Raw genomic sequence first — 72,089 nt, forward strand, 5'->3', positions numbered from 1 at the left:
GAGAACGAGAGACAGCCTGTCCCCAGAGTCCCGCCCCTTTACAGAAGCTCTCCGGGAGGCTTGGTTCATGGAGAAGCGGACAAAGAACGAGAAGAGGGAAGAGAAGAGGAGGAGAAGGTTGGGAGACATTGAGTGAGGGCGATAGCTGACTAGTATCCCGCACATTCATGCAGGTAACCAAAACACTGCAAATGCATGGATGGGATTCTGAGTGGAGTGCATTGAATGCCCTGGGTAGCCAGACCTCCACTTTATTTTGCAAAGTTCAGACACAATCAATCTCTAATTTTGCTCTTTATCATCAACCAGTGTTTCACATGCATCCACAAATGTCTCAAAATCCAAGAACCTCCCTGTGTAAACAGTTAGAAAGAAAATAATTTCCCTTGTATCATTGTATAATAAAACACTTTATTTTAGGTTACAGTGATACACAGGTGCACACAATAGGCTTTTGTTATTTTAAACATGTGCTTGAACTTGCTTGAATTACCAGTCGGCTCATATTTTTATATTTAGCATCAACAGGGTTAAAAAAAAGTTTTAAAGGATTCTCAAGAAGGTATGGGGGTGTGATACAATTGTGTATTATCTTCAGTCCTCTTTTTTATCAGAAGTGCCGACGGTCTCAACCACTCCGATTGTAGGTTGTACAGCGGCTTCTGTATTCTGAGCCTCTAAACACTGTTTCAGGTTCTCCTCTTCCTGCAGCATGTACAGGTAATACCTTTGATGGTCCAAGTAAGTTGTGAACAACTTGGCGTATTCTGGATGCTTCAGGGAAAAGTTCTTAAACTCTTCTGGAATTGGAGAATTTACATTAAATCATTAGAAGATTAGAAATGTTAATGGTATAGTCAGGAAGGTACCAATGCGACTTATTTGGTTTAGACTTGAGACTTGCAAGGTTGACCCTGATTATTTTGGACATATTTAACAAAACCCTCAACCATAACTCAAATGGCAAAGAGATACGGCTAGCAGTCACAAAGTATGGCGAAGAAGATGACCACCAACATTTTTAATAATAAAACAAACCCTTTAAAATTAGGCCTTTCTTTACAGGGCCAGACAGATAACCACACCTTAGAGGAAAGTATAATGTGGCTTCAATATTGCAAATGATAGTGGTGTAATGGATTCCCCACTCAGACACTGCATTTCTTATTCATTTCAGAGCACTTGGGTTCTTCACTTGGAGGCTGGAAAGGCATTAGCTGTAGTTACCTTACAAACAGAAGGCACAGCCGTTGTATGTTAAAATTAAACCTTCAAGGCCAAGAACGTATTCACATTTTCAATCAATGAGCTTATTGATAACTGCCCTCCAATTCAATGCTTAGTGTGCTCCAATTAGCATTCACAATAATACAGGATTTTACAGTATTTTACAATGTGCCCCAGGAAAAGACATAGGGCTGTATCATTTTCTCTGTATCCTGTTAACCTATTACCTTGTATAAGTTCCTTGTATAAGTTCACCTGTCTGTTTTTGTATTCTAATTAACCAGTGGTATAAAGTCGTATGTTTCCTCTATGGTCTTTATGATCATATATAACCAGGTTCTACATATGTATTACAAAAAATCCTATACATATTGTGATAACCTCCATAACCAGCCATTTAACTGAATCTGGTCGTTCTAGGTACAGGCTTAACACTTGTCTCTGCTGACAGCTCACCTCTCCTGTGCTCCATCTTTGATCCTGCCACTGTTGCCCTCACTAATACTTCTCCAGTCCAGGTAATAATTAAGTCAAAAGCACAATGAAGATATTGAGGTCATACATTTCTGCTGTTTTGAGCAGTTGTCATTTGCTTTGTACCACCTACCAGTCCACCCATCTTGGTTCCCATTTCATATTAAATAGAATAGCGTAAATATGGAAGAACAGAAGTTATAGGGGACCGAACATCATCTGCACACATTTCAGACATGGTGCACTGTAGGCCTGCAAATATGTTTCAATAATAAAATCAACTAAGAACTGATAATGAGAAGGTAGCTTCCCTATATTACACAATGACCCTCAGAGGTGATTTACATTGACTGTAAAGATCTCTGTGTGTTCATTGACCTTAAAAATTTATGTTTTTGCATTATCAATCAAAGGCTTAAGGTTCAAATCTTGAGCCACTCAAGATTTGTTTAAACTATAAATTACATGTTTGTTTAGTGTTTAGGTCATCAGTACAGGTTTAAGTGTTTACCGTAAGAGATTTTTCCTGACTTGTCTGCGTCCATTTCCATAAATAGTTTTGAGACATCAAGATCTGGCACTCCCAGAGAACACTGCAGCAAGGAAGTGAACTCATTCATCGTTATACTGCCATCTTCATCAACATCAAACAGCTAGGTACAAAAGTAAACACTAATGTATCAAATCATTGCCAAATAATTCATAAAATATTTACCTTATTTAAATAGGAAAAATAAATAAGACTCTATTGGTTTGATAGGAATAAAAATTGTCCTATCAACACAGCAGCCAAGGTTTTCAAATAGTAACATCCTATTTAAGAATAACTATGCAAAAATGGAGATTATAAAACAAATGCCAACATTACAAACTTAAATATTCATCAACAACTGAAGCATATGGGCATATGGTTAACTAGCAATTAAATTGCATTACATTGTGGTCTTAAGGGAAAGTGTCATTTGGAGGTAGATGGGAAGATGTCTGCAGGTCTAGCATAAGCAGATGTTACTTTTACTAAACAAAAAACTTATAAATCCATATACTCATTCAAGCGAAAGTATATCTTGAGCATAATATCTGGCACAGACTTCAACATTTCTAGTCTATTAGGTTCAACCCTGCTGATGAGGAACAAGGCGGCCAATACAACCCCAACAATTTATAATTTTAGATCCGAAAGGTGAAAAGACTCCAAAAGAGATCAACAAATTACAACCTTGTCTTGATGAAAAGCACTAAGACTTCATACACAAAAGCTCAATTCAACAATTCAGTAAATGGATATGTGGGACTTGGGGTGCCATGCCAAATGATGCCTTTGGATCTGAAACACCTTGGAACAACATCTAGTGCTTTAATATACAATAAACAATTCTATACAAATCTAGGTTAAATGTCCAGTATGAAGAACACTCTCAGTTTACAATAAGAACACTTTGGCACAATACATAGTCAGGATAAAGTGTAACCTGACATTATACTGGTTCCTAAGCTTCTGCCCCAGGACTCTTATAATAAGAGCATGTTAGCAGTGGTTTCATGCTCCCTACATACACATCATTTTGGTAACTTTATTACAATCCATATCCACGTGCTACTTAAAGTACATATGTTTTGCCAGGCTATGTTACATTGTAGTAATTATACGTGTCCTCTCCAAATTGTAACATAAAGCCTTAAACTCTTACCTTAAAGCCTTAAACTCTTACCTTAAATGCCATCTGAATGGTGTCCTCTGTATTGGCAGGATTGCAAAGCACTGCTACACCGATTACATATTCTCTGAAATCTATGGTGCCATCTTTGTTCTGAAAGAAAAACACTATTATTGCACTGCTGTGAAAAATGCATTTGTTGAAATATAAAGAGTTATGAGTCAAATTTCAGTTCTTTGCTGGAGGACAACTGTACAGCTTGGTAAATGAGATAATGTTCTTGTAAAATACAAAAGATAAATATGACAACATAAAATCCTCACACAATAAAAAATGCAAAAAAAACGTATCTTGGCTGATTACGAATTATATACACACGTTTTCATACACTGTATATTCTGCATTCCTTAATCTGTGACACCACCTTGTGGACATTTCTTTAATACTACCTTAAAAAAAGTTGTTCTCATTGTGGTCTGTTGGGAGATTCCCAAATCAAAGCTACCAACGCTCTACCTTTCCTGAAAAAATCTAAGCGTCTTAATTCAAAACCAAGTCTTCTGACATCACAGTTGAAACCACAAGAAATATTTATAAAAAAATACTCCCATATTTGTTGGATGATACATGCAAGCCTTTCAGACTGCCATGACACACGTTGGAACTCAAATCAAAGAAAGATATTTTAAAGAAAGACACAAATTCTTCACTGGAAGATAACCTTAACTCATTATTACATTCTTGGCTGCTGATTACACTGTAGTGTGGGCTGGAATGCAGACCCCCCATCCATTTTGCATACCCCTCATTCTGGGGCTCATAATATTTGTTTAATACAAGTCCTAAACCTCAGTACATCTCTGGACATAATGTGCTGATCAGTGCTAATTTTCATCAGGGTCTTTCCAACTTTCCAATTTCTTTTTAGAAGATATTAAAAAAACAAAATAATTAAAATTGTGTTAGAGATGAAGGCAAAAAAATTGTTAATGTCCACTTAATGACAAAAACACATTAGTCGAGCTCTCTAGCAAGTTAAACTTACCTTAGTAAGTCTCATTTAATTCTTACAATTGAAGGTCTCAAAAAGTAAAGATGTATTGTGTTTATGGCCACAACTGCTTAGGTTCTGCTATTGTGTTGGATGCCAACTAACTTTTTGCTACAAAATTTGTGAAGTAATTTTTAATGGTTAAATAACCTTTTGGGGATTCCAGTGTTACAAACAATGCAGAGTATGTGGAACAGTGCCTTTAGAAGTAAAACAATTTGTGAAAACAGGATAAAAGTTCTGTAGATGAGAGACATACCCTGTCGAACAATGCAAACAGCTCTCTCAGAACCTCAGATACTGGAAGCTTGAGGTGGGAGGCAAACTCTTCCATCCCAATTCTTCCTCCTTTGGATGAGGCAGCAATTGTAGCAAATACCTCCAACTGACTCCTGATGTTATCCCACTTTAGGCTTAAATAAAAATAAATATGTGATTAGAATACTACATTTTGCATGTTGGTACTACGTGTTATGGAAATAAAGACAAAAAATAATATAAGCTTTCTTCTGTCTGAACTCAATTGTTAAACAAAAGGCAACAAAATAAGAAACGAGAATGATGCACATTATGTTGTATTTAATGATAAAGTAATCATCTCTATTGCCAGATGCTGAAGTCCGTACTAGAATCACCCATTCCAGTGCTATCTTGTTGTCCTTGTTAAGGGCAAAGGGTAACCATGGAGAAAATCAATTTAAGCCAACACCAAATTCTTACTTTAACTTCTTGCTGACTTTAGTGAACTCCACAAGACCAGCTTCCATAGGCAAGGTCAACTCTCCAGCTGTCAGCATCAGTCTGCAGTCTTCATACGTGTGGTCCGTCACAGGCAGCCCCAGAGCCCTAGGATGTATATATTTGTATACAATACTTGTACACTGTATATCAAGCAAGCTGTACATATCAAGCAACATCAATTGTAGTGAGGGTCCATTTAAATCTTAGCAAAATGAGGATAGTCTATAATGATGTGAATTCATATATTTGAAAGATTTTTATACTATATATACCTGATCATGATAGATGATAAAATTAAAGGTACAAGTAAAATATAGATTAGCCCTTGCCGTGTAAAGAGAATAAGGGGATCATCAAATACCATTAAATCAAATAACAGGTCTATTACTTAAGAATGAAGTGGTGGTAAAGCCTCAAGGTTACCACATTGGTATAACTTGTGAGATTGATGGGTGAATTTGCCATCTAACCATCTACCACTTTTTGGTGGTCCTATTGTTAATAACAGGGCTCTATTCTAGAGGTTTGTCCTTTGCCTTGCAAGTTTCTCAATGCTGCAAAAATACTTTTAGTAGAAATTTATGATGTGAGCTCTCTTTGCAAGGAGGGCCCCCAGTGGAAATTTAGTGACATTAGTGAGCATAAAAAATAAATAATTTTTGGGTCACTCTGGCAATTAGTTGAACATTACATTCCAGGATTGCTATATTTGTACTAAGTAATATTGATGAACTTACTGGGCCATGACTTGTCGAACGTTGTTTGCATACAAGAAAGAATCTCTCTTTTCATCATCAGAGGGCATGTACACAGGAAGGAACTTTAAAGGAACAATGAAATTAACAAAAGGTAGCAAGCTACTAACGCAAATCATGCATTTTCACAGTCTGTGGTGGCTGGTAACATTTTGGGTTCATGCAGAATCATACAGACTACATGGAAACATGCATTTTCACATTTCCAAGAACCATTCTTCACCCAATTATGACATCAAAATGTCCATAAATTATTAATATAAGAAAACAATAATTATTCATTTTCATTTCAGTATTTATAAATCATTGATAGAACCTGAGATAAAAGGTAAGGAGCTGCATCCTTATAGATCGACAACACACATTTCACAATACCCTACCATCGAATGCATAAGAACTACTTACCTCTACTTCGACGTTGGTGCAGATTTGGCACAGTGTCATGAGCATGAGTTTGGAACTAAACAAAACAAAAACAAAAATCCCAAAATATTTTAATAAGATAATATAAATAATAAAAATTAATCATGTTTAGGTAGTGATGTTGTACCTGTGCACTTTTGAAATCATCAGCCCAATCTCATAACAATAATAATAATAATAATAATAATAATAATAATATAATTCTACTTACACAGAGTATCCCTGCCATGTCCAAGTCACAGTGTCCTACAAAAACCAAGCCCAATGACACATTATAAAGTTTCCAAACTGTGTATATTATAAAGGAAAATCCTTAATATCCTCAAATGCCTACAATAATCTTTAATTATATAAACAATATAAACATACTATTAAAAAGGTCACTTTAGGCATTTCGGAATACAAGTAAGACCTACAGTATAGTGTAGGACCACTGTAAAAGGAGCCAGCGCCATTACATGTCACTTAAAAGCCCTTCCAATATTGGATGGAAGGACTAAAAAAAGCAGAGCCCAAACTGAGTGACCATGAAGATCTAATAAAGAGCTGGTTTTAATCAGTTGCTACATGACAATAAAGCTCAGTTATTTTCCCATACCAGTATATTGGGGTATCGCAGAATAACAGGTTGAACTGGAACTCCAGGAAGAAATGCACCTTAAGTAATAAAAAAATAGAAATGAAAAACAAGAATATATATATATATATATATATATATATACATACCGTATTTGCTCGATTATAAGACGAGGTTTTTTTTCAGAGCAAATGCTCTTAAAAATACCCCTCCTCTTCTAATCGGGGTCGTCTTATAATCAGACCTCAAATAGAGGTCTGACTATGAGACTAAGATCCAGATCCCCCACACCGCTGCAGGGGACCTGGATCCTTCTGTCTCTTGCCGGGGCAGCGGGTTGACTTACGCTGCAGCCGGAAGGAGGTGTGGCTAGCATCCATCGTGTGTCCATCGCGCAGACCTCCCCGACTGTCAGAGATCAGAGTTCCCCGCACCGGTGCCGGTGCCGGTGCCGCACTGGTGCGGGGAACTCTGATCTCTGACAGCCGGGGAAGGTCTGCGCGATGGACTCAGACAAACCCCCGCATTTCTGGAGGCAGAGTGGCACATAGGGGGTTAAAAGGCATATCATGGGGCACAGTGGCATATAGAGGGTTAAAAGGCATATCATGGACCACAGTGCCATATTGGAGTGGCAAGCCTGGGGGCAGATGTGCGTAACTGGGGGGCAGGTTGGAAAATACAAGGAAATAAAAACAAAAAAATATTTTTCTCAATCATAGCTTTTATTAAAATTTTTTATAGTTTACATGAATTAACACTTACTGGTAAAACTTTTTTCCTATAGGGTCGTCTTATATTCAGGCTTTTTCCTTTTTTTCCTTAATATTCAGATTTTGCGGGGTCGTCTTATAATCGAGCAAATACGGTGTGTATATATATATATATATTCACATTAAAATTATTCTAAGGTTTAACATTTTCTATCTGATGACAAAACCCCACAAAGGCTTCAGAAAGCCTAAAACCTTCAGTAGATTCAATATACAGACCCTTCTAAAGAAAACCAGTTGCTTATCTTAAAGATAAGAAGTTCATGGGTCAGTAAAGCCAAATATATATATGATTCAACTCAATAGATGTTACCTGGTTTAAAAGAGATTAAACATGATCGATTTGTACAGGTACCCTCAGGAAACATTAGTATCTGCAACATAAAAATATTCAATATAAATAGGATGACAAGCCTTTCATACAGAATTGTGCTTTTCTTAAAAATCTCATGGGCAGATCATGCATTTTGACGGAGCTGCTGCAAGAGGATTTTATACCTTTTGAAATGTCTCATAACCAATAACTTTAAAAGGGTAAAGCTATTAAAAATACAGCCCTATGCATAAATAATGCATTTACATGGTCAAAAATTAAAGACTAAAGAATGCAGTGACATTAATTTGCAATAAATAATGTACAATAACTGTTAAGTGGTTACATAGACACTAATAAGTAAAGAATGGTAAAATACAAAATATTAGCATCAAAAGTTACATTATGCGAAGGTAAAGATTTCAGGAATGTCTCTCTTAAGCGGTGTATGGATTGATCAACTGACTCAACAGAATAACATAAAAGTTAAAGGTGTTACCTGTGGCCATTCCCCTCCTGATGATGCGCGTCTTTTTATTTCACTGATTGTATTTTTACGGGAATCCGGGTCCACACGTGACACAAGTACAGGCTGGAGAGACGTAAGTATTCCTAGAACAGACACGGAATATCATTTGTTTATAGCGTCTGGTTAAAACAACACACAAATCATGTACACTTTGGACATATTCCAAACCTGAAAATAAATAAATAAATAAATACATACATACATACATTTGTTTCTTAAGACACAAATTAGATGATAATTACAACATGTTAACATGTTATGCTTAAATAAATAGAAAAATTATGGTAAATATTTAGTAAAGAGTCACAAGTGCTTAAATTAATCTTTTTTAAAAAGTGTCAAAAGCAGAAAGGTATGAATTAAACAAAATTTGATATTCAGACAAGGATATGGACACAAATTAAAATTGTCATAGACTGGTATGTACTTGTTTTTTACAAAGAATGTTTAAGTCCTTGCCACATCTGTGGTATTGACCTGTGTGATATTTGCCTTTTGAGAAATGTGGAGATATACAGTGGCAAAATCAAGGCAAACGTACCCTTTGGAATTACCTGCCTTTCTGCATTAATTGTTCATAAACTGTAATCAGATCTGCATCCAAGGAACAAGTATAGACAAACACAATATTCTTAAGCCAATAACATGCAAACAAAGATACATTTTTATGTCTTGAACACACCCAATAAAGTGAGTGAACCCTTGGATTCATTAACTGGTGGAACCTCTTTTGGCAGCAATAACCTTCTGGTAGCTGCAGATCAGACCTGTACAAGATTGTAACTTGTTGCACTTGGGAATTCATTGTCCCCTTGATGATGGCAAGCTGTCCAGGCCTTGAGGCAGCAAACCAGCCCTAAATCATGATGCTCCCTCCATCATACTTCACCATTGGAATGGTGTTTTCATGTGAGTATGTGGTGCTATATTTCTGCCATACGTAGTGCTGCGTCTTTTTCCTGAACAATTCAACCTTAGTTCCATCAGCCTACAAAACATTTTCACCTGTAAAGTTGTAGAGTGCCAGTGTGCTCTTTGGTAAACTTCAGGAGGACAGCATTGCCAAATTAGAGAGCAGCAACTTCCTCCGTGCTCTCCTACCATGGACTCCATGCCTGTTTGCAATGTTTTGCATATGGTAGACTCATAAACCAGTTCGAACAATTCCTTCAAGCCCATTTCTAGGAAAAGTAGCCACAGTACTAAATTGTCTCCATTTATAAAAATTTGCCTGTGGACTGATGAATATGTAAACTCTTCAAGAATGTTTTGTAACCTTTTCCAGATTTATCCAAATCACCAATTCTTGATTGCAGGCCTTCTGTTATTTATTGCTTGTGAACCATGTCTCACATAAACAGATGCTTCCTGAGAATAGAAAACTCAAAATATTTCCAAAATAACTATAAAACACACCCCAAATTTGGTTTCATTGATCAGACTTCAGGTTTGCCAACTCCTGACTCCAAATAGCTTTTGTTGAAGTGATCAGCTTAGAGTTCACATGCTTGTGTTATTAGTTAAAACGGACTGTGTTTGTTTGTTATTGCAACTTAGATTAAGATCATATGTTTTAAGACAAACTTATACATAAATGCGGGTCATTCCAAGGGGTTCACTTGCTTTTTCTTGCCACTGTATCTTTCAGCTCAGGGTTGGACCCCACCTATATGTGGTAGGAACCAGAAACATAATTTCCAACGTCACTCTTACAGAATGTGGCCAATATCGCTCCTTATGCTGCAATGAAGTTTTTGAAATTAAAACAAAGAAACCTAAAAATACAGTAGGGCAAGTCACATTCGCTGATGCCATCCTAGACAGCCAAGAAGAAATAGTATACCCCATCATTCAAAAACCACTTAAACAATAGCGTACAAATTCAACCAATACAGTTGTGTCAGCATTAATGTTTGTGTGTATGTATATACACATATATATTTACATAATAATATTAGACTGTAATAGGGTCTTACTGCCAAACATGGGCACAGCAACATTTTCAGCCCTGGACACAATGGAGGGCATTCCAGATACAATCACTGCAATGCCATCGAAAAAGGAAGAGTGTGGAGCAACTACAATGATGGGGGCCTCGGTTGAACATGCTGGTTTTCCCTTTACATGGACATGGAATCCCATACAGATGTAAAAGAGGCGACCAACTGTGCCAATAATGGACTTTGTGACATTCCTGTGGGAGACAATATTTAGAATAAGCCATCCATTTCAATGAAGCCAATAGAGATAATAGATTGTTTTGTGGAATATGAATTCATATAAAGCATAAATAGTCAAATGTCTCACCTCAAAATTTTCTGCATGGTAGCCGATATCTTAATAATTTTTGCTTTTTTGGTAGCATTTTATTTTAATAACTGCTATCCTGTAGTGGCTGGTAAACACCTTGAGGAACCAGGTGGGTTGAGGCAGGGCTAACATCCACAGGGGGCAGCCAGTACAGCATCCTAGTCCCACAACTTGTGCCCACTCCCAACATTGAACTGATGCATTGTTGAAAAGGTAGGGACATGTAACAATGTTGGTTTAGAAGTGCTGAACTTTATTAACATCGTGGAAAGGGTATATTATTTTAAATCACAGAGGAAGTCTTGTAACTTGTTGTGCTGCAACAAAGAGGGGCCCTGGGCCGGATGTTGATATTGGGCCCAAAAGATTCAGATAGCAGCCCTGTGTTGGAGTCTTACTCAGCCCCAGGTGAGCTAATGTTGTTCATCTTCGATCTTCATCTACCAAGTACTGCAGACTCACTCAACTAAAGTTCATATATAAACTTTTGTGCTTTATTACACACTTGACACCATACTGGCCTTGTGAAAATTTGATAATGTGTTGGTATTACTCCACTGTTTGCCAAGCATAGAAACAACTGCTTAAGGTATTTATTAGTAAAATCAGTTTAAGAACTGAGTTTAAGATCAATTGTATCAATTTATGTGTAACACATTTCAATAAACATAACTTTTCTGTTTTCCTGGATCATGCTCTCTTTTATCCACTGCACACTTACTTCATCATAAAGTCTCTCTTGGAAGGCAACATTTATTATGTGATTTTCACAAAACGTGGGACATAATCTGGGTGCCTTCTTGGCAGTGGAGTAAATCTATACTTATATCTCATTTCAGCCAAAACCATTTACGTGTTTTTTTTTCTTCTTCATTACTTACTATGGATCAACAGACATATTCCCAAACTGCATGAACAACTTCATTACTGTCTGCCTGTTTACTAGAGGACAATAAAGCCATTGTTCTATCCTGCAGAAATGAATAGAAATAAAGTCCTACCTCCTCCAGCCTCTGATTGGCTGAGTCATCTTCTCAGTACAACAGCTGGTAGAAATCTTTGCAATTAACCATGCCAGCGTTAGCACAACCATAAAGAGTACAACTCGGATTGGGAGAAGAACCAGAGCACATAACACCATCTGAAAGAATCAAAAAGAAGAAGCCAAGGTTACATAGACCGAACAGCAAAAAGAAATCCTTACACTGACCTTGTTAAGACATACAGGATCCGCTCCTGGTGCCAAATACTCTAGGTATGCCCCTGGTCCAAGGGCCGGCACAGCGAGTTTTAAACCGGCCAGTGTGCCTATTCCATGCCGCAGGGCCAGACTGGCACACCAGGATACCAGGAAATTTCCCGGTGGGCTGGGTGGCCGGCAGACCAACATTCAAAGCGGCCGCCGGCGCCTAATGAAATGAAAGTCGGCGGTGTGCACGCACAGCGCTGCCCAATGACTGTGCCTCAGCTCTTCGTCCCACCCATTTTAAGACATGGGACGAAGAGCTGAGGCACAGCCATTGGGCGGCACGGTGCGCGCACGCAGGCCGCTTTCATTTCATTGGGCATTGGTGGCTGGCAGGGGACGATTGAAAATCCCGCTCTCAGCCACTTAGCGGCTGTCAAGAGTTCCTTGTGACAGGGAGAGGATCGTCACGTCGGAGGAGAGCAGGAAAAAACAAAAAACAAAAAACCCCCACAAAAATGTAAGTATTACCAAAAAATAGGGGGTTCAAGGAAAGCAGACCCATATTCAAGGGAAGGGGGATTGCCTTGGGACATCATTAAAAATTAAATAATACAAAAGGGGGGGGTGGCTGGGTAGTGGCATCACAAAATCAATATAAACAGGGGGTGTGTGACTGGGGGTAATACACATGGCAGTGGGGGCATCAACAATAGACAAGAGTGTGCTTGGGCATCACTTTAAGCAATACAAAAGTGGTGGGGGCATCAATACAAAATGGAGGGGGTTAGTTGGGGCGTCACATAAATCAATGCTAGGGGGCTATAGACAAGGGTGTGGGGAAATAAATGCACAAAAGAGGCAATACACAAGACAGTAATTAATACTAAAGGGGGACCTGGCTGGGGCATCAATACACAAGGGGCCAAAAATACAATAGGGGGAGTTAATGACAAAACAGTGTAGTAAATAATTTTTTTATGCTTCAGTGTGGCAGAGCCCGTACTGATGTATGTCTGGGTGTCGGTGTGGCAGAGCCTGTCCTGGTGTGTGTGTTTGAGTGTCGGAGTGGCAGAGCCTGTCCTGGTGTGTGTGTTCGGGTGTCAGTGTGGCAGAGCCTGCCCTGGTGTGTCTGTCTGGGTGTCGGTGTGGCAGAGCCTGTCCTGGTGTGTGTGTTCGGGTGTCAGTGTGGCAGAGCCTGTCCTGGTGTGTATGTTCGGGTGTCAGTGTGGCAGAGCCTGTCCTGGTGTGTATATTCGGGGTCAGTGTGGCAGAGCCTGTCCTGGTGTGTGTGTTTTGGTGTCAGTGTGGCAGAGCCTGTCCTGGTGTGTGTGTGTTTGGGTGTCAGTGTGGCAGAGCCTGCCCTGGTGTGTGTTTTTGGGGTGTTGGTGGGGCAGAGCCTGTCCTGGTGTGTGTGTTTGGTCATCTGCTTCCTGGCACTTAACTTACAGTAGGAACTATTTCAGTTTTGCTTATCCAGAGATAAAATGCCCTCCTGAATTTGTAGTGACTTTAGGGGACAAAACTTTCAAGGCCCAGAAATCATTTAGTGGAAAAGTTAAGGTATTGTGTTATTTACTCTATAATATTTATTTCAAGGATTAGTCGTACTAAATTGTGGTTTCAGGCTTCGCATGTTGAATGACCAAGCATTATGTTAGTCCAATAACAAAAGTATCATTCCATAGCACATTACTTTTGACAATATATATACTGTATATGTATGTGTATATATATATTTTCAGTGGTATGAGTTAGTGGTGGAAATTATTAATGCCCCCCCAGTTTTGACTGTGGTATCTAATGTGCCCCCTCCATATATTGTTTCTAGAGTTGCCACTGCTTTATACACATATACACACACCAGCTTACAAACATACAAATACCGACACTGCCCTTACACACACACTGCCCATACACACACCAGCTTACAAACACACACATATATACACATATACTGCCCTTACACACACCTGCCCACTAACACGGATATACACACACACTGCCCTTACACAAGCCTGTCCATACACATGTGTATACACAAGCACTGCCCATACACACTCCCCTGCCTTTACACACACGCATATATATATATATATATATATATATATATATATACACACACACACACACTGCCCATATACACACACACTGGCTATATATACACAGACTGCCCCCCCACACACACACGTAGCCCATACACAAATGCACACTGCCCATACACACACTGCCCATACACACACACATACACACCCCGTATACCCCTTTCTCCCCATCTTTTACTTTTCTCATCTTTCATCATCTTCTATCTTCCATCCTGTGGTGGGAGCGTGAGGTCTGTCACTCCAGGCCTCTGCTTTAGCACTCCCTCATCACTATGCGCCAGCTTTTAATGCAGATCGCCAGGGTGACGTCATATCCGGGCGCTTGACAGACCTCGCGCTTCCTAATATTGGGCCAGTAGGAGGAGGATTGTGATATCCCCAATCAGCCCTGCTCATCGGGCACCTCCACCCCAGACCAGCGCTGATGGTGCTCACTGCCCACAGGGGCCCCTGATGACCAGGGCTGGTTGGGGAGGGCACAATCATGCAGCTGCCTTGGCAGTCCCCTGAAGACCAAGCCAGGGGAGGTGGCATTTCCACTTGCCCCTCCCCTATAGAATCACTACTGTTTTTTAAGGGGCTTTGTGATGAATTACATTGCTGGCAGCAATGTCATTCACCACGGGGCCCTGTTGAGCTGGTAAGGGAGATCCGTGATCTCCCCAACCAGTCCTGGAGGCTGCAGCTGCTGATTGGGCGGCTGTGTGTTCCGTTGCCTCACTCGCCTCATGCTTACTACGGCCCTGCATAAATTTATAGTTTGCAATTTATTCACTATGCAGAGCCAACACCAGCAAGCTTCTTCTCCTTCAATGTCAGAATTGTCCCCGGGTAAAGTATTTAGTAGGTATCATACAGTGCAAACCCAACCTTCGGAGCATTTTCTCGAGAGGGTCACCAATATTGTCCTTGCATGATGCAGTCATGTTGACCATAATTTATGTACTAGTAATGCATTTGTGAACAAACCTTATTAAGTGGTAGAATACATATGACCAGACTGATTTTAGGAAAGGAATAAACCCTATAGTTAAGCATGTGCTAGTGCATGACAAAATACAGTAACCGTGTAACAATGTACCTAGGCCTTGATATGTTTTGGGCTAGTGATACCCACATCTAGGAGAAGTTTAAAACGGATACATGTAGCATAAAATCTTTCATAAGCAAATATAGCGAAAGTGTTAAAAAAAAAAAAAAAAAAAAAAAAAAAGGAAAGGAAACTTTCTAATTCCCTATTTTATGTATTATTAAACCACCTTTTTTTGTGACTTCCCTTTTGAAATAAGGATGTTGCATTCTGTAACTATTTACCATAACCATTTCCAGTGTCAAAACTTAATTAGTTTTTTTTTTTTAAGGTTTGCAACATTGCTAAAACCTCTTTCGTTATCATTGATAAACATCTAACATCCTGAAAGCCTTTCTGTAAAAAATGCGTGAACAATCTAAGGCTGTAATACCCCAGTAAAAATATTATACTCATGTAAGAAAGTCCAAGTATCTTCCTACACGTATCTTGCTGGCCAGACTCAAGTCCACTTCATGCACAAATGGATTTGGAATCTGCGGAGGAATAAAAGATTTCTGCCTTGGTAGACGGGGTGCATACTGTTGTACCATGTCGACCTAAGGAAAATAAAAACATAGAGAAATACAGAATTAAAAATTAATATATAGTAACATCTTCATGAAGCATGGATCATCTATAAAAGTTGTGAAATTAAATGTTTCGAAATTCTCTCTAATATTTATCTATACATTTTACAGGGCTAGTTTAGCCTTTCCGGCAAGAAAAACCTCCAACAAGCTCCAACATGAGAAAATAAACTCCCCTGCCCCTCTCTAGTGGACACAGGTCCAGTATCTAATGTCTGTTTATTTAAAGCAGCAGCTGCATTTATTATTTCAGAGAATCAGTGAAGCAAAGTATTTGCTTCACTCACCCGTCTCTCAGTAAAGCGTAGTTTCATTGGGAAACATTACTATTTTTGTGCCCAAAACAACCTTCTGATTTTCTATGCATGGCATAGGCTTCGGGCATTGGGGAGACAGGGTCAGGACCGATCCCTGCTGTAAGCAGTCTTTGTCAATTGCATGCTAGCTAAACATGTTATCACAGCAGAAGAGGTATGCAAAATTCAATTAGTGTTGGTGTAACTTCAATATAGACAATATATACGACATTCTCTTAAAATATAAATGCCAACATAATCCAGATCACTGTACAATGGGTTGACGCATCATACAAATTACTGATATTACAGGTTTAGATACTGGACAACAAAAGGTGGTAAGATCCTGTTTATCCGAGCCTGTGTTATTAAGAAACCCATAGTGATAATGTGGTTGTAAACACACGGTGTGTTCACAGCCCTGTACACAAAAACAAATCCTGCAAAGACGTCTCTTATGCATGAAAAGCGTGTGATTCCGACAGAAGACAGGAGAGCTCATACATTCAGATTTCTTATAAAGCAAGAGTAGAGTGTAACTCACATTTGTCGGTTTGGTTAAGGCTAAGACACAGCAGAAGCTTGTTCTTCCTTCTTTAACACAGCCAGTTCTCTCTTGGTATTTACCCCTCCCTCTTCCTTTCATCGACACCACTTAACCCATGGGAGACGGCGTGGTTTACATTCTTCCATGTCTGTGTAAATTTGAGTTCGTTATCTACCTGCAGTTTATGCCCCATTCATAAAATTATATATTGTCAAAACATAATGAAGCAGGCAACATCAGATTACAGCAGTAGAACAGTGGGAAAAGCATAAATAATGTATTTTTTCCTGAGCTCATCAACATATTTTTGCAGGATGCATATTCCCCATTCTGACCAACACAAGTAAAGTGCTACCTGGCAGCATGTATGATGAGTAAACCGGGTACATGGAAATAAATACTTCCCAAGCGCCCATCTTCATGAAGGAAAGTTTGGATCCCAAATTCCTTTATTCTCATCGGATGTCTCCTTTTCCAAGTGTCCTGTGGGTACGAGTATCATAGAATTATTTAGCCATGAAAGTCACAATAATATGTATAAGAAACAGGCAGCATATTCCTAAATTAAATTAGGTAAATAAAAAAAAAAAACACTCTACCCATAAAACACCCATCTGGTACGTTCTTGAGTTGGACCAGCTAACTAGTTAAAAATGTGAAAAAATTAAATAAAATGTGAACTATACATACAAAAAGGAAATTATGTGTGATTAGTGCTTTTGCCCACCTGCCTGACACACCACTATTAAAGTGAGGCCCCACCATTGTGGAATCCCATTTCAAATGTTATCTCCATGTATCATGCTGGTCAGATCCTTCAACAAATTGTCATCCTGTTTCATAATACATGGTAACTGATTTTCAAACAATGTATCAGGTTTATTCTAGAACCCATCCATTTCTGATCAGAATACAAAGGGGCTTTTCCCTTTCTTTATTTCCCCTTATCTCTTATTTCTAGCTGTTCCTTTCTTACTTGCTCCTTTCTAAAGAAGAAGTGATAGTAAGTCACAAAGACATATGATGAATCTAGTAACTTAAAAGTGCTACCAACCTAAACCTAAGGTGCAAATCCTTAGCGTGGGACAAAAGGGGCAGCTTTCCCGGGCCAACTTAGGGGCCCACATTAGCTGTCCCTCTTTCCTCCTTAACAGCTGGCATGGTCTTCTCCTAAAGCTTCCACACTTTGCAACACCTGCTGTTGGAGGTATGTCATGTCCTAGCACCTGGTAGCACTAGGTATCTTTATCTATATTACACACATACATATATAATACTGTATTATAAAAAAAATATTACATAGTTTGGAGCACAATGTTTGAGTTCCATGAGCCTGAGCAGGTCATGTGTTGACTACTTGGCCCAGGCTTGCCAGCTGGAATGCAAATGTTTTCCCAAGATATTTAATATTGTTCAATGACACATAGCATTTATTATCTGTTTGCATAGCAAGACTACTTTTACTGGCAACAGATGTGTAACATTGAATGCTGAGCTCCATTTAGGTGCGTCTTATGCCTGGTTATATACTGGAGAAAATAAGCACAAGGTGCCAATTCTGCAAAACAGTTAAACATTCATATGGTGACAAAGACCTTGTGAATGTCTAATAGTTAATTGCAGAAGTCATTAGTAGCAGATATAAGCATCAGCTTTAAAAGGTCCCACTTGAAAATCCTTGGATCTGTAGCTCTTGCAGTTTTAATATTTGAATTAAGGAAAATTGGCTACAGAGTAAAGGGAACATGTAGCGTGGTATTAGCACTGCAGTGGTTTGCCTTAATAGCTATTTTGACAAAAAGCTCTTGTGAGGTGCCCCACACAACCTACGTATGGAGTATCTCTCATCTCGGAACAGAAATTAAGGCTCCATTCATAATACAGGACAAGCGGCCAGTCAGAGAAGCAAGACATGTTATCTCTAAAGCGAGCCACAGATTAAAGGTATAAAGACGTAACATAAATTAGAGTAAACTTTAGGTTAATATCAAATTTTACAGATAGCTAATAATTTGTAAGTAAAAAAAAATACCTTATTTTAAAAACGACAAGCGCTCTTGGTATATTTCAAAATTACTAAAAAGATTTAGCACTACTATTTAGTTTACTGCATCATGGATGCAACACCCAACACCCAACACCCTCAGCGTCCTGATTAGGATGCCGCCACTCACTACCACAGAGTCTCACTCAAACTGGCAGTGCAACTGTACATGCACAGTATGTATTCTCCAATGTCCCAGACAACGAAGAATGAAATCAGGACCGTAGGATTGCAGTCCTGAATCCCGCTGAACTCTACCTCTGTCCCGAAAAGCATTGAAGAGGAAGAGCTCAGCAGGACAGAGTGGCAAAATCAGGACTGTCACACACAAAACAGGACACTTAGGATGCATGCATCATATTTATAGGGAGGCTTTTGGGGAAAGTAAGATTAACCGCTTCATGACCAGGCTGCTTTTCTTTTAAATAAAATTGTACCCTTTGTGGCAGAGGCTATTTTAAGATTTTTGCTGTGTTTGTGTTTAGCTGTATATTTCTTCTTTGTCATTTAGTGTACACACAAATTATATATTTTTTTTATCACAAGGAGGGCTCTCTTTTGATAGTATCATATAATTTATTATTAAAAATTATGGTGAATTTTTTTTAAAAAAAAGGAATATTTGTCTTGGGTTTAAAAAAATGCCCAATGTTTTTATATTTTTATTTTGCAATTTATAGTGTAGTAAAAGTAGCATATTGCTATTTAAAAACAATATTTTTAAATCTGGTCAGCCTGCGCCCATGTCCTATATGGGACATCATTGAAGCCCTATAATTCAATTTACCCCATCAAGCCATATATTATTGACTCTTTTTGTGCAGTGGGTGACCAGAGGGTCAGCACAGAACAGAGGGAGCCCTGATAAGATTGCAGAGCAGGGCTAGGCAGTCATGCAAAGTTCAAGAGGAGAGGGAGGGAGGTGAGGGTTATTAATGGCAGCTAGAAAGGGGGATTTGTGCTGTTTTAGGCGCCACCTTCCCTCCCTTTATTATGCGTCCCTACATTCTTATGTTTCAATGCTGCTATATTTATTGTATATGATATGTTTTGATATAATTTCTCTTTTTTCTTTATAAGCACTTTTTTTTTTACAACTGGTGGGTGGTACCTTGCCAGGGGATAGTATCTGGTGTGGTGGGAGGTTTCTGGGTGGGCATGGTTCCTCAAACCTCACATGTCAGGGGCATACCGTGTTGCCCTACTTTCTTATAGGTGGCGTTCATGGTTTGACCCCAGTATCTCCTGGCAAGCTTTGGGGTATTATGGTTTACGGGGGTTTCATGTATGCAAGTGATTTACGTTACTGTTGTGTTAAGGCACCTTTATGTTCATGGGTTGCGTGGCAATAGCTTTTTGTAAATAAACCATATGTGGCCTTTTCAACGCACATGGCGTTCCGTGTATTTATTTGGGAGGGTCATTGGGCATGGCACAGCCTGGGAGTCAAGGCTACACCTGTCATAATTTGCCCTCAAACATTGTGATGGTAATATTTGTATGTACACACACACACACACACACACACACACACACACACACAACTTTACAGCTCCTGCTATATGTCACCACTAAATAACACGTGTTCAGCTCCCTCAAGTATAGTGATACCCCCCCATACAGACATGTCCAATTTCAAACTTAGCATTGTAACCGATTCTTCTACTGAGAACCTGTCATTTTCTCAGGCCACTAACTAGATGTACCCTATCATAGTATATGTTTTTGAAAAGTAAACTAAAATGAAATATTTTAGAAAACTAGAGAAATTATGTTATAGACTCTACCAATATTTGTAAGCTGTATTATATTGCTTGAAGCATTCTCCAATACAGAGGCCAGGCCAAGACGGACAGTCAGGGCAGAAGTAGGGCGAGTCACATCTTTTGAAGCAGAGTCTGTGCCGCTTCTGTGGCTTTTGCTCACATGGAATGAGGGATCCTGACTTGGAAGTGTTTGGCTGCAGGTCTTCCAGCATTTTCTGTAGATGCAGTACTCTCTTATACAAAAATAAAAAATAAAAACAAAGGATTTACAGTGCATGAGCTAACTTTGCCAATAAGAGTCAGGAAAGCCACAGACATTTAAAGGGACAGCTGTCATCTGCATTACAGTGACCCTTTAAGTATATTCTAGATGCACAAAGATCTTCTACATAAGTCATGCTATCCAACATCTATGAGAAAACAAAATGTATTACTGTGCAAAAGCAAACATATTCACAAAGCCCAATTTTTAGTAACATATTTAGATGATGATATGCCATCAATGTCACACAATAGAGCACCTTAAAGGTTTTAGGACCTAGGGAGCAATGGTGGACTTTAAAGGCTTGTGTTGTGAAATGTACCTGTTATGTAAACCACCTCCATTGCCATTATTACCAGCAGCCACGGAATCTCCTCCTGTTAGTAGCTTGAAGTTTTCTGGAAGGACTGCCCAATCTACGCAGGTGAAGAATAATTACCTAAGGTTAACCCTTAATACTCTGGTGCAACAATAAACAGGCTTAAGCATTTCCACTTTAAAGGAAGCCTTCCATTAATGCAAAACTTTATAAAATACGCTTTTACAATGCCCAATAAAAGATAAATAACCCACTGAAAAAGTAATAAGAGTCCAACAGGCTACAGTTACAACAGCCTTGCCCTGCCATCAGCATGAATGAGTGTTGATATATCAGTGTTTTCAGGGGAAAAAAAACTCTAACTGAATGGGTCAAAACATACCTGGACCGGATAAGCTAAATAAACAAAGCAAAAACAAACCCTGATCCCACACTGGGGTAAAATTCTTGCAACATCATCTTCTTGAAACAAAACAAAATAGAACAGCGGGTAAAGTATTAAGACATTTGATATGTCCATGTCTACTGACTGAGAAGGAGCCAAGTGCCAAATGGAGAGCTGCCATACAACACCAACATATCACATATAACATGATGATTGATGGATATTATACATAAAATCATATATTAAAGTAACATTTACCTCTAGTATTGTACTTTTTGTCACAGGATCACCTTAAACACAAAGTCCTCTAGGATGCAGAGACACTTCATACACAGAAGACTTTAAATCAAAAAGGCTTAGCCTGCTTTATTGTTATTTAGATGGTAAATGTAATCAGCATCTAAATAAAATCAAAATTCATGCTCTACTGAGCACTCACTAAATTATTTTTCTCATCACTATGCTTGGGCAGCTTGTCCTTTGCCAAGATACAAATCATAAAGATATTCACCACTCATAAGTTTTTTGATGTCTGCTCCCTAAGGGAACACATGTCTCTCTCTGTCTCCCTGCAGGTAGAGTGGTTAACCACCACCCTTCCAATTAAGAGATGCAACTGAGTGAACTCAGGGAGTGTTGGAACTCCTGGCCTGGAATTCTCACCTGCCATAACTGAGCAAGAAGGACAATGTGGAGTGGAGCACTGGCCCACGCTACTCTCCAAATGCTTCATCCCAAAATACATGGAATAAAATAAACAATAAATCAGAATCCTCAATGCCAGTTGTTAGATGACATGTTCCAACTGACCTCAACTCACTTACAGTGATTTCATCATACATTAAATGTACCTTATGGTTTTATGACAATAAAATTAATAATTAATATTTTGTTGGAAATTTAGCATGACATGTTAATATGGTGGGTACCCTGCTTCTCCCATACCAGTATGCACTGAGGAGCTAGTGAGCATGGCAAAAAAAATGCTAATTTCTACCAGATTACAGAACACATAAAAATATGGGTCATTTTCAGCAAAGTCGCCCCAGTTCAGCAGCTTGGGACTGTTTTTCATCAAAAGCCACTGTCTATCCTATGACACAACTAGAGGTTAATGTGTGGATATCAATAGAAGTTTGTGGTCTTGGGATCATAACAAGACAGAAACATGTGCAAAAACAACTCTTAGGAGATAGAATTATGCCAGACTATAAAAAGAAGGAAAAGTGACCTGTTTAAATTCTAGGTTGGAAGTTAACAAATAACAGGAAAAGTCAATCTGTTTCTCTTTCCTTAATCCTAAAATTTCATGTGCCAAATGATCATTCTTGGTAACCTAAATTATTCGGTATTCAAGTTGAACCAAAGAAAACATTTGGCTTATTGGCCAAGAATAGGATGTGTAACATTGTACAGTAATTGAAAGACAATTTTGCACTTAACGCATACTGAAAAAAGGTTTTTAGCATTTTATTTTCCTTTTTTGATGTTTTACAGTAATTAGAATGGTCATTTCTAAAAAAAAAAAAATGTTTTTATTAAGACCACACCAATGAAAATGTTTTTGTTATCTGGATAATTGCCTACAAAGTTGAAACATTTACAGAGTATATAGTATACCTGGAACCTGCCATGATTCCACAGGACATCTTAATTTAGGCAGCCTGTGCCCATGTATATTTAGATGACAAATTAATATAAAGTTACAAAAAGAACATGGATATATTGTTGCTCTGTTTTAGGCAATGATATATAAATTGCAGTTATAAAAACATTGGAAATAGTTACTTTGTGCTATAGCACCATAGTGAGACTTAATTTACAGTTGAGGGGATGTTGATCAATAATAATTTGGAACCGCAGGGAAAGCTTTCAAAGAATGAAGTGTTCGTTCCAGCTCTATCCATGGAACAATGTAGGTTATAATATATTCATGGGTACACAATATTTAAATTATTGTGTGAATGATACCAGTGTACCTATACTTCACAAATGCCAGTGCCAGACTGGGCCATTATTATATCTTTGTATGCAATAACTGAGACAGACGTGTCCCAAGTAATTATACAGGGAAGGAATGTATAAGCTGATATGAGATTGCTGCATCTTAACAGCCAAGCCAATCATTTTTGACATTGCCGACTTTCACGATCTTCAGGCTCTTATCTTCCAGTTTAAGGTAGTACCAGTCTTTGAAGAAATAACTGTATCCTGAAATATAAAGGAAAATATAAGATAATTAATAATAAACAACCAAATCAAAACATATATAACACAGAACAACATTCTGCTTTCTCGGTCTTAGTTAAGGCTTCTAAAAATTAAAATTAGTTATTGCAGAAAGGAACCAACAAATAATTCTTCTCACAATATTTAAGTTCAGGTAGGGAGATCCATAAAAAATGTTTCAGCGTGAACCAAATTAGCGATTATTGTATATTTCTGATACTACTTTGTAGATGAAGTACTGGTGAGATACTGGGCTTTGTTGGTAGCTATAAAGAAGTGAGATCTATTATCCTAACAAACAAAGGACTTCCTACTTGTCTAACTAATGGCGTGTCTAACTTTATCTCCAGCTAATGTGAGCCAGTGATATATTATTTTCTTTGTAGCCATCTCATTTAAATTATCAGTACCATTACATTTGAGTAATTTATTTATGTCACTGAATTCTGCTGTAACATGTTTTTTAAAGAAAGTGATTCATGTACCACTTCCACTCTGGTCTAGTGCAGCATCCAAGCTGTCAGGGACACCATTCCATGCATCTGCAATTAGTTTAGGGAAGCCAGGATCCATTTTCTTCTTCCCTTCATTATATCTAAAAAAAAGTAAAAATGGTATTAGTGGAAGGACGAGAAGACATATGAATGCTTGATGGTGTTATCCAGGCAGTCAGACAATGAGACACCGACTATACATACTATTTTTACTAATAATCTGGAAAACATTCACAGTTTGGATCAGTCTTAAAGGGAAAGTGTACTGTCCTTGAAAGTCCCACTACCTTATGGGTACTTTAATATGCATTGCTTAAAAATTAGATTAAAAAATCAATTACTTTAAGGAGAAGCTGCAGTTCCCTTCCTTCTCCATGGGCCAATAATTTGTGCCACTGACTGGGTGTTTGAGCAACCAATCAGTGACTGGACAGTGCTTCAGTTGAAATCCATAGGACCCAATGATGGAGATAACTGGTAGTAATTATAGCATTTATCAGGATATGTGTTTGGCTGAACACATTTTCTGCAAGGGTAATAGCTGGGGGTACGTAAAGGGGCAAATGCATTTGGGGGCATTCTGCAGAACAGTCTTCTGCACCTGTTGTGTGGTTTATAGTGTACAATGATGTCTATTTGTGTTGATGCAGAAATGTGATCTTAAATGAATCTTTACTGATCATAAACTTATTTTTCAACTATGTTATCCCTTTCAAGAAGGAGCAAACAATTGCACTTTAGGGTCCAATCTCTCTTTTATGACAAGTTAGGACATTTGGTGGCAAAAGGTAGCTTCAATGCTACATTTAGTTAGCATCCTTGTCTTATTGACATGTCTTGCATTTTGCTTGAATGTATTATAGTTTCATGGCATGTGCCTAATATTAAAGTGCTCCCACCAGGGGTATTAAGGGCTTATTGCAGCTTTTAAAATGCATCTCTCTAAAAGATATGGAATTTCACATTCACTTTGGGGTGCTTTTATTATCTTGTTCACCTTTCCAGTCTTTGAGAATGCTACATAGGAATTACGAAGGGCCTACCATCATGAGCTTCTCTTGCCAGCAAGGCTGACCTTTAACATGCAGCTTTTTCACTCAGAGGCCTTTTATACTGTTCAGCCACATTATGCATGCAAATAGCAGCAATCCATCATTGTAAATACTGAAATGTGATTTTGCATGTGCCATATTATCAGTTTCATATAAACGTTGAAATTAATGGATATTTGTCTGAACAGAAATTCTATATTTGAGACCCAGTGGTCACATGCTATGAGGTCTACCATGAGTTTGATCACTTACCTCCAGAACTTGTCTCCAGCAAATATGTAAGTTTTCTTGTTCTTTTTCCAGTTAAATGCTGCATCCACACGTTGTACATCAGGGGGCAGTCCCAAACTTGTTAGTTTTTTCGGATAACCTCTTTCTACTTCACTTGAAGAGTAGATCCAATACTCATTACCTAAAAACAAAAATTGGGATTTAGAAGTTAAACAACAGTAGAAATGTGTTAAGAAGCAATACATATGCTTAGAAATCAACAGAACTAATAGCAGAGGGAAAGGTAGGACACATAAGAAGCTGGCAACAGGTCAGGAGGGTGGCACTGTTATAGTAAGCGGAGGATAGAAGGACATAGCTAGGGGTTACCAGGCCGAGGTACTTTTCTTCAATAGTTTTTGTCTTTGAGTGCGCATTAATGAATACACTGAATACACATCATCTTCTTAAGAATGGGCAATATTACCACAATGGAAAATAGTAATTTTCCCAAAACAATACTTTTTTCACTGATATGAAAAACTCATACCCCTGATGTACCCAGTCAACACCGATATATGCTTCACCATCTCATAGGAATCATTGTGGACCTGCCACCTAAGACCTGCTGATGGCCACCACTATCCGGGGGAATGTTGAACACTGATCCCCAATGTAAATTTTACAAAATGTTTTTGTTATGGGATCGAATGTATGGTCCTTACGGTTTTTTCAAAAGGCGACCCTGGACACAGATTTGTTCATGCGCGTAAAGGTGGAACTCTTGATTTTATATTTTGTCTAGAAAGTATGCTGTTGGGTTTAGATACATAAAATGTATTCACAAACAATACAAATACTTAAAATGTTTCCCGGTGTGAGAAATAGAATTTGATACCAGATAAGAATCACTGATCTCATCTAGTTTACCTGTTTTTTTTTTTTATCCTGAAGTAAAGACGCAAACCTGAATACATTCTTGGTCTCATCTTGGATTCAGGAGTCATATGCCCACCCTACACAACTAAATGTCCTTACTGTGCTAGCTATAAAGCATCATGTCGTATTATCATTATGTTTGGCATCATTAAATTACCTGCAAAGAAGACGGTTTTCTCTTCCTCTGGATCTTCATACACAGCATCTATCTTTTCAGGCAGTTCAGACCAGAAAGTAGCCACAAGCAGGGGTCCGGATGGCCTGCTTCTCATGTTCACGCTTCTCCATATAAATCTTAGACCAGGGAGATGCACAATTTACCTTCATTACATTTTCCTTCGGAAACATCCTACTCTGGTTAGCTTGTGTAATCTTTTCATAGAATAAATTGGTGTGAGGGGTGTCTGAATTGTTAGGGGCTATTTCCACTCTGCTCTATTCTGACCCCCAAGTCTTTTGTGACACTGTTACAAAAAGTGGTGCTTTGTCAAGAATTGGACCCTGCTAATATTGCACACTTTTAATGTGTTCATTAACCTTCACTAAAGGAAACTGTTGCAGTTGAACACAAACATAATAAACCAAACCTAGACCTTTAGTATAACATAACCCAGGTTAATGTGAGGTCTTTTGAGTTTGATATAATTTTGTATCAAACATTTGCATGCACTTAATTCTTTATTGTCACTTTTTTTCTTTTTACCTGTCTTTAAAAAAGAATGTTTCCCCTCGGATTTGAGAAATAGCATCAAACACAATGTCCTTTGTGCACAATTCTGGAGTCACTGGTCCCAGCGTAGGAGCAGGTCCCGGTCCTGGTTTTACCTTAGTTGACTGTCCTGGGGAAAATGAAAATAAAAGACATGCTAGACATATAGTGTCATTATTAACACTGTTGACAGATAAGCACCTTCTGGCCCATTTAGCCTGCCCATTATTTTCCTTCTGTAAAAACCTCAAAGCGTTTGAGGTTCATTCTTTGGTCACATTTTAAATTCAGAATAGCCATTTGTCTATGCCATGCTTGTTTAAATTTGCTCACTGTTTTAACCATTACAATTTCTGCCAGATGTATGTTACAATTACCTACCATCCTTACAGTGAAGTAAAAACTTGGGAAGGGAAACAACACATTTTATTAAATAACTTTAAATATCATAATTATTCCAGAAATAATAAAGTATTATTTACTTTCCTTGTAGGAACCAGTTTTGACTTAAAGCCATGAGAAAGCATTAATCCCATCAAGTGTGAAGAGAAGGTACATACCATAGAGTTCTTGGATTCCATTAACATCATCTTGTGAGAGTTTGAAGTTCTTGGTGTAAGTATAAATTGGAGCCATTAAAGCCCCTGGATCATCAGAGTGCTCAAGTCCCAAGGCATGCCCAAATTCATGGGCAGCCACCAAGAATAAACTATAACCTGACGGAAAAGAACAAAGGTGGCACGTTATATAATTAAAAAAATGATAATGTTTGATATAAACATGGTACCAACCACATTACTAGTCTATGGTTCTTTGCCAACACTGTATAACTAGCATGTGGAAATATGAACATTAGCCTAGCTCAGATTTTATAACACCACTTAGGGTACCTTGATCAGGGCAGAATCCCCACTTCCGGTCATCATCATAGTTGCTGCTAGTGGCACACCACAGCTTGCCATCGCTGCGTCCGGACGTAGTGCATGAGTTGTACTTGTTGCCAAGGAAGGTGAAAGGAAAGACGCAGGGAGAGCCTTCTGAATTACCACCCACTGTGGACAATGCTGAGAACAGATGGTTATATAGAAAGTTATAAGATATAGCAACTGGTAGATTAAAAAAGTAAAAAGTATCAATGTGCACACAACTGGATTTTATCTTAAACGAACCCTTGCAGCAATACGCACAACTTAAATCAATGATGTGTTCTTTGGAACAGAACAGATTTGGAGAAATCCAAAGCAGCATTATTCTATCAGTATACTCACTATAAGTAATATATACATATTTTTATGAATTTTATACACTTAAGTAGGAATAACCCAATAAGTAGAAGATGCACGCACTATACACTATATACATTTTCCTTTTTTTTTATTTTTGCATACATTTCCTCACTTATGAATTATACACAGGTCTATATATTTCACATTATTTTTATGCGGGATTAACCCGCTAATGTCGAAGACGTAGTACACGACCTAATTTATGATAACACTCATTACAAATAATACATACATATCTCTATGAATCTTACACATTTAAGTGGGAATAACCCAATAAGTAGAAGACGCACTATACACTATATACATATATACATTTTTTTTTTTTTTTTTTTTTTTTTTTTTTTTTTTCTCTTCCTGCCCTAAAATTTAAGATCCAGGACCATGGTCGGCACCTACGCATGGATCAGCCCTTTATAATGACGGGGCAAAAAATACATAGAAGTTGTATATGTATTAATTGTATGAATGTATATGTTTTTGAATCTACATGTAAGACGAGATGTCAGAGGCTGATAGAGAGAAAGACAAGCAATCTAAATGACACTTAGATTGATGTCTATCAATTGCCAAGGTTTAAATTCTCCGCATAAAAGAAGTTTTCTGTATGATCTGCTGATCCGAGATAATATTGACATTTGTTTTGCACAAGAAACCCATTGGATAAAAGGATCCCCCCTTCAATGGAAATATAAAAAATTTTCATCTGTATTTGTATCTAGCCTTGATCATAAGAAGAAAAGAGGAGTTGCAATTATCATAAATGACAAAATCAAATTTGATAAAATTCATTATGAGTGTGATTCAGAAGGTAGATATGGGATCCTTGTATGCAATGTGAATGATGTTACTTATACCTTTGTAAACATATATGCCCCGAATACTTCTATGGTTAAATATATTGAAAAGATAATTGACAGAACATATGCAATTGCAAAAGGATATGTGATTATAGGGGGGGATATGAATTGTATCCAAGATGTTAAGTTGGACAAAACTATGAAACACGGGAATTATCCCGATGCTAAATTGAAATCTTTGGCCAAATCTTTTTCATCATGTATTGCAGGGAACAATTTATTTGATATGTGGAGGACAAACAATCCTTCGGTAAAAGATTTTACATTTTACTCTGCCGTACATCAATCTTATTCAAGAATAGACACTTTTTTGTCGGATAGCAAAACATTAGAAATCTGTAACTTTGCTACCATTGGAGTCAGGACATGGTCGGACCATGCTCCAGTAATGATTGAAATTAAAAATAAGAAAGAATTTAAATCTAGGTCAAACTGGAGACTTAATGAATCATTGCTATTATCTCCATTATTTCAAGAAAAACTTAGTACTCTGGCCAAAGATTTCATAGCAATTAACGATAATGGGGAAACTTCCGATACAACTCTGTGGTGTGCGTTTAAATGCACGATGAGAGGCTTTATAATAAAACAAGGGGCTGCTATTAAGAAAGCTAAAGGTGCGACGCTCTCAGATCTTTATATCCAATTGGCAAAACTGGAATCGATTAATAAATTAAATCCATCTATACCGACGATTAGAGAGATAAAGGTAATACAACTTGAAATAAAAAATAAGCTAATCGAATGTTCTAACAGGAATTTAATTAGACTAAAACAAGATTGGTATTACAGCAGCAATAGAGCGAGTAAATTATTATCAAATAAGATCAAAAGCCGCACTAGTAAAAATAGGATTAATAAAATCATCCTTAATGATAAACTTTATTTATCCCCAAAACAAATAGGGGAGGCTTTTAGGCTGTATTATAAATCATTATATAATTTACCAGGTCTAACTAAAGATAAATCAGAGATTAGAACCTTTCTTAGCAGTTTGAATCTTCCTAAATTGTCCCCTATACAATCGGATATTTTAAGTGATCCAATTCAACTTATTGAAATAACTAATACTATACGAAATTTAAAAAAGGCTAAAGCTCCCGGCCCAGACGGCTTCTCCGCTCCTTTTTACCAACTATTAAATCCAATTATTGCTACATTAATGCTGAAAATGTTTAAAGAGGTTCCAGTGAATAAATGCTTTCCATTAGAAATGCTTCAGGCTTCGATAATACCCATTCTTAAATCAGGGAAAGATTCAAGCAAAGTGACAAACTATCGTCCCATATCGCTGATAAACCTAGATATCAAAATTTTTTCTAAAATTCTAGCTGAGAGATTAAAAAAGGTAATACGAGCTTTAATTCACCCAGATCAAACTGGGTTTCTAACTGAAAGGAACGGGGAAGATAATACTCGCAGAATTTTAAATCTTATATATGAATTAAACGAGTCTAGATCGTCGGCAGCCTTTATTGCCTTAGACGCCGAAAAGGCGTTTGACCGGGTTGATTGGTCATTTTTAGAAGAAACTCTTAAGATTTTTGCCATGAAAGGGGACTTTTTATATAATATTTTAGCCTTATATCAAAATCCTCAAGCTAAAATCCTAGGCATGAATCTAAGCTCCGATACTTTCAATATTAATAATGGGACTAGGCAAGGCTGCCCACTAGCTCCCCTGCTTTATATCCTTTCTATAGAACCTCTTGCGGCTATAATTCGCCAATCGGCTAAGGTTACAGGTGTATTAACTGGCCCAATCGAACATAAAATCAGTCTATATGCAGATGATATTTTGCTTACTCTAACTGAGCCACATACTTCGATTCCTGAAGTTATTGATCTCATAAAAGAATATGGTTTATACTCTAACTATAAATTGAATATTGACAAAACACAAACTATTGATTTCAATATGGACCCTTCCTACTTAATGAGTTTGAAGGGAAAGTTTCCCTTTTTTGCGAGAGGGATATATATCAATTATTTAGGTATTAAAATTTATAATAACTTTAGTGATATAATAACCCATAATTATCTGACACTATTTGATAGTATGAAAATCCAACTCAATGAGTGGCAACGTTTAGAAATCTCTTGGTTGGGCAGGCTAAATACACTTAAATCTTATATGATACCTAAGTTAATTTACTTATTTAGAATTATTCCACTTTCAGTGCCCAGTAAGATCTTGAATCAATTTGATAAAATATTTTCAGCATTTGTTTGGTCAAAGAGGAAGCCTAGAGTTTCACGACTTATATTAAGTAAAAGCCAGGCTCAGGCTGGACTAAATTTTCCTAATATTTCAAATCTACATAAAATTTGCTTGTTCAGTCACTGTTTAGCCTGGGATACCAAACGGGACCAAGAATTACCTTGGCGAATCTACGAAAGATGGAAATGTAATGACCTCGATCTAGCTTATTCCTATTGGCTTGACCCTGAAGCTATAAAGAAATTAAATATCTCTAACCCATTAATATTAAATATCCTAAAAAATATGCTTAGCTTCAAAGCAAAATTTGCTTCTCTAGATCTATGGTCACTTAGCATGCCTATAGAAGTGTTACAACTATTTTTGAATGATATAGATTTTAAAATATGGCAGGTCCATGGGATAAAAAAAATAGCAGATATTTTCTCCCCAGGAGAAGTTATATCTTTTTCAGAAATCCAAGAGAAGTTCTCCCTTCCAGATAGGGTGCAGTTTTCTTTTCGAAGATTTATAAGTTTTATTAAATCTAAGACTTGGATTCCTGCAACGGATTTAGATTTATTTATTGAGGGCCACTTTAAAAAAAACATAATAGCCAAATTAGGAAAACTATTAGAAAAAAACTCAACCCCGAATAAGCCTAATACCATTGTGAAATGGGAGGCTGAATTTGATATTCTTTATCCGTCAGAAACCTGGTACTCTGCTTGGACCAAAACAAGGCAAGCCATTCACTGTATTAACCTTCAGGAACAGTATTATAAAATACTCCATAGATGGTACTATACGCCTTCAATCCTACATAAAATGCTAGGAACTACCTCCAATCTATGTTGGAGATGTAATCGGGAACTGGGTTCTATGACTCACATTTGGTGGGATTGTAGCGGATTAACCAATCTAAAATCAGAAATTATGGTTTTGTTCCAGAAGATTTTCAGGTCACAATGGGAGTTAACCCCTCAAGCGTTTTTATTTCATATAGATATTCCCCTTCAAAATAAATTTAATTTTGACCTATCCATTAATATATTAGCAGCAATAAAAATATGTTTGGCCCGTAACTGGAAATCAGAAGAAGTTCCAGCTCGGCTTCAAATTTTGAAGCAAATCGAATATCAACATCTAATGGAGAAAGGCTTCTTCAGAACTCATAATAACTTAAAAAAGTATGATAAGATCTGGTTACCTTGGCGAAATTTTTATTATGATACGGTCTGATTCTAATAGTTTAGACTCCTTGGCAATTTTCTATCTTTTATATTCTCTCTATACCTTTCGAAAGCCTCAACTGCCCTGTTTAAATCTAGGGCTGCAAGCTAGCCATCTAAGTTATGAATGTGTATAGATAAATTCCATATTTGTTTATATATATTTTAGAATTTATTCCTAAAATATTAATGAGATTATGTTACAGCTATTGGAATGATCTTGTTTCGCCTGCTCGTTTGTCTGTTTGTACTTGAAAACTAATAAATACAATAAAAAAAAAAAAAAAAAAAGATATAGCAACTGGTAGATTAAAAAAGTAAAAAGTATCAATGTGCACACAACTGGATTTTATCTTAAACGAACCCTTGCAGCAATACGCACAACTTAAATCAATGATGTGTTCTTTGGAACAGAACAGATTTGGAGAAATCCAAAGCAGCATTATACTAACAAAATGTTTTTTAAAAGTTTATAGAAGACCCAAACCAGATGATATATTTACGAACGCCCAAAGTAAACTCATTGCCTGGGTGGCCGTAGCCACATGTAGGATGATTTTGTCAATTTGGAATCAAGGTTGTGTCCTCCTGTTTCAGTTCACATTAATTCCAAGAAGAAATTCTTAAGGATAGCCTCATTGAGGGCATTTATGGTCCCTTGGATACCGAACTCTATTTTATTATGTGTTTAAATAATGTTCTATTATAAACTATAAATTAATAACAATTTATCTAATTTAATTAAGAAAAAAAATGGAACAGGTGGAAGAAGTAAAGGTTTGGTAGTTTGTGACACCATTTCAGGGCCAACATAACCTTATATGACTCTGGGTTTTATTCTATGAATAAGTCGGTCAGTGTCTACAAGTAAGAGAGCATGGAAGGATTTCAGACTGGGAAAATATAAACCGAGATTTATTTATTTATTTTTTAAAAAATTATTTCCACTCTCATACACAATGTCAACTACAATCCCTGATGAGCGAAGGTTGAAACACTATATCCAGGTGCGTGATATCCAAAAAGAAGGAGTAAAAAAATAATTTTTTGGTACCGTAGACCAAATATGTTTTGTTTTTTTAATCTACATATTTGTATTATTTAAACTATTTTATTTAAACTATATCAGCTCTAAACATCTGTAGTTGTTGAAGGAGCTTTTTCTTGGATAATCATATATGATGTAGCCTCCCAGTGATACCCTACATCTAGCTTCTGGATTAACCTTTTAGGTACTGGAAGGAATTATATCCCAGATGGGGATGCAGATACTTGAAAGGGGGGTATCTGAAGGTGATCTAGAAAATGTTTCATATGGAAAACGATAGAAAAATTAATAATACCCACTTCTAGCACCAGTGCAGACTTTAAAGCAATTAGCCAAACGTGTGCACTGTGTGTGCTTAGCATTGAAAAGGTTAAGCTCCCCAGAATTCCCACAGTGAGTTTCTGTTTGCTTTCATACACACCATAGCCCAGAATGCCCTGCTTTTCTTGGCTAAGCAGCAAGTATTTGAGACAACTTTGACTCCTCTTTTATTTTTTCTTCATTTTATTTATTTGTGCTTCAACATCTCTCTAAAGCCTGCAGTGATAAAGTTGTCCGCCAGATTTCCCCTATTCAGTGGTGACTAAGACAACTCTGGTAACTATCCAAGATATTCATGTGATTGCATATTTTGTTATAGGTGTCAATTTTTTACTTCAATACAACATTCTTGTATGCCTCTCAACATTGGAACATTGGAATAAAGGAATATTTTTTTATAATCACATTTTCTGCTGCTTCTTTACACTTTAAGGAGACCAATATCCAAGTATCCTGCTTTGTCTGGTATTCACTTGTCATTAACTCTACACACAGAACAAGGACTGTATCATTACCTGTTTCTGGACAGAATCCATAGGTCTTATCTTTGTCATAGTCCTCTGTAGTTGCACACCACCTGTAGCCGTCCGATCTTCCCTCGGTTGTGCAGCCATCATAGCTGGTACCTTGAAACTTGAAAGGAAATTTGCAAGGCTTTCCATCAGCGTTACCGGCCAGAGTGAAGAGCACTGGGGAGAAAAACATGACCCTTAATAACCAAAAAATGTTATCATGCTAAAACATAGAGATTCTAATGTAACTATTGTATTTATTCCATTCCTGACTTAGTGATACCCAGAACTCTAATGTAAGCTGTTAGAAAAGATGAAGAAGGCTTGGTAATTTAATTCATCAAAACACATTAACTCTCTTCAAGGTGACAAATCATTTTAATGCACAAAACATTTAATCCTAATTTTGTCTCTCTGCTCTTTAACTTCATCAGAATTTACCATTCATTTGTCCCCATTGTTCTTCTTCGCATTTCCTACTTTTCACATTATTATAACTAAATGTAGAGCCCAGAAAAAATGAGCTGATGCCCATGGGGTCACCTGGGGGAACAGTATTTGGCCATGCTCACTTTCTGCTCAAGTTCCAACAACTTCCTGGACCTTTGAGGATGATTTAAGTCTAGCCCGACCCCTATGTGCAGCCAGCCTTCCACGTTTAGCTTGAGTTTGAACTCCACTTGTCTCCTGTAATTCTACGGCTAACACAGTACCAACTCTCAACTTTTAACTTGGACATCCCTAATCCTGACACATATATAAAGAAGGAGAAGTAGAGCTCTGGGAGCAGTCTTTCCAGTTCCTAGATGTGCCAGAAGAGCTGGAAGGGCTGCCACAGAAAGGGCTGAAATAATTCAGACCTGTTTAGGATGCAATTTAGTTGGAATTACAGGTATTGGAAAGTATTAATATAAAATGTACTGCTGCATCAACTATTTGGAACATTTGTAAGATTTGTTGGTTCTTGTAATAAACCTTAAACCCCAAGTAATAATGAAATTCATGTACAGGCAAGGTTCTTTGTCTCTTTTGATCATTCTATTGCAAAACCATTGTGATCCGAAAACAAAGAGTGGTTTCAGAACTCATGATAACTCTGACTCAGGCCGGAGGCATTGAAGAACAAGTCTTGGAATAATAAAGCTTTCTTAATCAGAAACATATGTATTCCAGCTGCTTGCAAAGCAATCCTGTGGATAGCCTGGAGCCATTAAAGTGCCCTCAGACATGTAAAACAGGCAGTTCAAGCTACCCTTTACTTCCCAGAGGGTTGGGTTGATGCTTGATTACAACAAATGTTTCATAATATCTTAAAAATAGTGTGAAATGACAATATATTGTTTCATTAATAACAAGAAAAACGCTATTGATAATGATTTCATGTTCTATAACAAATCACAGGACTGCTTCGGTTAAAATACAGGCTGGCACTATACCTTATAGAATTATTACTAATAATTTATAATTCACTACAAGGTTAATTTTCACAAACCACAGAGGTCAATACCACCAAATCTAGTGAGCTTAAACAATTGGGTTTTGTTGTTTAAAAAAGTGATTCTGGTACAAAGTTTGGAAAGAGGTCTTATCACCATAACAATTTATGAAATGTTCTAGCTGATTAGCTCTTGGTTTGGTTGCTATGGTAACAAGCTCACATTTCAAACAATTAGTCTTTATACATAACCAATACTGTTTTGTTTTCTTCATCACATAAAGCAATTTTTTCGTCTTACTGGCTTAAAGTGTCTCAGTGATTCATCTCTCTCAGACGCCAATGATTTGGCTAGTGATTTTTTTTCTTGGTAACACAGACAAAAATGATTTGATTCAGAATAAACTACCCCATGAATCAGCAGCAATCTTTAGCGCACTCATATGTCCTTCTGTCTGTGTTTCTTGCTTCCTGTCCTCACATACCCTGCAAGTTGATATTCGTTGACACTGGCATTGATAAGTGAAGAAGATGTCTCCAAAATCTCTTCGCACTTTGAATTATACGTTATACAGGGTCAGCTCAGTCCTTCTTGTTGGAGGAACCTTCCAGTGTCTGCTCTTTTTTTATGAATATTGAAGTGAGGAATTAAAACCATAACTCTCCTCTGCTAACTCTCTCTATTGAATAAACCCAATACATAGCAGTAGTAAAGCTCAAGAAAAGCATTGTCTATTAACATTCTAAATTTGTCTTGGAAACTCTGCCAGTTAAAGAGGAATGGCTATATTCATGGGAGAAAGGATTTACTTGAGAGAGTTGAGGGTGGTGGGTACTCATCAGAGCAAACTGGATTCACTTTCCTGTTAAATATTGTACTTCCTGCTTTTTCAAGGGACTAGAAACACACACACAACACACATGACTAACAGGGGTAGTCACAATCTATTAATACTTGTCTTCCATTGAATGAAAATAAATGCTTAAATGTCAATCAATAAAAACAGTAGCTCAGCCTTATTACGCACCTTCTCGAACCAACTGCTTTTATCTTTACCTAATTTGTATCAAACATTAGTTAACACTAGACTTATGCATTCGTCTTCGGGCGAACATGGAAACGAACACGAAGAGTGCGTTTTCGTGTTCGTTCCGAAGACACGCCGAAGAGAAGACGGCGGCGGTAAAACGTAGGCGAAGACGTAGACACACACCACGAAGATCTTCGTGATTGTCTTCGTCTTCCTCTACCATTCTCCCCCCCTCTTCTAACTTACCTTGTCTTCGCAGCTTCGCGGCAGTTCCCGGAAGTGGAAATCCGCAGATTTGCCGTCACGGGTTACAGGGCAGTGCGAATGAGCTTATTGGTCGCCTACAGGGACCTCCTCTGGCATCAACCAATTGGTTGATGCCAGAGGAAGACCCTGCAGGTGACCAATAGGCTCACTCGCACGGTCTTTGTAACCCCTGACAGCGAACCTATGGATTTCCGCTCCCGTTAACCCCTTCGATGCTGCGTTATCTAACACAGCATCGAAGGGGTTAACGGGAGCGGAAATCCATAGGTTAAAGGGCCGTGCAAGCAGCCCCTTAACCCTTTAAAAAACAAAGTTAACCCCTAACTAATTGAACAGGGAGGGAGACCAGAGGGATCTGCCGGGTAAGTTGCAGCATTGAGGTTTTAAAACCCCAATGCTGCAACTTACCCTGCCGATGCCACTGATCTCCCTCCCTGTTCAATTAGTTAAATGTCCGTACGAGCAACTTTATTGTTCGCTCGTACGGACATTTAACTGATAGAACAGGGAGACCAGTGGGATGTGCCGGGTAAGTTACAGCACCAGGAGCCTAAAAGTCTGTACGAGCGACCAACAGAGTCGCTCGTACAGACTTTTAAAATCCCAATGCTGCAACTTACCCGGCAGATCCCACTTTTCTCCCTGTTCTATCAGTTAATAAATGATAGAACAGGGAGACCAGCGGGATCTGCCGGACAATTACGGCACCAGGAGTTTAACAGTCTGTACGAGCGACCCTATTGGTCGCCAGCAGGGGGCTCGTCTGCCATTGGTTGATGGCAGACGAGCCCCCTGCTGACGACCAATAGAGTTGCTCATACGGACATTTAAACTCCTGGCGCCAGAGCGGCTTTAACCCCGTTTTAACCCCTTAACCGGGGAAAACGAAGAAAACCCGAACACGAAGAATGTCCGCGAATATTCGCCCGAAGAGAAGACAGGACCAGGCGAATATTCGCAGAATACGAAGGGGTTTTTCTTGCCGAAGACGAGCACGAAGACGAACACGAAGAGCCCCCTGGTGCCCAAGTCTAGTTAACACTATGTTAATACCATCATTTTGTCTGAGCATGGAGTCTTTAGTCAAAGATGATACCTTTTATAGGGCCAAACTGGAAAAGATGTAGACATGCAATCTTTCTCAGATAAATTATGATGTGACTCAATACATGAAGTTATATATTTCTTACGTTCGTGGGGGCAGAAGCCGTACTTTCCATCTGCATCAAAGTTGTATGTGGTTGAACACCAGAGAAAGCCATCATTTCGTCCAGCATCTGTGCAGCTGTTGTATTCCTTGTCACTGAACAGGAAGGGGAATTTACAGAACTCTCCGTCTGCATTCCCATATTTCACTTTCACAACTGAAATCGAAAGAAGTGTGTATTAAAATCAGGAAAGAACAAATGATGCAATATAAAACATAGCAATAGGCCAGTGACCACAAGTTGTACAATCTAAGTGCTCGTTATTTATTGCATGGAGGAGAGAAGAGAGGGGATGTGATAGTAACATTCTAAAATATGATGGCATCTAACAAAGCAGAGGACGGAATTTAAACATGCATGGGATATGCATATTGCTATTCTTATTCTAAGACAAGGCCAAGGTCTGATTAAGGTTTCAGTCTTTACAGAAGGAAATAGACGGGCCAGATGGCTCTTATCTGCCGTCAAATTATATGTTTCTAAAATAACAGACTAGAGGATTTTAGCAGCATAGTCTATATTAAGTTGAAAATGTAAATTAGGTATTAATTACCTTGACCTTCTCCAAGTGTCCACAGCTCATCATCATCAAAATGGGAATCCCCACCAACCCCTGATCCAGGTGCAAATGCATGAGCCAAAAGTCCATCTTTCCCATCAAATGGATAACCATCTCCATGTTCTGTGAAAAAGTGAAATGTTACAAAGAGACCCAAGATTTCTATTTCAGCCACAATGAAAACTAAACAAATTAGAATACCCCATCGTCCAAAATCTATCATGATATCTGCTTCTCCATCATGGAGCCGGGTGAACTTCAGAGGTGTGACATCACTCCAGACTTGAAATGCACGAGCAAAAGCATCATCCACTGTTTCAGAATCCAGGTCTATTGTATACCCTATAATCCTGGAAGAAAGAAATATAACTTTAGTTGGAATACATTTATCTTTATAATGTTATAGTGGTGCCTGGGCTGGGACAGGAAGTTGCTTTACCTGTAAGTGATATCATTCTTTTCCCATTTGGGTTTTCTGGGGAAGAATTGGTAGTTGGAGACGTCGGGATTGCCACACCTTGGCTTTTTCATTGTTTCAATGGTATTCTGGTCTAGCTCTCCAGTTTCAGGCAGCCGAAAGAATTTCTGCATTTTTTTCAAAGTATCCTTAAGCTCCATCAGACATGTTTCTTTAGGGCATCCATAGTATTTAAGCAAATATTGCTGAAAGGAAAACATTGCACACTGGTTTTAAGATGTAGATTTCAATTGTGGTAAAGAGGAGCTGCTATGTATGTAGCTGTAAACATCAACGAATAGTGAAACTACTGGTAGCCTGTGTATTTATTTAAATCAACATAATGGTTTAAGTTGTATTACGTTTAGTAGTAAGTTACTGTTTTATCACAATGAAGCTGAGAGCAGTGGCAAAGTGGCCACATACTAAAGCTTGCAGTAGGAATCATTGTAATATCTCACTGTTGGGGCGCTCTATAATTATTATTGGATATATTTTTATTTAGTAGTATGTAGGGTACGACATGCTCAAATCGACAAAGACAAACCGATACATAGAATATTTAGGGTCTGGCCTCAGGTAATATATCTACTATTCGGTTAGGAACACACGATCATATGCATTTAGTGTACAACAGGATTGATATAACACACAGTCAAAATTGGCAGCAGCTGGTAAGTTGGAATGGGCTTCTGGGATCTACCTTTTTCATAACTTAGGATGCAGCTTGGGCATTTGTCTCAAAGACTCAACGTGTTTAGCCCTCCATTTGTCTAAGCCCTGTAAACACTTAGGTATGAGTTCTAGTATACGTATACTATCTTCAACCTTGTAACTCAGTGGTCGCTGACTTGGAGAACCGGTAGAAGGTGAAAGGCCTGTAAGGCTTGTAGAATATTATCGGGACTTGAATTTCTACTGTTTTGCAATGTACATTTGTTTTTTTTCCCTTTTGGTCTGAATGATTAAAGATTATAATATGTGGAAAAAAACCCATAAATTATTGTGAGGTGCCGGCAGAAGTCTTTCCAACAGTGGGAAATAACTACATTTCACTGGTCGTAGAATACTACAGAGAATGTCATCTCCTTGACAAATAAGGTAGATACCTGTTGAGAGGCAGGTAACTAGATCTGAGAGCTAAAATTAATTTGGTGTGAAACCACTATACTAATAATGTGGACAGACTACTATGTTCTAATTGGCTTCCATGGTTTGGATTAAATTGGAAGCAGTAGTGATAACTCAAGGATATTTGTTTTATATACCACAAGTACGACTTGAGTACTAACGTCATTAGAAATGCATACAGTTTTGCCATTCCAACAAAAACACAAAATTATAATATATTAAATATTATAATTGCGCGCAAAAGGTGAGACGTAATGATTTAATATGGTCAAAGCTGAATGTTACAACACAAAACAGCACAAAACAAAGACAGCATGCTACTAAAACCAGGGGAAACACTAAATACCAAAACCCTTTTGCTTTTATCCGGGGAGCCAACTATTGACCAAGAGAATACAAGTACTTCATGTACTAACAGAAGGTTCACATCCTCTCCAATCTAGGATCCAACTTTTATCCAAATGTTACAAGGCAGTATCATGTGTATCAAATACTTTTGACATTGCTAGTAAATACTGTAAACACAGTAAAAGCTGAAGCATTACCAGAACCATTTGGTGGAAGGTGAGTGGTGTCTGCCTCTACTTTCTTGGTCTATAGTGTCTCGTGGAAGACATAATATTGAAATATTTTCATGACTTCAACATATAGGGAGTAACAACATACACATTTTCAACTCCAATAAACCTGAGGTTGTGTGGAGTGGAGTAATTAATTTAAAACTGATTCAATATGCCCAACTATTTTCTAGCAGATCAAACAGGGTGAATGAGCAGTTAACATCTGGTGTGTTTGTTGATTCTTGTATTAAAGGAAAGTGATATTCACTATCACTGGGACACTAGTCTTCAGATTTACAGGCTAATTCTACTTCCTTTGCCCAGTCATACAAATAAATACATCCTTGGCTAACATTAGTCTGTGTAATAGTATGAGTATGACACCACTCTCTACATTATAAAATTATATTGATTTATAATTTCAATTTACTTGTTGTATAGTTATAACACCCATACAGAATAATGAAGATGCCTGTCAATACCATGTATTGGGCCAGCAATTCTAATGACATAGAATCATTTGAAGCTCTAGCTGAGAAAGCATGCCTGTGATTCCTAGTGTGGGATCACACAACATAATCCTTGGTATATTTCTGCCTTTGTTAGCTGATAATTGTCCATCACCTCATGCATGGTGATTGTATCTCAGTACCTTCAGGAAATTAAGGAAAAACATTTTTTTTTACTAGAAAGCTTGCCACCCAGCCTGAATTTTACTTGCATTAATAAATATTTAACTTTGGTAATATTTTTTTAGTAATATTTCTATAAAAATACTAACAGATACTTTACCTCATAACCCGTCATATTATTTGGGCACAGCGACTTAAGGTTAAATGCTATATATAACATTATTGGTTTAAAGTTTTAATTGATTTGGGTACTCTTTGTGTGGGACACAGGGGGAATCCCATCTTGCAGTTAGGGGAACAAACCAGCCCAAGACCCCAAGCTAATCTTGCACAAACGCTTCCCAATCCTCTCTAACACACTTTCCATACAAGGCCTGCATTGTGAGCCATTAAAGGGAGTGCAGAAAGGATCCAGTTATGATTCAAATGTGGTCAAACCACATGGATATTTCGACACCCCGGTGGCTATATGTGGTATTGCAAGTGAAAACTCGCAAATTGGAAAAAAAAATCTTAAAGTGGCCCAAGAATTCCAAATCAGAGCAATCCAGGGGGATTTCTCCTCTTCAACCTTTGCCAACCCTCCCCTGGTGGAGCAGCAAGGGTATTCACTGGAAACATTGTAAAACAGTTCAAACATTCCAAAACAATTGGTAAAGTTAAAAACAACAGATTATAACAGTTCACTTTGCAGAACATTAGATGTAAGTATAAGTGTGTGATATGTTGCTAACATGAGATGAAAGCATGCATGCTGTACTTAAAATATATGAACCCTACATATTTCCAAGGTGAAAAAACTGCCATCAAACCAGATGAAAGATTACTTACAGTGACTAGTTCCTTGTCAGATTTAGGTGAAGTGTCTCCTGGAAACTTAATAATAGGGGAGGGTGCACTCATAACATAATAAACTGTAATCAATAACTGGAATGAGAAGATGGAAAGATGGACAAAGGGATTGTTCCTCATTTTTTTAGGAGATGTGATTAGTTTTCAGCCTCTTGAAGCACAATCTTTCTTGCAGATGATCAGCTCATTCCAGGCTCCCTCTAGTTCTGAGCTCTGTGGCTTTCCAAAACAGTTCCTTTGTATGGAAGGAGATCCAGATGTACATTTCTGCAACTACCACAAGAGGAAGTCTGGAAACATGGGGAGGGGAGAGGAGAGGACAGATTTGGCTTCCAGGATATCCTTAACTATTGCAGTACTGGTGACTTTTAAAATAAACAATCATCTCCCAAATAGCAACTGTAGCATTTCTCTTTTGGTAACACTTGGCAACATTTGTTAGGTACATTGTGTCACTTTATTTGCAAATTGTTGTTTTACAGACCAATAAAATACAGTTAAAACCCACCACTTAAGTACATCTGGGGCAACAAAGAGTTCTGATCCTTGGACCTCTGGGGTCTAATCATTAAAGAGTAGAACTGTTGCAAGTTTGTGGTTACGTTAGTGAGTCAGGCTTGTGAGTTTGACGTAAAATCACTTACTCTAGCCAACTCCAACTTGACGACAAACTCAGCACTGACTTGAAAACTCAACTGCTTGGCCATCATTTTTGCTTTGAGTTATTATTATTATCTTTTAACGACAACAACTTAAACATCGCTCTTACACTACATACATTAAAAGGGTTCATGCAAATATTCCAGAGATTTTAGGGAGGAAAAGGGGGGACACCTACAAAAATGGATGGTTGTGCTGGCTTTATACTTTTGGGTCTGAGATGTGGTACCTTATCAGTCTAGATCGCTAAACTGATAATTATGTTAAATTGTATTGCAATAACTTCTCATAAACACAAATTTCCATCAGTTTCACACACAGTGATATAGCACATTGCTGTTATAAATCACCCCACGGTCTGTTACCAGTGGGGATTTCTTCTCTGTTTTTGTAAGAACTTTGTACATCCTATAAAAAGGGATAACATTTTTGTACACATACAAGATAAGATGTCTCTCAGCAGTGGTCTATTTTAGCAACAATGACCCAAAACCCATATCAAAAGCATCTGTCTGTAATGAAAATGGTTTTTTTAAGAGAGGAATGTATAGCGTAGCCTGGCTGCACAGTTGGCATTACATATCTAAAATGTCATGTCACATAAGGTCTGATTCTACAAAATTACTACATGTTAAAAAAAAGATCACACATAAGTTCCACTATGATCCATTAACTTTTGGTAAAGAAAGATATAGGCAACAGTTACCTCTAATAAAATTTAACATGTAGTGGATCCTAAAAAAAACCTTGTTTGCAAGCCAAAACCCTAACCAAAAAAGTGCTGGTGGATATAGCTTTTTAAGGGTGGCTCACCGTGAAATACCCTTTGATCTAGGTATATGTACAGATCAAAAGGGAAAGCACAGCTAGACACCATAAAACCTATTGCTCTTTTCAGCAACAATTCCTAAGGCTGTTTTTAATGATATGAGGGGCTTGGGGAAGCCTGGTTTTAGAGAAGGTCCATATGCAGAAAGGCAGGGTGATTTCTGTCCTAGACATCTACTTTTTTAATTGCATACTCATGAAAGTAAATAGAACCTGGTGATATCAAGATGAAAGGTAAGATCTTTCAAAGTATGATAATGTGTCACACTTGTAGCAAAGCATCTAGCACCATGTATTCGTCAAATTTTGCAACTCCGCAGTGACACCTCTCCCTCTAAAGGAGTTAGTAATACTCTACCCCAGCTTCATCAGCAAGTCCTATCCAATATACATTAACATGTTGGTTTATAGAACACTTTTCCTTTGTCTGTGTAGGGCTGTGAAAAGCTAAGCAACGCTTAGCGGCTCATCGACACAATGATGAGTTAATTTTGTCCTTTTTTTAACTCCTTTATTCTGATTTTTTGATGGTCTCATTCGTGGAGTATTGGCGCTATCTTGTGGTTACTTCTTGTATTTCAATTTGTATGGCAGAAGAGAAGGCTCTCCAGGACTTCACAAATGCCATACTTCTGTAAGAACCTCTGTAGATAAGGACTGTCTAGAAAAACTTACTGCCATCAATTGAGCATTTTATGGTCCAGAGCTGAAGACTATCATGATGGATATCAAGGGGGCAGTAAATACCTAATGTGGACTTTTGGGTTATTGCTTATTGTGCTTCAATCATGTTGGTCAGCTAGACTCTTCAGCTCTTTCCCGCTTTAAATCAACACAATAATGCAGGCACTTTAAAGGTGCCTTCATCACAATATATAAATATATTTGAAATCCATATATGGCCCTCTCAAGGCAAATCTTCACCAGCCTTTCAAGTTAATTCCATACATTCTGAGGATAACAAAACTTGATATAAACATTCTTCTTAGTATTACATTTCAATGTGCTGCACATTTTGTGACTTCAAAATAGACTTTAAGTTGATCGCTGCCTGCTGTTGGTTATCATGGTATGGTATCATATTCTGGTGCTGCATTGCAGCTGGACCATTAATTCAACCAACACTGGTGATGCTCAGGCCAAAAGAGAGGAGCCAACACAGACCTCTACTTCCAGACCATGTGACTGTTGAGGGGCCCAAAGGACAGCTGCTTGGCCCCAGGGGAGCTGCCCTTTTTTTGTCCCATGTTAAAGATGGTTCTGATGCTGCACAAGTTAATTTATATTTTATAATACTTTATAAGCTAGGTATGTATTCTATGGTCAATCTGAAGCCTCACATGTACAACAAAAGTAAATAATAACATTAAAGATGTGTTGGTGATCAGAAGAAACAGAAACTATTATTTGCTTTTCTAGATGTATCACTACCATTATCTTAATTACAGATTCCATTCATCACACTGAAGATTCCAATTCATTTCAAGAAGTGCCAGACATGATAAATGGTGATTTGGATAAATGGGATGTCAAAATAGATCCAAAGATGGATGGATATGTTCTGCATCAGATCTGTATTGTTTATCTTGGAAACCAGCCAATACCATTGGTTAAGAGCAGCACTTAACATCTATTTGTGCATAAATATAACTCCACTTTGTGGCATCTTTTCTCTTAGAGATAGCATGATAAAGAGTTGAGTATTCCTTTTTTAACAGGACTGTGACAAAATTAATACATAAACCAAACAAAATTCTAACTACCAGTTTGGATGCAAACATGGAATAAGATGATCTGGTTACTCCCTTAGTACTATAGAAGATTCTTCTTCAAAAAGATTAATTTGCAGTTATGTTCACTAGTCCAAACAAAATAAAAAAATAAGTATATCCCACACTCAAATGATATAAACGGGCTGGACGGTGGATGATGAAATTTTTTTTTTCATCCTTCTTAAAATTTTTACAAATAACAATGGACACAAATGGCACCAAGAAAAACAGCCTAGCATGTTTCATCTTTAGAAGGACTTAATCATAGACTCAAACAAGGAAGGAAAGAGCCTGCAAGGCAAGAATAGTTAATGAAATCTTACGAATGCCCACCAGTCTATAGCCGCTTACCTTTTATTTCATGTTTTTTTAACTGTATTGTCATCCTGGGTGTTGGTGAACTTAAGAAGAATGCTCTAGGAACAAGCTGGATATTGGTATATTTGGATTTCAAATACATACTTGTCTGGTAGTGTAGGGTCCTGTCGGCTTTAGTATAGACCCTGGCAGGTATGCATTTAGGATATGCTCAGAAGACGTTATTCTATAGTGGTGTGAATAGCAATTCCAGCCACTTTAACAGGAGCCAGCCTAGAAATTAGGAACCATGAGCTACAGTGGAGTATGGTCCTTTTACTGTTGGGGTGTGCTTGGATCATACTCCCAGATATTTCAGGTTCACAAACTGGGACACCTGTATTCAGCTGTGTGACTTAACTATAGGTGGGGAGGTACTCATGGCGATCAGCTTCAGAATTTGCAAGGTGGCAATGTGTGAGCTGCAACAGGACAGACCTCCATTGACTTTACAGCTCCCTTGGCCAGTCATGATTGACCAGAGGATCTTCCCAACTGACCCATTATGCCCACTGTCCATTTAAGGGAAACTATGCAGAAGAACAGCGAAACAAAGCCTGTCAAAATGAGCTGTCCTGCAGAAAACAGGACACTTGGGGGTTGGGATTTATTATGCTAAATACTATGGATCACATGACTCTCTGTACACAGATTTCTTAAAGGTACAGGCATCACAACAGGCCCAATGGTGGAAACTCTTCAATTTACTGAAATGTATTAAATGAATTTATTTTTTATACATGGTGGGGGCATTTTATATGGTGTGATCATGCATTGTTTTACAAACCTACTAGTTTTGGAAATATTTAAACTGTTATTACGTTGACACAATTGCAACTTTTGTGTTATTTTCCCACTTGTTTTTGCACCTGCAACACCTTTACAAATTACCCCTTTAGTATAAATTGTTGTATTTATAATCATTATTTAAACCTAGTGGGGTATATTAATTGTCTCTTTTTAGATGCAAGACGCAGAAGTTTTCTTGCTTTTTAATGTCACATTTGCAAATTCTTTGTTGTCTTTGGCAGCCAGCACAGCCGGCGTGTAGGAATTGTTTAAGATATTTCTATACATGGATTATGAAAGTGAGATTAGTTGTCTAATTCTGTCCTGTAAACAAATTAGTAACACTGCCAGATTTCCACAGTTTGCTGGGAGGATTAAACATGTTAAATCTACCTAGAGTATGCTGTGATATTATGATATTGTGTTATTTTTCTCCATCTTTTACCAAAGCTTCTATAATCAGACTCTTACAACTAATAAATTACAGGAATTAATTCCTTTGCAATAAAATAAAATCTGTCATTTCACTTTTATAGTAAATGACGTCTCCTAATTATAAATCTCAGATGCTCGCTTCTGTTTGTAATTAAATTCACTTTTGGGAAGGAACAAAGATTATTTGCTTGGATTATCTGTTCTTGAGACACAATGAATGTCAGTTCTTCAAAGTTAATCATTTAAGTTTGGTGATTAATCTGCTTCATATACCATATGTAGATGGCTACATACTTACAATTATAAACTGTTCAATTTATAAATTTCTCCTAAACATGATAGTTATTGCAAAATATTGTTGTAAAACACTGGATTCTAAGGTCAGATGCATACATTCTTAGAGCTGCACGCTAAATTTCAATGATACAATAATCACATTGGTAGAAGATGTCAATGTACATAAATGAAAAGTCACGCATTTGGGCATTGGCATATGTATGGCAATTAAATGAACTAAATGTATCAGACTGTATAAATCATTGATGGGGAAGGTTTTAGGGTGTTAATGAAATCCAAATCAGTTACAACAATGTCTAGTAGCAGTTGTCAAAATAAATTATTGGTCTAGATAAAAAAAGGGTGTTGATATAAGAGAGGAGAACATTGTTTGCTAATGTATGAAGTATTTGTAAACTTTTAGCCTCTGTATGATGCATTCTGTTGAGTTTTAAGTAATGATTCATATATAAAATAACTGAAATGCAAAGAAGGACCACAAAATCTAAGAATGAATAGTTATGAACTGTATCAAACTAAACTACTTTATTGCAATAACGGGGTACAGGTTCTTATCAGGAAAAATCTTCAATCCACAAATGCAGCAGGTAACAAGAGAACCCATGTAATGATTAGAGTAGCCACAGTTCCAAGTATAAAGCACAAAAGAAACCATCCTTCTGGACTAATAACCATTCCCTTTTTGATAAAAGAATAACTTTATCAGTGGCCAATACCACTGACTAACATAAGTAATGGGCTTTTATAATAATGGCAAATATGGTTATTTAATATAAATCTGACATTTAAATTCCACTTAGTTTGAAGATAAAGATGATATGAAGCAATAAGTGGTATACCCGTGGGTATATATTTTCCCCCAAGCCAGCATTCTTAGACATTCAAGTTTTCAAAGCATTTTTTTTTTCTAGAGGAACAAAATTGTGAAGACATCTGTTATGTTATTAATTTCACATAAATCTTAAGCTCCTCAAGGCTCAAAATGAAGCTTCACTCGAGCTGAATTAATGAAACATGATTGTAAGTCCCATGCATGCTAATGCTGTCATAAAGTATTGAGTTGCTTATAATCACAGAGTAATCTTGCAGGCTGCTAAGGGAAAGCTACTCTCAATCCATCCACAAAGCAATATCTGGGTATCTAAACACTAACTGTATCCTGAAAGATTAATAACAGATGAAAAATTCTCTGAAAGGAATCATTCTTTCTGCGTAAAAGGTATTTCGATTCTGGTATAGATTGGAACTTTTTACTAACGTTTTAGGGACATTAAAGGTAACACGGATCACCAGGTGGAAATAGTGATTGCTACCATAGCAGTTGACCAGGCTGATAGAAAAACTATAAAACCTTACAATAACTAACTTGTGGTTATTATGCAAATTATGTGTCTTGGAAATATAGGTTACTGACATTGTAGGAGATCATCATTTTCATCATCAAAAAATCTATCCAAGCCAAAAGCTCTGAGTAAATAAGCATTAGTCAAGTATTACTATATAGTCTCACATCCATTCTTTATTTTATGGATGTTAATGGGGACCACTCACCATTTTTTTCTTTTTTAGTACCTAAAGTGGGTGTTTGTTTCTTGAGGGAGAACAGGAAATCTCAAATAACGTTTTGCATGGGTGCCTTAAGTTTATTTTGTGTTGCAAATAAAGATGTGTTTTGCTGATTTTGCATTTGATACCACTTGGCATATAGATATGTATAATGATTAAGTAGCATCATGTGTCGTGAGAAGCAATGTACTGTATGTTTCATAAATTGTGAAGATGAACTATCACTTTTTTTGGTGAAGACTATGATGTGAGTTTACTTTTGGAATTTGTCCACAACCATTAAAAGGTGGTATTGATGCAAGAATGTTCAGAATTACGTCCATATCTGTGAAGGTACTGGCACAAAGCTACTGATGAAGAAATCCAGAACAGTAGGTAGGAGGAGTGCGTAGTTTCTACAAGGATAATTATTTATGTACTTGATTTTTTAGTGTTTAGGAAATTCCTACCGACATCAGAAGGGTGGTGGATCACAATGTTGTGATACAGCGGGATGGGAGGTTGATGGGTTTAGGTGTACCAGAAGAAATATATTTAAATGGGACAGATACAGCATTCTTGCAGCCAGCTTGCCCTGTAATTATATATTTGTTCTTCTTGCACATACTCAGTAGCAGTCTTATTCTACCTGAGCACCTACTGAAATCAATGGAAGCAGGAGTGGTCAATCACATGTGATTGGCTGCTGCTATCCCCATTGATGTTAGTAAGGGCTCAGCTTCCATTGACAATAAGAGTGCTGCTCAGCATGGACAGGAAGTGCACACACTAATGCTTCATGACTCCAGTAGAAGCAGCTGAGAGAAGAGATTAAATAAAACAAAAGTCTAATTTTGTAACCCCAATAACTTCATAACGTTGCAACCACTGAATAAACAAAAAGTCACAAATCACATAAATTTATGTTTTTGAAGTGTGGGGAACAATCTGAGGCTAATATTAAAATCAAATAAAGCCAAACACTGACAGATAATAGATAAACATTTGTAAGCTATACAATGGAAGCTGTCATGTGAGTAAGTGCAGATGCTACGCAAAATGTGACAAAGCTGCAAAATAGAAATGTTAGCTCATTAAAGATGCTCGAGGGAGCGGAGAATGCTCCCGGTCCTGTCGGGGGCAGGTGCAGAGCAGAGCTAAACACCTCAAGAGAAAGCCGGCATCTGTGGGTTGATGACAGCTAGTCCCTGTGATAACTTCATAGTAATGTAATATTTTGGAATAAGGTGCCGAGGATGACACATTGACAGGGCAGGTGGCTTGTACAGGAGTCACAGAAGCAGGTGATATGTTGTAAAGTCAGGAGCGAACAATAGATTCAGATATGTCTGAATGTAGCTTTAACCCATGACTACCAAGGGTGCTTAAAAGTTTTTTTTTAGTCATCATGTTAACTTATATGAAACACTTTGTCTTTTGTGTCTGCCCAGAAATGTTATTTTATCGAAGTATCATTCTTCCCCTAACCAGTTATTACATATTCCATAGTTCTTGTTTATATTAAATGCACATAGAAAAATAGCACTCAGATACTCAATGGGCTCACTTTTCCGGAGCATGTGATTTCATATACACCACAGCAAGGTGCACCTGAGAGCACCAAAAGGACATGAGAAAGAAACCCTGGAGTCATTGGCGTAAGGGGAACATGACCCTGCCAGCACTAAGGACAGTGCACATGGTGTTAGGGCAGGAAAGGGTTAACCCAGCAAGGGTCAGCATGAGGAAGGAATGCACAGGGAACTAGGGAGGAAGTCACAGGAATGTGGCTGTAGGGGGGAGGGCACAGGGCTATAAAGCCCCTCTAAGCACATGTGCAGGGGGCAATTACTAAACACCACAGGAGCAGTTTAACACCCACCCGCCACCTTGTTTTTTGGCTATGTGTTTCCATGTTGGCTGGTGTTTTCTTTCCCCCTTGCCCTCTTTTTCTGCTTCTTTTGCAGGATACATTTTCTTTGCTGATGGCGGAGGAGTTCCCTGGAGAAGTTTGAAGGATAATGGGAGTGGTGAGTTGATTTTTTTAGTTAGAGGTTAGAGTTAATGCCCTCCCTGTGGAGGATTAAACTTAAGGTGGAGCTCCCCCTATGTGACCCGCGGTCGTTTGGATGATTGCTGGTATCTGGCGGAAGGGGTAGTGTGCCATTATCTGCGTTTAGGATTGGAACCCTCAGTTGATTGTACACAGATGTACAGAAGACTGTATAGTATTTATACAGAAGTTATTATTAAAGTGGTTTTAAATAATTTATAAGATGTTAAATAAAGTTATGTCGAGACATTTGCTAAATAAATGTCTCGGACTTTTCTAAATTCAATCCTGTTGGTGTCTGAGTTTTATTTTGGGTTTGGAAAATGGGGAACCTTCTGGGTATGGGCAGTGCAAAGGTCAAGAAAAGACCAGACATGAATTGTGTCATGGTTGATTACCCACCTTGAGTAAGAATCAGAATACCTGCAAACTTTCATGACTTCTTCCTGTGGTTCCCTCCCTCCAAGTAGGGTTCTCAGAATCAAACAAGCAAGTTTATGGCAGCCTACATAACTGGTGCCAGAAGCCACCAATGTCTGTTGATAAGTACCACTCACCTCTCTTGGAGTACCATGACATTCATAGCATGAAAGTATGCTCAGTAAGTATCAGGATTGAAAACACATGTGTGAATAACTACTTTCTTGAAGCGCAGTTGTAATTTTTCCCCAAACCTACATTTTTAGTCATCATACTGTACATCATGTTCCACCAAACTTGCTGCTGCAGAGTTGTTCAGTGATTTGTATTGAAAGAGACCCAATGTGGTTGAAAATGTTTCTTTTTTGCTGCAGAATATAATTCTTCTGATGTAATTATTGTGTCATTCTCATTTTGAATTTAGCTTTGTTATTAACTTTGTCTGGGTGTCCATTATTCCAAAACATTGATGATTGGTGTCGAAAGAGGTCAATGTTACATTAATAAAATTAATTAATTAATCTTTAGGACACATGGCAAAAAGGAGAACATAATTTACATAACATCCATGATTCTAAAGATTTAGATAGATAGATATACAGAGGCAAGAACACTTTGGATCATCATAACAAATCTATAGTGCACAATCTTTGCTCTTGTGAACTCCATGTTTGTAATGAGAGGAACTAATTTTAGATACCCAAGTGGTGCAACACCAGACAAGGGATCTTTATTGTTAATTTTATCTAGTCTTTCATCGTGGCAAATAAATTACACCATCGTTAAATAGTTCACTTACCACATAACCTCTTTCTTTATTTTTGCCTATTTTTTTATTTTTTTGTTGCCAGTTTTGAGACTGCTCAAATCAAATGAGATCAAAGGAAAAAAACGATTCTTGCTGAATTTTGTTAAAATATTAATAGGGTTAGGGTTGAGTGGGTAAATTGAATATCACCGTTGATCTAGCTTGCATGTTTAACTTCTGCTTAGAAAATATGTTTCCTTGGTGATAACCTTTTATGTACCCAGACCGACTTCATTGAAATGCATAGAGATAAATATATGTCACAGTCCGTGGTCAATGCTATTCTTGTGCGGCACTGTGATTATTCACATGATAATTGACCCCTACCTGTAGACCGCTCAAATTCTGTAGTCAATCATTCCATTTGATGTTAAAATATGGGAAAGTACAATTATATAATTTACATTCTGAATGTCAACACTGTGAAAAGCACAAGAGAATGAAAAGAAACAGAACATCAATAAAGTATTTGAATGACAGGGGTGAAATTAATATTTTTGACGAATAAAGGATTTGTGTGTGCTGTTGTTTGCATTTTTTAATGTATCCACTGGCATCATTAATCTGTTTTACTGCATGTAAAAAAATAGAAATACTAAAAAATGTGTGTGCACAAATATCTAAATAGCACGTGTACCAAAGCATGATGCATTCTGGAAACCCCCTTTTTTCCAAAAAATATATTTTTAAATTATATTCTACTTTTTTCATCCACTCCAAGTACACATCTGAAAGATAATAGTGAGAGATATTTAATTCTTTTGTACTTGCAAATCATATTGCTATATATATAAGAGGCTGTATGTACCTCTACCCCAAAAGTTAATAATATGGTTAAAAGTTCTATCTGCCAATTTGAAGTAGCTTTAAGGCCAATTGCTTTAAAGTTAATTAAAATAGATAAATGTATCTTGAGCTTCACAAATAATGCTAACTTACATGTGCTATTCACTTCTTTGTAGTGAATACTTCCCAACATTTAGGTATTTGGCAAATCCTTACAATTTTTTTTTACATTATTTTGTTCAAATGTTTTAATTAAAGGGTTGCATCACGCCCTGGAAGTGGAATATGCTGCCCAAGTCTTTGGCTTCTTGGTGTACAATAGGGCCCTTTTTACTTGGTACTAATTAAATCTGATGATTTCCTTAAATAGATACTACCAGCCATGATTAAAGTGTTGACTGGCACCTTTATTTGCTTGACAATATAAATGTACACAGTGAGTACAGATTTAATACACGCACTACAACATGATCTGAGTAACAGCCATTTAACTCCCAAATAGAACATACACATATAGAGAGGGAAGCATCAAAACATATTCCAAGTATTATACCACAATAGGCATTCTTCAAAAACAACAAAATGAAAATTAAAAGATTTACCTAAGGTAGAAGTTGCAGCTACAGCTGGTCTCCTGCGGTCTGCAAATGGCCATTGATTGGGTGCTTAAAAAGGAAAATAATTGCACTTTATTAGGTACACCTGTTCAATTGCTTGTTAACACAAATAGCTAATCAGCCAATCACATGGCAGCAACTCAATGCATGTAGACATGGCCAAGACAACTTGCTGAAGTTGAGTTGACTTCCTGAAACTGAGCATCATAATGGGGAAGAAAGTGACTTTGAACGTGGCATGGTTGTTGGTGCCACACGAGCTGGTCTGAGTATTTCAGAAACTGCTGATCTACTGCACAACCATCTCTAGGGTTTATAGAGAATGGTCCAAAAAAGAGAAAATATCCAGTGAGCCACAGTTGTGTGGATGAAAATGTCTTGTTGATGTCAGAGGTCAGAGGAGAATGGGCAGACTGGTTTGAGATCCACACCGGGTGCCACTCCTGTCAGAACAGGAAACTGAGTCTACAATTCACACAGGCTCACCAAAACTGGACAATGGAATACAGGAAGAACATTGCCTGGTCTGATGAGTCTCAATTCCAGCTGAGACATTCAGATGGCAGGGTCGGACTTTGGCGTAAAAAAACATGAAAGCATGAATCCATCCTGCCTTGTATCAACAGTTCAGGCTGGTGGTGGTGGTGTAATGGTGTGGGGGACATTTTCTTGGCACACTTTGGGCCCCTTGGTACCAATTGAGCATTGTTTAAACCTGAGTATTGTTGCTGACCATGTATCATGTCACAAAGCTCACATCATCTCAAACTGTTTTTTTGAACATGACAATGAGTTCACTGAACTCCAATTGCTACCAGATCTCAATCCAATAGAGCAACTTTGGGATGTGGAAGAACGGGAGATTCCCATCATCGGTGTGCAGCCGACAAATTTGCAGCAACTGCGTGATGCCATCATGTCCATATGGACCAAAATCTCTGAGGAATGTTTTCAGCACCTTGTAAAAAATATGCCACAAAGAATGAAGGGAGTTCTGAAGGCAAAAGGGGGTCCAACCCGGTACTACCAAGGTGCACCTAATAAAATGGCCAGTGAGTGTATGTAAATTGTATGAAATTATGTTTATCAACATAAACTACACAATTTAGCAAGTTATGTAACTTTTAACACTTTTAAATAGGACAATGACATTATAGAGAATTCCAGAGATATGTATTACACATTTTTACAATCAGAAACTTTTTTATTTCCACATTTTGATGATGGATCTTCAATGTAAATGTTACTATTGCTAACAATGTGACTCTCAAACGTATGCAAATTGAGCTGCAAGTGGAATCGTATAACCACTGAAAATTAAATTACTTTCATTTGTGAAACTAATCTGGAATGATCCATTTATACCCCAATCCTGCAGCATAAGCCTAAAGATGAGGGCGGCCCTACTACTGAAGTTCATCAGAATATGAAACTGTAATATATGCAATTGCAACAAATCATCCAAACCTTGGCATTTATAATAATCCTCATTTTTTTTTTTTTTGTAATTAATTTGATTTTTTTCCCTGTAATTTGGTCAAATCTAACAATTAGAACACACAAATTAGAAGCATATACGCAAATGATGTTGCAATATTTCAAATATTACTTTTTGTATTTATATTTTGAATTTTAATTGTTTACGATTATTTAGCTCATAAAAGACTGCCATGTTTGAAAGAATTGTGACCTCGTGTTTGCCATCATCTAAGTGTCAGCAGTAAGTGCCTGGTATAATATCATCAAGTTTTGTCATTATATTTGTGTTTCTTATTCTGAAATGAACATGTTAGGTAGTTAAACCTATTAATTGTTATTTACAAAACTCCAACATAGAATACAGTAGAATATACCTCAAAACTGGACTTTGCAATATATTGTGTTGTTTTAACAATATTAAGTATTTTTTCATGTTATTTTGTTTAAATTTATTTAATATTTACAAATATATGTCTAAATAAACCAACAGTCACTTTGTATGCAGACATAACAATGCCTATACAATCAGCACTACTAAACAGATCGATAAGTGAATATATATACACATGAATTACTCTGGAAGAATATGCTATGTTACAGTCCTTTTTATTCATCGTCTTTGTTATTATCATGACAAGAATGTAATTTGCTTATATTATTTATATTATAATTACACTATTAAACAAAGTTATGCCATGACACTTAACATTATAAGTATGCAAAATATGATGTAGGCACACCGTCGGAAAACAAACATTATTTTAACTCACAAGTGATACATATTCAGTAATACGTTTCTTTAAAAAAAAAAAATTATTTTCAAATTTTTTTTATTTTCTTATTATTCCAGTGAATAATGAAACTTTTGTTTTCCTTTCCACGTTGCAGTTAAAAGTCTCCTTACAAGATATAGCATACAAACTATGCAATTGGTTGCTTAAAGAAACTGCAAAATATCTATTTTTCTTGAAGTTTTTTGGGGGTTTATTGCAAATGGTGTTAATAGTCTCTAGAGGTCAGCAAAGTTCCATTCCTTGGCACAAGATACGTCTTACAAATTGCCATCTGTCAAAAAAAGCAAAGTCTTAATTAAAAATGGAAAGGCAAATGGTAATAAACTGTGATAAAACTCCTCCCTTCTTTCTAAGAAATGTATCTACATGTAAAGCTGATTTTGTTTCTAAGAGCCTCTCTGCTCTGTATATGAACAATGTGACGTTATGGGCATACAGCCTGTGCAACGGTTTAACCTTGTGATTGCCAGGGTGATTTGGAATGAATTGACTACTCCCTTTGAAACTCAAATGGTTAAAGAGCGGTGGACTTCTAATACAGGTTCCTGACATTTTGGTTTTCTAAAAGCACACTTCAAATTTCCAAAGAAGGATAAATTACCAAACCTGCAAGCAGGGGCGTACCTAGAGTATTTGGCACCCGGGGCGGATCCTGTAAGTGGCACCCCCCCCCAATGTAAAGACATCCACAAAATTATGTTGGCAAGAATATTTATTGCACCAATATGTAAACTGTATGTCAACTGTAAACAACAAGAAATCTGAAAAAATAAATTAATAACTTATAAATAAAATAAACACGTTTACATAACATTTACTGAACATAGAATAGTGCTTTCTTTAATAACCCTCCAAAAAACAGCGTCCACATTGCCCACATAGAACCTGACCAGCACCCAAATTACACACACATAGGACTTTGCCCCCAAACAGCCCAGCATGAGTCAGCATTGTTCCATAAACACCCTGCCTGTGCCATTTTTGTCCCATAAACACCCTGCTTATACCATCTTTGCCTTTTTGACAAATCAACTATACACCTATGATTAACACAAACACTTTTACAGTCACTCACTAATTCACTTTCATTCACACAATAATTTATTCTTTCACACAAATTATTTACACATATTCATTGATGCATTCTCACAAATTCATTAATTCTCTCACTCATTCACACAATTCATCCACACATTAATCCATTCATTTTCACTCTCTCATTCTGACTCTTTATTTCAATATTCTTGCTACCCTCCTTTCTCCCTTATCTACCCATTCTCACCCCCTTCTGCCCTATCTACCCCTTCTCACTCCCTTCTCCCTATCTACCCCCTATCCCCCCGTCTCACTCCCTTCTCCCTATCTACCCCCTCCTAACTATCTACCCTCTCCCCCCTTTGAAGTTCACTTACCTTTCAGGAGTCCTGCGGTGGGGGTGCAAGGCCTCTGTCTCCCAGCTCTGCCACTGTATGGAACAGCATAGAGTGATGGGAGTTATGATGTACTTTAGAGCATAATTATATAATGAAAAAGACATTGGAAATGGTACAGCATAACACCCATCACTCATTTACCAATCCACACTTACCATTCCACAGATTCCACATACCAATTCACAGATTCCACACATACCAATCCACAGATTCCACACATACCAATCCACATTTACCAATCCACATTTACCAATCCACAGATTCCACACATACCAATCCACACATACCAATCCACAGATTCCACACATACCAATCCACTCTCACTGAATGATTTCCTACCTTTCCTCTTTTCTTCTTACAGCAGTCAGCTCCTTTTCTTCCTCTTCACTCCTCTTCTTCTGTCTTCTTCTGGTTCAGAGGGCAAGGACGGCAGTGGGTGCGGCTTCACTGTTGTGCGCCGGGATCTGACAACAAACCCCAGTGCACAGCAGCAGTTGCCGCGCGGATCGCGAGGGAGCGGTATCGGAGGTCTTTAACAGACCTCCGGCTCCCTTGAATGATTTTAAGCCGGTGGAACCGGCTTAAAATCACTCATGGGAGCCGCAGGTCTGTTAAAGACCTCCAATACCGCTCGTTTGCGAGCCTTCTCCTCCAGCGGCGGACATTACTGTCCGTCTCTGGAGGGGTGCCGGCAAGTTGGCACCCCCTGATAAGGGGAACCCGGTGCGGACTGCCCCCCGCTAGGTACGCTACTGCCTGCAAGTATAGACATTAAATAAGCATGAGGCTTAAGGGATGTATTTTGGCCAACGAGCTTATGTGCCACATCAAGGCACCACATGGGCAGTGGGAAAAAACAGTGCCCCATAGCTAACATAAAATGGCTGGACTTCAAGAATGAGTGAATATAAAGTATGTAATACAAAACAGAGGAAGGCTTCATATACATCATCCAATTAACCTCTAATGGGAAGCTCTTAATAAAGAAGAGAGCAAGGGAGTTACTTGATCTAATCTTTAGTATTAGACCTTCGGGTTTACTCACCTAAGCAAGAGTTGGGCTGGAGAGTTGAGAGTTATACACGGCCACCTCAGTTCTTTTGGAGAAGAGACTTGCCAGATATGACCCTTCATCATGTATGAAGAATTACAAGTGGAAACCACAAATATCCTACAAACGTGTCATATCCTGCTTAGGTGACTGAAAAAAAAAGTGAGCATTAAGAGAAGTTGGTACCTACAACGTTTAAAAACAAGGATGCAGGGGATCCCCTCAAGCCTAATTTACAGGGAAGCGGCAATGCATTTTGGGTTTCACAGTGGCGGTGAATTAAAGCAGTAGGAATAGTTAATATACAGAAGATCACATTTCAATCTTTATACGAGGGACTTAAACATAAACAGTGCTGATATTACATTGCCTAGATAGTAGGAAAGATGCAGTTCCATATAGTCAAAACTTTAATTGAGCTCTTAATTAAACAAATAAACCTTAGTAGATCTGTGATTTTCAAAAGCCTTTTCTCTTCATATGGCAACAACCTATCAGTGCATGCATTTTTGTTACATGACAAAAAAGTGCTCCCTGCAAAAAAGTATAAGTGAGAAATGAACTTACATAATTGAGGAATTATTTCTGTTAAAGGGTTGTACATTCAACTGTGACTGCAATAATGTTTCTAATGATGCTTTTAATTACAAAACTGTTAAATTCAGCAAAGTAGATCATACAGTACCTTTAATAGAAATGGATCTATACTTTAGGCGGTTGGTGTCAAACAGGAAACTTCTGGTAGTTTACATTTCTGGAACCATTTTCCAGTATTGAATATAACTGCTTGCATTCTGGAACTAGCACTCGTATACCAAATATCCATTCAGTATCCACTGCAGAGTATTCCCAAATACGATATAAAGTATGTCATGAGTTTTCATGCATGCAGGGAAAAATGTTGGACTAAAAGAATTATTAACTTGTCCTCACTCTAATGTCTGACAGTAATGACAGATACTAATTTGAACTCATGTGTTCTAAGTGGGGGTGAATTTTAATCTGGCGCTAGTAACTAGAATCAACCGTTTGTACCTGTGGTGTGAATTTAATAAGTCTGCTGAACTCTCGAGTGGCATGCTGTTTGCTCATTACCAAACACTAATCCATTATCTATTAAGGTTATTAATCCTTAAAGCATTGCATCTTGTAATTTATCTAAAATGTGTACTTTTTTATACAGCATGGCTCAACTAAATTTGTCAAGAGTGGACGGGTGTGACTGACACCCTTTAGTATACTTGGTCTTACGTATACTAAATACAACCCAGACATATGCTTGGCTAGGCTTGGCTGGTGCTGGTGATATGCTAGCTTGTCCATCTCTATATATTCTCTTATGTGCAATACGTTGTAGAAGGCAAAGAAGGCAACATCTTAACACTCATAAATGTTCAAACAAGGTACAAAACAAAATGATTAGACTTAGATTTTTGGTATCCATAACAGATCAAGGATGTTATTCTTGGCTTATGCTGGATTCAGAAATCCAGGATCCCCGGGAGCTTCATTTGTATGCTGGCGTGGAGTCCTCAAGACACAGCTAGTTAGGTGGGACTAGCTCTGAAAGGGTTTCAAAAGGGCAGAGTTGCATGGGCAGAGAGGACAGAGTTGCATGGGCAGAGGCCAGATGACCCTAGAGCCCCAGTAATCACCTGTGGTGCACAGGTTTGTTTATCACACCTCTGAAACACTATTTGTTTATTATATTTTTTTAATATTTACACAGTTTTCTTCACTGTTCACATGTGCATTTTTATTGAAGCATTTTATTTGACTAGCCGCACCAATTGGAGTGGCACCAAGAAGATGCAGCAAGGGAAGGAAGTGGCAGCATACAGTGCTCCAGGGGCGGGGCGGCCCAGGGGGGGCAATTGCCCCCCCAGGCCGCCCTGAATTTAAGTAGAACGGCCGTGTGGCTGCCCACTGAAGTGGCCAATTCGGCAGTGCCAGGGCCGTCTGTAATGCACGGCAAAAGCCCGCAGCACCCGCGGTGGGCCAGCCAGTCCGTGGGCCAGCACACCAAGATGCCATTGCAGCTGATGCGGCTGCGAGTTTTAAAGCAGCCATAAGACACGTGCTTGCGCCATGCCGCCCAGTGCCTCAGTGAGGCTCTTCGTACCGCCCCTCTGAAGACGCTCAAGGGGGCAAGCTCACACGGAAGCTGCTCGTGACAGGGAAGCTGCTCGTGACAGGGAGAAGAGCACGCTGGAGGAGAGCAGTCAGCAGGAAAGGCAGCAAAAAAGTATTTAAAAAAAAATTAGTTGGGATGATAGGGAACATCAATATACAAGGGAGGAGGGCTGGCTGGGGACATCACATAAATCAATACACAAGAGTATTGGGTCATAAATGCACAAAGGGGGCTGGCTGGGGGCAAAAATGCACATGGGGCGATACACAAGGGTGTGGGGGGAATACATTAAAACCAAAGGGGGGCCTGACTGGGGCATCAATACACAAGGGGGGAAACACACAAAAAAAACAGTATGGAAAGCATTTTGTTATGCTTTGTGTAGATTTACCCATACTGAGGCAGGTGTCCTTGTGGTAGAGCCTGTCCTGGTGTGTGTGTTTAGGTGTCAGTATAGCAGAGTCTGTCTTTGTGTGTGTTTGGTGTGTCGGTGTGGCAGAGCCTGTCCTGGTGTGTGTGTTTGGGTGTGGCAGAGCCTGTCCTGGTGTGTATGTGTGTTTGGGTGTCAGTGTTGCAGAGCCTGTCCTGGTGTGTGTGTTTGGGTGTTGGTGTGGCAGAGCCTGTCCTGGTTTGTGTGTGTTTGGTGTGTCGGTGTGGCAGAGCCTGTCCTGGTGTGTGTGTTTGGGTGTCAGTGTTGCAGAGCCTGTCCTGGTGTGTGTGTTTGGGTGTTGGTGTGGCAGAGCCTGTCCTGGTGTGTGTGTGTTTGGTGTGTCGGTGTGGCAGAGCCTGTCCCGGTGTGTGTGTGTGTGTGTTTGGGTGTTGGTGTGGCAGAGCCTGTCCTGGTATGTGTGTGTTTGCGTGTCAGAGCCTGTCCTGGTGTGTGTGTTTGGTGTGTTGGTGTGACAGAACCTGTCCTGGTATGTGTGTGTGTTTGGCTGTCGGTGTGGGAGAGCCTGTCCTGGTGTGTGTGTTTGGATGTCAGTATAGCAGAGCCTGTCTTGGTGTATGTTTGGTCTGTCGGTGTGGCACAGCCTGTCCTGGTGTGTGTGTTTGGGTGTCGGTGTGGCAGAGCCTGTCCTGGTGTGTATGTGTGTTTGGGTGTCGGTGTTGCAGAGCCTGTCCTGGTGTGTGTGTGTTTGGGTGTTGGTGTGGCAGAGCCTGTCCTGGTGTGTGTGTGTTTGGTATGTCGGTGTGGCAGAGCCTGTCCTGGTGTGTGTGTGTTTGGGTGTCGGTGTGGCAGAGCATGTCCTGCTGTATGTGTGTGTTTGGATGTTGTTGTGGGAGAGCATGTCCTGGTGTGTGTGTATTTGGTGTGTCTGTGTTGCAGAACCTGTACTGGTGTGTGTGTTTGGTGTGTCGGTGTGGCAGAGCCTGTCCTGGTGTGTGTTTGGGTGTCGGTGTGGCCGAGCCTGTTCTGGTGTGTCGGCGTTGCAGAGCCTGTACTGGTATGTTAGTTTGGTGTATCGGTGTTGCAGAGCCTACCCTGGTGCGTGTGTTTGGCTGTCGGTGTTGCAGAGCCTGTACTGCGGTGTGTGTTTGGTGTGTCGGTGTGGCAGTGACTGTCCTGGTGTGTGTCTTTGGGTGTTGGTGTGGCAGAGACTGTCATGGTGTGTGTGTGTTTGGGTGTCGGTGTGGCAGAGCCTGTCCTGGTGTGTGTGTGTGTGGGTGTCAGTGTGGCAGAACCTGTCCTGGTGTATGTATTTGGTCCTCTGTTTCCTGGCACTTTAATTTCTGTAGGAATAAATTGAACAAATTAAATTTTTAGTTACCCAGAGATAAAACACCCTCCTGAATTTGTAGTCACTTAAGAGGATAAAACTTTCAAGGCCCAGAAATCAGTGAGAGGAAAAGTAAAGGTGTTGTGTTATTTACTCTATTTCAATCTGCATATTTTATTGAAAAAGGTTAGTTGCATTAAATTGTGGGTTCAGGAATCCCGTGTATGATTACTTTTTTTAGTGTACTGATTACTCCCAGTCCCATCACATTACATCAATATCTAGAAGCCATGGGGTCCTGATGCAAACATTCACCATGGGCCCCTCAGCTTGAAGTACACAACCATGCTCACACACACAATTACACATCCATGCTAACACATATACACTAACACAATTACGCATCCATGCTCACACACACTAACACAATTACACATCCATGCTCACACATACACAATCACAATTACACATCTATGTTCACACACAAAAGTACACATCCATGCTCACACACACTTACACATCCATGCTCACACACATAATTACACATCCATACTTACACATACACACAATTACACATGCATGCTCACACACACAATGACACATCCATGCTCACACACACGATGACACAATGGCACATCCATGCTCACACACTCACACACACACAATGACACATCCATGCTCACACACACAATGACACATCCATGCTTACACACAATTACACATCTGTGCTCACACATACACACTAACACATCCCTGCTCACACACACAATTACACATCCATGCTGATGCATACACACTAACACAATTACACATCCATGCTTACACACAATTACACATGCACGATCACACACACAATTATACATCCATGCTCACATGCACAGACAATTACACATACACACACACATCCATGCTCACACACACAGACAATTACACATCTATCTATCTATCTATCTATCTATCTATCTATCTATCTATCTATCTATCTATCTATCTATCTATATATATATATATATACACACACATACACAGTCTTTTTGCCACTGTATTAGGTACACCTGTTCAATTGCCTGTTAACACAAATAGCTAATCAGCCAATCACGTGGCAGCAACTCAATGCATTTAGGCATTTAGACGTGGTCAAACTTGCCCCCTCCTTCCAACATAAAACAAATGTAAACACACAGATTACACACACTTACTCATACTCACTAACACACACACTCCATCTCACCCCACTTACACATCCATGTTCACACACACACAAAGTATACATCCATACTATCTCTCACACACAGGTACACATTCATGCTCACACACAAAAGTACACATACCTTGCTCACACACACACACTTACAGATCCATGCTCGTATACACACACACTTACAAGTACACATCCATGCTTACATACATACACTCCCTGGCCACTTTATTAGGTACACCTGTTCAATTGGTTGTTAACACAAATAGCTAATCAGCCAATCACATGGCAGCAACTCAATACATTTAGGCATGTATACGTGGTCAAGACAACTTGCTGAAGTTCAAACCAAGCATCAGAACGTGGAAGAAAGGGGATTTAAGTGACTTTGAACATGGCATGGTTATTGGTGCCAGATAGGCTGGTCTGAGTTTCATTTTCGGTGGTCTGATAAGTCTCGATTCCAGCTGCAACATTTAGATAGCAGGGACTTTGGCGTAAACAACATGGATTCTTACTGCCTTGTATCAACGATTCAGGCTGGTGGTGGTGGTGTGGGCAACATTTTCTTGGCATACTTTGGGCCCCTACGATTGAGTATCGTTTAAACGCAACAGCCTATCTGAATATTGTTGCTGACCATGTCCATCCCTTTATGACCACAGTGTACCCATCTCCTGATGGCTACTTCCAACAGGATAATGCACCATGTCACAAAGCTCACATCATCGCAAACTGGTTTCTTGAACATGACAATGAGTTCACTGTACTCCAATGGCCTCAGCAGTCACCAGATCTCAATCCAATAGCACCTTTGGGATGTGTTAGAATGGGAGATTCGCATCATGTATGTGCAGCTGACAAATCTGCAGCAACTGCGTGATGCCATCATGTCCATATGGACTAAAATCTCTGAGGAATGTTTCCAGCACCTTGTAGAAAATATGCCACAAAGAATGAAGGCAGCACTGAAGGCAAAAGGGGGTCCAACCTGGTACTAGCAAGGTGTACCTAATAAAGTGGCAAGTGAGTATACCGTATTTGCCCAATTATAGGCTGCACTATTTCCCCCCACTTTAAGTCTTGAAAGTGGGGGGTAAAGCATATATTCAGGCTTTAGCGCAGGGATGAGCAATTCATTTCGCCCGACGCCCGGGACATGCAGTTACGGCCCCCGCTAGACACCAAGACACTACAATCAGATGGCTTTGGCATCACCACATGTTTGGAAGGGTTTAAAAAACATCTTCTACTCTCATCCAAAAAGAAACTCTTCAGTTTGCCAGGCCCTACTGGAACTTTAACTGGGTGCAGGTTCTATGGTCAGATGAAACCAAAATAGGGCTTTTTGGCAACCAGAGGTAGCCATATGAAAACTCTGATCCCCAGATATGCCACTCTGCCCCCCCTCCCCTGACTTACCATGCATCCCTGCTGCAGGTCGCTCGCAGCGCTGCATCGTGCAGATGTCCACCACCTGCCCCTGTTAGACACCAAGGAGTATATGGTGGACATTTGCGCGAGGGGCCTGCAGCAGGGATGCATGGTAAGTCAGGGGAGGGGGGCAGAGTGGCATATAAGAGGAGCAGAGTTTTCATATGGCTACCTCTCTGTGTGTGGCAAACCCACCTATTTGGTTGCCAGAAAGCCCTATTTTGGTTTCATCTGACCATAGAACACGAACCCTGTAAAAGTTCCAGTAGGGCCTGGCAAACCTAAGACAGTTGAGTTTGTTTTTAGATGAGAGTAGAAGGTTTTTTAAACCCTTCCAAACAACTTGTGGTGATGTAGAAGCCATCTGATTGTAGTTTTGAAGACTTCCTGACTCCAAGATGCAACTAACTTCTTGTAAGGACACTGGGTGCCGGATCAGGTAGGAGTCTCGATGCACGGGCAGGTTCGGATTCAGAGCATGGCTGTAGGCAGGCTGATGATGTATCCACTTCTGGGGTGAGCTCCACTTTAGCCTTAGTCCTTCTCTTGGGTGCCATCTATAGGTGTTCTAGCAGGAAATAAACTTGGGGTGACAGGCACAGTTCAGGAAGGAAACTGGAACCTCACTGGCAGGAGCATGGCTGGAAGCCCTCAGGCAGGGCACACGGCTTAGACAGAACTCCAAAACAAACAATACAATGGCCAGGAACACAATGCTCTAGCACTGAGGTTAGGAAAATGCCCGGTTTATATTGGGCCTTAATTGAACGAGGGACAGGTGTGTCAAGAGCATGCAGAAATAACATGGCCAAGGAGAGACAGAAGGAAACAGCAACCCAAGATCCACTAGGTGGAGCATTGGATAGGCTATTTGTCTGGTAATCCTTAAGGTTGCTGGTTCAATTCCCAAGGCATCCTGACACTTCTGCAATTTTCCAGCTGTGATCCTTGGGGATTTTTTGGCCACTCGCTTGTTGGTGGAAATTGGCATTTTCAATGCTTTTGCTATTTTCTTATAGCCATTTCCCATTAAATAAAGCTCAACAACCTTGTATATTCCTATATTCCTTGGCCTTACCAATTGTGATGGCCTGTGTGTTATCTAATAGTCATATCCCTGTGAAACAGGAAGTCATGATTGAACAATTTCCGGTTCCTAGTTACCCAAGTGTACTAAAATGTAAAATATCTTAAAATATATTTTTCTCATATGAATTCATAGGGGTGCCATTAATTGTGGCACACATATATTTCATAATTTGTTTTGGATAAACCTGTGTTGTGTTTACAGTTGTTTGCTATCCATGAGAGCAGAGTATTTTTGGTTATTTTTTGAAGAAAAGATCAAAAGGTTATACATTAAAGACATACAGCCTTCTTTGCTCATATTTACCAAGGATGCCAATATTTGTGGAGATCACTGTATTCATATGGGGGGGTGCCCGCCCCCTGAAGAATGAAGACTAGGGATCTGGTGTTCACCTTGGCCCTTAATAGAAATGTTTGTTGCACTAGTTTTTCCTGTTGAAGCACTAAACCTCAAGGTCACAAAAAAGCCTCCTGGGATAATCCGGAGAGTTTCCGGGGATGAATATAACCTAAAGGGTAAAGTCAAGTGTACAAAGAAAGGGAAACAATAACTTACCAGCTATTTATTTTCTATTTTAGACAGATTTTTGGTTTACAGATAGTGGTCCTAAACATACCCATTGATGTGTGCCTCCTTAGAAGGAGCATGCATATGGTCAGATTAAAAAAATCCTTTAGGTTAAAAAATGTTCTCTATATAAAGAACTTAACCTCAGTTATCCATTGCATAGAATTTGTGTTAGCGTACCTTTAATATTAAGTCACCTGTACTTCCTTTGGTGGGAAACACTAAGCTTTACATTGTAAGAATCAGTTTTATCCTAGTGAAAAGATTGGAAGTAAATCCAGATTAAATCAGTCATTATGTATTTTACAACCATGTTTGCTTGTTAAAGCCAGTATTTTGTCTTCTAAAACAAGAGTACATAAAAAGCAATTTATTTTTTGTATTTTATTTTTATATGATGAGTTGGGATGTCACCACATTTAATGGTTCGTTTTAATGATTGCTTATGTTTTGTTCTTGTAGTGGATGTCTACAGAAGACTAGCATGTAGAAATACAGAACTTGTTGGAAGATTGTAACCCTTTGGTTTTATATTTATATTATAGATGATTTAATTCCCTTAATAAATTAACATCTGCCACTTTTACTGGAAGGCTATTCCATTTATTTACCACCCTCTCGGTGAAGTGAAACATCCATACATTACATCCAGGCCTGTGACCCTCTAGTTCCAGACTATACTCTCTTGTCCTACAATTTATTTCCTCTGCCTTCCAGAAGACCTTAAATAGTGTATGTATATAATAACATAATAATTGAATAATTCCATTTATATGTTAATAACGTTTGTGTTGAGCTCCATATAAGAGCTATATGAGATCTTAGTTTGTGTTTAAACTGTAAACCATATACTAATTTCTAGAAACATAGAAATTGACTACAGATAAGAATCATTCGGCCCATCTAGTCTGTCTGCTATTTCCTGAAGTAGACACTCAAACCTTAACCAGTTCTTGGTCTTGTCTTAGATTCATGATATCTTTATAACTATCCCAAATTAATCACCCAAACATTTCAAGTTATTTATGTGTATCTGGAGATGTGGTCTCCAAGACTGTATGCAATAATCTAAATAAAGTATGACTAGACTCAAAATAATCAAAATATGAAAGGCTTCTCTAGTAGCTTTACATTTTCTCCTGAACAGCAATATAATTGTACTTATAGTTACAAGAAAAGAAGAGCAGAATGGATATATCTCAACATTCTATAGCTTACAGATTAGGTATAGCAGTTCACTAGTCTAGAAGCACCTTTCCATTAATGGTGATAGGGAGACTATATTCAAATCTGAGCATTGTCTTCCAATTAGTGAACACAGGCACTTACATTTTCCCTTCTTAGAAAAAAAATGTCTACGTCTAACAAGGATAGGACTTGGAGATTGTAGCATTGTATGAGCCATCCCATGCTGGGGTGGGAAGTTTATAAAACAAACTTTTTGTGCCAAAGCTTCGGAGTTCAAACATTGATGCGGAGACAGCGTGCACACTTCATTACATTTACTCAAAGAGAGCAGTGAAATGTGTGTATGTCATTGTTCAACCCTGTGTATTCCCAAACACTCACATTTCCAGGAAGTTAATGCCCAGTTAATTCATCTTGACAGTGATAATTCAGTTATATAGCATGCAGATGAAAAGATGGCATTATGAACAACGGAGACTCCAAATTCTCCACGATTTGTTTGCCCTCTTGTTGACCCATTTCCTGGTGCCACCAGATTTTATTTTATCATTCTGTTGGCAGCTGGATGGTTAGGATGCCCCTATGACCCACTTTACTTACTTAAATCATAAACCATATCTCAAATACAAGGGCATTGAATACTATCTCCACATGTAGGATTCATCTTCTGCTACAGATTAGGGGCTTTTGAGTAATCAAAATAATACTAAATGATACTGTGTACCATCATTTACCATCATGTACCATAGATAGATAGATAGATAGATAGATAGATAGAAAGAAAGAAAGAAAGAAAGAAAGAAAGAAGGAAAGAAAGAAAGAAAGAAAGAAAGAAAGAAAGAAAGAAAAAGAAAGAAAGAAAGAAAGAAAGAAAGAGAAAGAAAGAAAGAAAAAAAAAAGAAAGAGAAAAATGATGGATAATGTGATGGATTGAATATTTTAAATATTACCGTTTGCTTTACATTGTCGCTGCTATTCATTTTTTCTTGGTTATGTTGTGGTAGACATTCAGGTGACCAGAATAGCTAGGGTTAATTAAATTTCCGAATCAATCCTAGCTCCTATTTTTAATCAAAATAGTATTCCAAATATGATTCCTAAAGATTATATTTTGCTAGATTTGCAATCCATATCTGGTCTGTATGGCAGATTGCATTTGCACTTGAGCTGCCTGGATAATCTAAAATCAGTTGACCTTTAATAAAGGGGAGAAAAAGCCATCCTTAAAAGATGCACAGCAGGCCATCTTAATATGGTTCTATCCTTAAAAACACACCAAGGCGTTTAAGCGTTGCTTTAATCACTGGCTAAAAATAATCTGACAAGAACAAATAGAAACGTGTCTGTATTAAATTTGAACATAATCTGCGTGTTCCATTAATATAGTTTAAAGAGACAGAGATTTTAGGTCCGGTTGTCCACATCTATGCTACGATTTGCAGCATGCAAATAGACCCTCCAACATAAAAGATTATTTCAACTGATATATGTAGGGGAATAAGATGAGACTAAGGGTCATAAAATATGTTGGGATACCATTATTTGATTAGATGAAACTAATTAATTTACATTATGGTACAGCAGGATCCTTATGACAGGGGGTAGCCTCGACTCTCGGGCTATGTCATCCCCAATTAACCCCCCAAATAAAACACCAAATGTGGGATGAAAAGAGACCACAACCGATTTATAAACATCATTGCCACGCAACCTGTGAACATAAAAAGGTGCATTAACACGGCAATGACCCAAATACAACAAAACACCCCTAAACTTGCCAGGGCCAACCGGGTCGAACCGTAAGCATCACCTTACGGGAGGGCATCCCATAATGCCCCGCCGCCACCAGAGGTTCCAGCAACACGCCCAGCCAGGAACCTCCCAACGACATTTTAAAACCAGTGGTAATAACCACATAACACCCCCCGGCAACCTGGCAAACTACCGCCCCCCCGGCTGTGACAAAATCCTAAAACAAAACAAAGAAAAAATAGTAAACAAGGTCACATAATAACATTAAACATCACGAAATACAGAGAGGGAGGGTGGGACAAACACACCGGGTAAGCTGGCACAACAAAAAGCCCAGAACCCCCTTATGCCCCAACCTTATATACCCCCCTCACTTCCTCCTCCTCCCCGCTGAACTTTCTTTGACCCCCTGACCTAGCCCTGCTCTGCATCCCTGCTCCCATCATTTGTGTGTACCCTCTAGTGAGCTCAAAAATTTATTCTGGCCTAGCCCTGGGGTGACAATTATAGGACAGTGGCATTCTGCCGCTCAGATAGCACTCTGGGGTGAAAAGTGCCATGTACTCACGTATGACATCATATCCTAGCGCTGGGGATGGTGCCTGCTGGATCAGGCCTTGGACAACTTCAAATTTGCCCTCCACATCCGACTGTAAAAAATAAATAATGGAAATTCCCATTAGTCTTATCTGAAAATTACAAAATCAAATATAACAATTGAAATTACATGATGTGAAATCATTTTGACCTTTTACAAACATACAAACATATTTTGGGGGGGTTATTTCAGAGACCGGGGAATTACAACACTTGTTTATTTGAAATATTGTCAGACATTGTGGGGCAATCACAATTCTCCAGATCCCTTTGTTTCAACAGAATGGCTCCTCTAATTAAAGATATGTGATGCAGGAATGGCGCCTCCTTTGTCTTTTTCTTGTACAGTGCCACATTGTCCTTTCACAAACTGGTTATGATGCAATAACAATAAACTGTTTTGATGCTCATGTTGATTAATTAACTGGAGCAAGCAGATGCCAGATAGATATATATTTGTTGAGTGAGACAGAATGTAACACTTCATGTTTAAACTCCCACTCATTATCCAGAGGAAGCTCAGTTATAGTTGAATGGTCTCCAGCATTCGGGAGGAACAATCATTTCTCCGTTTATTTAATATTATCACAAACTGAAATGCTATTAGCATCTAACGGTAGTAAAGGCATTGCGATAACACTGAATCAGTTTTACATACAGAAAATATTCAACAGGACTTATCATCCCCGCGAACCCCTGTGAATGAAGAATGCACCTTAATATTGCTTAAGTTCCTTTTTTCTGTAAAATACCTTTGTGACAAGATTTTGGCTTATGGCCTGGTCTTTACATTGCTGTAAATGTCTACCAGTATTAAGGTATTTGATTTTATCTCAAAAGATTAACAAAAATCTGATTCAATGGACCAGAAGTCATGTTTACATTTCCAGCATTAAATTACTAATACAATGAAATGTGAAAATAAATTGGAAAATGGTGAAACTTTTAAAAATAACATATCAGCTTTTATTAAATATATATAAGTATATTCACTGTAATACAATATTCACTCTTCTGATCCCACAATAGTTAGTAATATATAAATACATAAAGAAAAATGGCCATATTCGATCACATCCCACATAAGTAAATCTGATTGTTGACAACCGTCCCTACCTGGCCACAAATATTTTGATGGTTGCAGCTCTGTCCCATTGGCTAGTTGTCCCATGGGTAATGGGTATTTCTCACGCATGAAGACTGTCTTAAAGTGTAATTGAATATGAACAACCTTGCTAAGATGGTTTCTTATCCCATAATGCAGAAGAGTATCCTGTGATATCACACATGCCCCCATACCTGTATCATCGAATGATGATCAAAATACAGGCTAGTATACTGCACCCAGTCATGTGCAAGCAAACACAGAAGAGATTTTGCATTGTTAATCAATTATCATTGTCACAATCATTATTTGCAACCAAATGTTTCATTAAAAACATCATTCCTGCTTAATACCCAAACCCTTCCCATAAATAATTATTTAATAACATTTAATTTTGCCTTGTTTAGAATTTTTGCCAACAACGGGATTGAAAGTGGGTGTTCATAGATTGTTGCCATAGAAAAATAAACATTTTTGAAGTTTCTGTGTTGTTTGTATGCGATTAAACAGAATGACTAAGCATGCTGATAATTAAAATGTTACAATGAGATACTCAAGAGG

At 38.4% G+C, this 72,089-nt stretch overlaps 2 protein-coding genes across 2 annotated transcripts; both read right to left on the reverse strand.

The window, feature by feature from the left end:
* Positions 1-594: 594 nt before the first annotated feature.
* On the reverse strand, positions 595-15,715 carry LOC149298468 (lysophosphatidylcholine acyltransferase 2-like). Its single transcript, XM_089487292.1, has 14 exons — positions 15,635-15,715; positions 11,833-11,972; positions 10,498-10,715; positions 8,492-8,604; positions 7,993-8,053; positions 6,928-6,986; positions 6,541-6,575; positions 6,312-6,366; positions 5,889-5,971; positions 5,131-5,256; positions 4,670-4,823; positions 3,414-3,512; positions 2,213-2,354; positions 595-800 (listed from the first exon to the last, which is right to left on the reverse strand). Exons 2-14 carry the CDS (start codon positions 11,970-11,972, stop codon positions 595-597), a joined length of 1,491 nt encoding a protein of 496 aa, XP_089343418.1. The 5' UTR covers positions 15,635-15,715.
* Positions 15,716-23,507: 7,792 nt separating this feature from the next.
* On the reverse strand, positions 23,508-42,672 carry LOC149298469 (72 kDa type IV collagenase-like). Its single transcript, XM_089487269.1, has 13 exons — positions 42,601-42,672; positions 39,429-39,652; positions 39,191-39,339; positions 38,984-39,112; positions 38,413-38,586; positions 34,493-34,666; positions 27,924-28,097; positions 27,594-27,749; positions 27,028-27,163; positions 26,482-26,618; positions 25,428-25,587; positions 24,115-24,224; positions 23,508-23,611 (listed from the first exon to the last, which is right to left on the reverse strand). Exons 1-13 carry the CDS (start codon positions 42,670-42,672, stop codon positions 23,508-23,510), a joined length of 1,899 nt encoding a protein of 632 aa, XP_089343395.1.
* Between the last annotated feature and the right edge of the window lie 29,417 nt (positions 42,673-72,089).

The sequence above is a fragment of the Sceloporus occidentalis genome, unplaced genomic scaffold (assembly GCF_023333645.1).
Source record: "Sceloporus occidentalis isolate IW3139 unplaced genomic scaffold, rSceOcc1.0.p SCAF_32, whole genome shotgun sequence".
Classification (NCBI taxonomy): domain Eukaryota; kingdom Metazoa; phylum Chordata; class Lepidosauria; order Squamata; family Phrynosomatidae; genus Sceloporus; species Sceloporus occidentalis.

Coding starts and splice junctions, on each gene's coding strand:
- LOC149298469 (XM_089487269.1), bottom strand. CDS start 42,672: ATGAGTGCACCCTCCCCTATTATTAAGTTTCCAGGAGACACTTCACCT. Junction 28,098..34,492: donor TGGATTCTGTCCAGAAACAG/GTAATGATACAG, acceptor ATCTGTTCTCAG/CATTGTCCACAGTGGGTGGT. Junction 26,619..27,027: donor ACATTCTTTTTTAAAGACAG/GTAAAAAGAAAA, acceptor CCCTGGTCTAAG/ATTTATATGGAGAAGCGTGA.
- LOC149298468 (XM_089487292.1), bottom strand. CDS start 11,972: ATGGTGTTATGTGCTCTGGTTCTTCTCCCAATCCGAGTTGTACTCTTT. Junction 8,605..10,497: donor TGCTGTGCCCATGTTTGGCA/GTAAGACCCTAT, acceptor TGTCTGTTCTAG/GAATACTTACGTCTCTCCAG. Junction 4,824..5,130: donor AAAGTCAGCAAGAAGTTAAA/GTAAGAATTTGG, acceptor TTTTTATTTAAG/CCTAAAGTGGGATAACATCA.